Genomic DNA, 68,669 nt, shown 5'->3' on the forward strand with positions numbered 1-68,669 from the left:
AATGCTGTTCAGTTGCTTTGACACAATCTGTATTGTTAAAAGCGCTATATAAATAAAGGTGACTTGACTGACTTGACTTAAACGCAGCCTTAGTGTGTTTACATCATGTTGAGAAGACGCTATGTTCAAGGATACCACAAAAATACAATTCGAACCTTTTGTTGTGTGCATGTCATTTTACCAAGGACTGCTTCTCAAATCTTGGCTTTTATCTTCGTTGGCTTCTTCTATCTTCTTAATTTGGACTAACAAGCTCTCCGAAGCACAACCTGTAAGTACGATTGATACGTTACATGTAAATTTTCAATCGAGTGCTCAAAATATCAAGTTTTTGTGCTAATATGTGATGTACACCTAGTGCAGCTTTAGGTTTCCAGGTAAAGCACTATATTGCTGTCTTACTGAAGTAGTTCTGATAATTCGCTGTGAACCCACTATTTCCTAAGAATGTGTTGATTAATGTAGACTGATGTTGTTCTAATTACTTCGTTTAATAATAAAGAATGTAGTGTAGCACACAGACTTTATAATCACTGTGAAATTGCTGTTTATTTTGCTGCACCGGCAGTTATAGGGTTAATGCGGGAGAGACGAGCGAGTTAGTTAGGCTGCTGCGCCTGTGATACAGCTGTTCTGTGTTCTGATTAAAAGTTTAGACATAGCGTCTTTTGTCTGTCATTCTTCAAACATTACAGTAGACATATTTTGGTTTGCAAACTGTATTGTTTCATCAGTTAGTCACGTTAGCACGCGGCTAACGTATCCACCATTATTGTTTAAAGTGTTCAGTTTAGCAGCTAAACTTTAGCTGTAGGCACGATTCGCTTGCATAAGTGTTTTTGTATTTTATGTCATTATTATAAGAACGGATTGGAGCACTATATTATTGTTTTATGTAAAGGTGCTTTGTCAATGGTAGTGCTCGCCAACTTGCTCAAGGACTCCTCTCTGTGCCAATCACAACAGGCTTGGCTAGCTGACCAATCAGAGCAGAGTAGGCTTATGGAAGGGAGGGGTTTGCTCTTGGAACGAATCGTTTCGAAATCATTGGCAAATGACTCTAATATTAAATGTATATTCTGAGAAAATTACAATGTTTTCTGACCTTAGATGCATTTAAACCTGTTGTAGGGGACTCCAACACAATATTTGGACACTCTAAAATACCATATGACCTGCTCTTTAAGTTACAACAGCGGACATACTGTATATATTGCTCATATGTATTGATTTTCAAAATAATACAATGAACAAACAAGTCACAGAGGAGGACAGATAATTAAGGAAACTTACTTTCATCATCACTATCCGCAGACTCTTCCTGGAATTTGAGATAAAACCCATCAAGAAGCATAGCATTTATTAGTTTAATTAACTAATTAATAACTAACAAACTAATAAAAAAAAGGTAAATAATTGGATGCTTATTGAAATGATAATATAGCAAAAATAACTATATTCTTATGGCCAATTTAAAAACATGGCTTCAATAATTCTCTCACATCATCTGCACCATCCACACCATCCACATCTGGTAGGTCATCTTCCCCACCCATGTTGTTCATCATCTTTAAGGGGAAATTAAAAAAAACAACAACAAATGAGTACGATTTATTTTCCCTTTATACAATTCAAAGAATATTTTTATTAATAGTAATATATATTGTTACGACCCGGGGTAGCACCTGTTCCCTAAATGGGATCTGTTCGCCTCTAGGTGGCGTTCTGGGTTCTGGTGTGTGTGTGTTTTCTTTTGTCTGTTTGCAGGGTGGAGACAAGCGGCAGGTGCGGTGGATTACCTATGATGAGTTGACTGATAAAAGGATCTGTCCTCTGGTGTGGTGGCCTCATTGGAGCTTGACTTCTCTCCAGCACCAGACTTTGAGCTTTCTTTGATATTTGATCTTTTGTTGTTTTCCTTTCTCTTCCCTTTTGGGTTTAACTATAGTTTAAATTACGTTAATAAATGTTTATTTTGAGTTAACTTATTTTGTGCGTGGCCTCCCCATTTAATGTTGCGCTGCCTTGAGCCTGGTAGTTTGTAACAATATATATATAGACAAACCTCTGAAAAACGGTCAAAACTGGACAATTCTTCATCTGAGTCATCCTCCCAATCCTTCCAGTTATTGAAGTCAACGCTCAGCCAATTAAGCTGCACAAAGGGCATCGAGAAACATTAATTAACATATGTTATCTTATTACTAAATTAAGTTACATTTTAATAGTTTAAACAGACCTAGGGCTGGACGATATGGCCAAAATTGATATCACGATATATTTCTTAATTTCGGTCGATACGATATAATTCCGAATGAAAACTCATCCCCGCCAGCAGGAGGCGCTTTTAGAGTGATAAAACTAGCGGTTTCTCCAGTAATGGCTGTAATCAAAGCAGCTCCGCTCATGAACGCTTCTTTATCAGATCAAATGAAAATGCCATCGAAACTTTTCTGAGGACAGTCGGTTCCCTTCAGAGATACATTCATATAAAACACCCGCGCCGTGTTATGATTTTGAAACGTGCAGTGCTCATGTTTATTCAACGAAGTCCAACGGCACAAATAAATCAATGTATGGGAAACTGGTAATGTATATCGAAATATCGGAAATGTGTTTAAAAATCATATCACCGTTATTGAAAAAAATTATATCGCGATACATATTGATATTGAATTATTGTCCAGCCCTAAACAGACCAAACTCTGACCTTTGTTTTTTCTTTTGTTAACCTTGGCCAAGACTTGCCAGGTTCTGCTTTTTTTAGACAGCAAAACACAGACCTGTCTGTGCGTTTGTGTTTAGACTCCTGCAAAAGAATAACAGAGTTCTACGTAACATGCAATAATACATGAGCCATGCAGATTGAGCTCTTACAACCTGAATTAGAACAGAAACCATCAGGTGGTGTACTTACATTTGGGTCAATGGACTCAAATAATTCTACTTCATTATGGTGTTTGATGTTATCTGTTCCTCCAACACAACTAAAGCAAAAATAAATAATTCAAAATAAAAAGAAATTCAATTGAGAATGAACTACTATAGTACTATATTGCATTTTAAGAGGTAATCATTAACATTTGCAAAGCAGATGAAACATTTTGACTGAGTATCATTATAGCATCAAATACTTCAATAATAAACATAATAAACATTAAACATTAGTTCATGGCAGTACACTGAATAATTATATTTTGTAATGACAATGTGATAATGACTGAATTTTGCAGCAGAGTATAAACACACTGTTAACAATAACTGGACTAAAGATATACCTGAAATCAAGCTTTGTTTTGTCAAATTTAACTTGGACATCTTTGCTGTCTTCTATACAGAATTCAATGAAGACGGCCTCCCGTCTGTCATACCACTTGGCAGTTGCTGGCTGCCTGTAAAACGAATGGAATTAAAATGTTAGAAAACATCTGGAATTAAAATATATTTGAAAAAGCATGCAGAACTTCATAAAAGGTCATACTACACTTCAATATGACATTTAAATAAAGACATTTAATTCTAATTGTGTACATGACAAACTAAGCAAACAGCTAAGTGCATTTGTTAAAAGACAAACTCCAGAAGTCCACACTAAAAGTACAGCTCTAAATTAAGATGTGCGAGCAGGAGGCCCTGGCGGGGGTGGAGCAACAGTGACATTACCATGGCAACCAGTTTGTATCGATTGGCAGGTTCACGCATGGCCTCTTAGCAATCTACTTTGGGCTTCACCAGAGCCGTTGAAAAACCGAGTTGCGACATGCTTTGATCCCACCGCCATGCAGTTCGTGGCGCTCTCAACAGTTTCAAACAACTCCGCGCTGTCAATTTATTTGAATGGGTTTAGGCAGGATATACCACAGTTTCACTATATTTGCAATATCTGGTAAATACTGACACATAATGTGCATTGATTGTGCATTAATTCTTGCGCTGACTTCGCTTTACAGTAGCATTTTATTCTGGGTAGTAATAAAGAGACAATATTAATATTTTCTCATACACCTTGGCAGTCAAATGTGACCGAACACCTTAAGTGTAACTTTTTATCAATTAAATAAATGTACTATATTTTAGTTCAGTAATATTTAATTAATATTTTGAGGACATTTTTGGTGCCAATTAATATGTGCAATAATTATGATCCATGAATGACCATTTAAAATATAATATTTTCTAATATATTTATTATTTTATTACAATTAGTGTAGTATTTAAGGTTAAAGTATAGAAAAAAATTTAAATTCCAATGCAAAGAGGCAAATTACAGACATTTGGTGTCTGGAAAATTAATATTAATATGTAATGCCATGGTTTAAGCACTAGATGCCTGTATGGCTGTTTAAAGGGTTAGTTCACCCAAAAATGAAAATTACCCCATGATTTACTCACCCTCAAGCCATCCTAGGTGTATATGACATTCTTCTTTCAGACGAATACAATCGGAGTTATTTTAAATAATGTCCAGGCTAATCCATGCTTTATAATGGGAGTGGATGGTAGCCCAAAATTTGAAGTCCAAAAAATTCCACCTTAATCTCTATCTTACGCTAACTGTCGTACGCTAAAGTTTATAAAGTTGTAAATATTGATATTTTTCTCACACAAACACATCGCTTCACTTCAGAAGGCCTTTATTAACTCCCCGGAGCCGTGTGGACTTCTTTTATAATGGATTGGTGCAATTTTTTGGACTTCAAATTTTGGGCTACCATCCACTCCCATTATAAAGCATGGATTAGCCTGGACATTATTTAAAATAACTCCGATTGTATTCGTCTGAAAGAAGAATGTCATATACACCTAGGATGGCTTGAGGGTGAGTAAATCATGGGGTAATTTTCATTTTTGGGTGAACTATCCCTTTAATAAATACACACGTATACAGCTCTGGTCTAGTTGCTGAAAAGATTACTGGTGGTCAGTTACTTTTTTTTTTTAGGTTTTGCATTTGAATATATATTTAGACATTATCAAACACTCGATTTTGTTAAGTTTAGATTTTTTTTAAATGTTACATTTTAAAGGTTAATTACTCACATACTATTGTTATTTTATGATATTCTCATACACAACTAGAATCTGGTTATGGTCGTTATTAAAGTGTTGCTCACGTTGTCTAACTATCTATTATCCAATGATAAACATTAACTATAACACACATTCCTGAGAGGTTAACAGACTTGTTAAAATGTAAAAAAAAATGCAGTAATTTACTAAATTTACCAGTAAGTGTCCTTGAGAAGCACTGAAATGAATGGGCTTTAATGCATGAACTATTGGTTGTTTGGAACTATTGGCTGCTCTATGATACATATTGCTTCCAAAGTGTTCCAGTTCCAGCTCTGGTTTTCTACGGCTCTGGGCTTCACCAGTATAATAAACAAAATGGCAGAACCAAGCCCTAGCATTAAGGAAGTGATTGAATAATAATAATTCATATTCAATCTTATACGGTATTTTAAATGCATGACCACTGGCTAAGGATAGCAGGGATAGGCTTGCAATAGCCACAAGCCCATACATACTTGACTATTGATACCCGTCACACCTACGACATACACTACCTTCAAAAGTGTGGGATCGGTAAGATATTAATATTTTTTAAAAGAAGTCTCTTATGCTCACCAAGGCTACATTTATTTGATTAAAAAAAAAACAGTAGAACAGTAATCCTGTGAAATATTATTACTATTTAAAATAACTGCTTTCCATGTTATTATTTTTTAAAATGCAATTTATTCCTGTGACTGTTACTAGTCATGTTACCAAGTTAGATCAGCAAATTTCAGTTGGATTACGATGGTCTCTCTGCCTAGCCACGCTGATGCTCAGGTGGTTTATCTTGCAGGCTGGGTGGTCACCCAGCATGATGAACACTGTTCCAAACCTTTATAATAAAATCATCCAACATACCAGCCTGATTAGGCCTGGACACTAAACGAAGAGTCTTCAGCTGGCCAACTGGCCACCCAACTGAGCACCAGCTAGGAAGACTAGCGTAACCAGGTTTTAAGATCTTAAACCAGCAAACCAACTTAGGCTGGATTAAGCATGTTTTTTCCAGCAGGGAACACCCTGCAAGCCTTGATCTGTGTAAGGCTTAATCGAGGTCATAAATATTGCTAGTACATTCTACAGTAATGCAGATGAAAGCTTAAATGAAAAAAAAAATAATGTAGGAATAAACTGAGCAGCAGCTCTGATGTTAGCTGTGCAGTAACTACAGGCCCAAACTATCTAGCTGCTGACCAGCTAGCTAAGGTCTGCTGTGGGAACAATGTGCGCTATTTTCACCGCCAATTACGAATAGAGGGTTTTCTATGCGATTTAAAACCCGAGAATGACCAGTATTCTCTTAAATGACCATATCTAATAACAGCCGTATGTGAGAAAATCAGATGTTTCCCTGATAGAGGTTATGAACACACTTGCTAACTAACGTTAGCTAATAAGTTAGTGCATCCTTATCACTGCCGGTCAAACTCACATGTCGATATCTTCTTTCCGTTTTCACCAAAATCTGCGTTGCCACTTGCGTACTCTCGCCTGTGGTAGTGTTTAGAATTTATGCTGTCAGTTCAAAGCGAATGCATAAAGACGGAAGCTAGCTGTTTATGCGCCGCTCTGTCAACCTGCACAGGATCCGCGCAGTGACGCATCATCTCAACGTTTCTAGCGACTTCTGCTGCGCACCCTGAGCAAATGCGTCTCCATAGTAACGCTAACCTCGCTCCGCCTCGACTGTACAGGATGTCTGTCAGCTGATGCAGGACCACTGATCGATATAATGACTATAATGTTCTCTATTATTGATCAGTGTGCAGGACCATAGAAATAATGTGATATGTTGTGACATTTTTTTCTTGTATTATCTAGAGTCAGAATGAAACTTTATTGTCAAGATTCTCAACATATAGCTAAAGCGTAGTACTGAAAATAAATTAGGCGAAGTAAATAAATAATTGAAGACAAAAGGAAGAAATAATATTAATAAATGGTAGTAATGTTAATAAAGTGGCACTTGCAAATTTTTATTTAATTGAATCTATCTATCTATTTATTATGGGCATGATGATTTGCATACAATATTGCCAAAGTAGCAATACACAAAAAATGTCAGGAAACAAAATAAATAAGTAAACAAACAAACAAATCTATCTAAGTACTTTATTGGCATGATGATTTGCATACAATATTGCCAAAGCATCAATAGACAAGAAAGTGTCATCAAACTAAATAAACACAAATAATTAAATAATAATAATAATAAATGACATTAATGTTAATAATAGCAATAATTGCACTATTAGTCTCGTTAATATATACATAAAGGGTTAATAAGAAAAACCACAAAGGTCAGACAATAAAATTACAAGACGATTGATGATGTGGTCTTAAAGAGCGCCACACAGTGGTCACATCCCGCAATCTCTAATCCGGCTCAGCCAGCCAACAGACTAGAATGACGAACTTCCTGCCTACATTATCTTGTTTTCAGGGGATTTTTTCACTTTAACTACTAAAAGGTAACTACGTGATAACGAAATCTGACATAGAGACGCCGAGTTTGTGTCGCGAAGGAGCTAAAGGCTAAACAGTTTCGTCGTGACAGTCAGCGATGTTCTTTGTATGCATGTTGTCTTCCTGTGGCCAAGGACGGGGAACTGGAAAACCACAAAGAGACTGAGCCTGTGTGTTGATCGAGCGAAGTGTCATCCGAATTTAAATAGAATATCCCAAGCATTAATTCGCCGGGATTGTCATCGTTTTTAAGGCACGTTCAATGCAGCGGTCGTCTCTTGACTTCTTCGTCGAGTGGAAGCAGGCATTCTCCAGTTGCAGTAGGTTCCCTTTACATTCATCTCTTCCGGCAAAGTCACTACAGAAGGTGAATTCATTTATTACATGAACACAATAGGCTTTATCCCAATGTGTATTTACATTATTGTTTTTAATTTAGCAAATGCATAGGCTAAGGCAGCTGCCATCCTTTTCTTCATCTGTCAGGTTGCCGGAGAATCCGCAAAATAAACAATGTCTTGATCTAACTTGTATATTTATTTTCTCTAAAACAGGGAAATAGGCCTGTTACTGCAATTAAAGAGAATTTATGGGATCACAAGGTAATTTAGTTTTAATAATACAATCACTGCAAGCATCAAGTGACATTCATGAGCAGGTAGAGCAACACAGAACGATCCTTTGTTTATACAGTGAGTGAACACATTTCAGAGCAGCTGATGTGATTCTGCACGGCTGCCTGTTGGTGTTGAACGAGCAATACTCGGCACAGCCTATTCATGCAAGAAACTTCATTGTCTAAAATATTCCATCCTTATTCTGCACATCCACAAATCGATTTGATTGTAAAGGGGTAAATGATAATATGCTTAAACCTAATAATATAGTCCTTTTTATAAGAGATTAAGCTCAAGTAGCTTGTAAGATCTGGCTCAGAAGAATTTGCATGCTACCCTGCAGCTCTTGTCAGGTGTGAAGTATTGTGAATTTATGCAGGGTTGACTCATTACACGTATATTCATCATAGGTTTCTCCTGACAAGAAAAGGGTGAACTGATAACAAGTGCAAGCTAATATTTAACCTCAAAAATTGTAAAAAGGGTAAAAGGTTGACCATTACTGCAATTGGTTAGTTAATATGACATCAATCTGTCTGTCACAGCAGTGTCCCGTAGTGTGACATGGTATATTTAATCTAAAACTAGTTTAATCAGCATTTTACATGATTTTTTTATAATTGTTACTCTGATGTTAGACCTCATATTAATTGAGAAACTACATACAATTATTTAAAAATGAATAAATAGAAATAAAATATAGATATATATGACAAATATTTGATTTTTAAATTAAAAAGTAGCCTACATTTATTTTTTACTATAAATATATAATTATATATGATGATTATTAGAATTATATATTGAGCTCTGTATATATAATTCTTATAATTTTATTTTTTATAATTATTATGCTGTTAAGACTACATAAAACTGTTTAAAAATATATATTTTTTTTTTGTTATTTTTAAAAAAGCTAAATGGTTATTTAAAATGGTAAAACTCTGAGGAAATAAAAAAATTAATTATATATTATCTAAATCTATCCATCTATTAATTTTTTTTAAAGAAAAGTGTATATTTTAGGTGACCTAAAATATACACTTTTCTTTAAAAAAAAGAATAGATTGATTTAGATTATATATAATTTGTTTTATTTAAAATATTTTACTTACTTTTTAAACTCTGTGTATGTGTGTGTGTTTTAACTGAAAATACTGAAAAAAAAGTTTCATGTCAAGTAACTAATAAAATATTTATTAGGTTTGGTGTAGTGTCAAATGTAGCATATTTACCACAAGAAAATAAGCAAAATACTAAATAATTGCACCATTTTTAATGTCCATGGTGGGCTCATGTTGACTCTTGCAAACTGATCTCTTATCCTCACAGTTTCATCTGATGAGATGAGCGTGCGAGCGGGGCAGGGCAGTGACGAGGTGCTGGTGTCACAGGCGGTGTGGGATTACCTTGCAGCCGCTGGACGACCCTGGTTGGTTGACTTCGAGGACAAGCAGGGACTGAGTGCAGACATAATCCGGCGCGGGGAGCGTGGTGGCTGCTGTGCTGTGCGGCTCTCCCCGGTGGAGGGCAACAGCAGGGCAAGAACTGGGATGATGGAGGGGCCGGTTTCTCCTGTTACACGGAAAGCTTTCATAGACTTATGCCGCTGTGCCCGGAAGGAGATGACCAAACAAGAGGCGGCTCCTAAAAGGAAACGTTCCCTGTTACCATGCATGACGGCAATGGAACCCGACGGGGAAGGGACCTTGTTGCCTCCGCCTCCCCCTCATCCACGGCGCTCACAGAGGCAACAGCAGAAATACAGGAAAAATGCAGACATGGACACCTGTGTGGTTTTACCCATGCAACATGAGCCCGCAGCAAGGACCGGCGCCGAATTAGCCATCGGTCATGAAGAAGAGAGCACCGTTTGCTCTATCTGCATGGGTGAAATGGTGGAAAAGACAACTCTAGACAAGTGCGGCCACTCGTTCTGTCGGTCCTGTTTAGAACAGGCGTTTCAAGTTAAAAAAGCATGTCCTGTATGCAGGCTGGTGTATGGGCAGCTTATTGGTAACCAACCGGCCAATGGGACCATGATGGTAGAAAGAGACCCGGACCTGGAGTTGCCCGGCCATGAAGGTTATGGCTGCATATGCATTATTTACAGTTTCCCTCCCGGTTTGCAAGCGGTAAGTACTGCTTACAGGCAGATTACAACAGCAGTGTGTTTTGCATTCAGATAACCACAGACCAGATTTCATTAATTAGTGCATAAAAATTCCACACGGAATCTATAATCACAAACTATTATGTTTTAAAATTCTTTCAGCAAGAGCATCCAAACCCTGGGGTGAGGTATCCAGGCACAGACCGAGTGGCATACCTGCCAGACAGCCCTGAGGGAAACCGTGTCTTCCGCATGCTGCGGCGGGCCTTTGAGCAGCGCCTCATCTTCACCATAGGCACCTCCATGACCACCGGCATGCATAATGTTATTACCTGGAATGATATCCACCACAAGACCTCCATATGGGGCGGACCACGATGGTATGCAGTTTAATAGTTGCTTGCTAAATTGTATCTGGGGAATCAGTGATACCATAGGCATATCTCCCCTGGAATTGCTTTTTGACTTGAACATCAAACTTTAAAATTTAAAGCTGTTGGTTTGGGTGAGAGGCAAACCAAAAGATATATTAAAATAATTTGGAGTTTAAGTTTGAGTTTAAGTAATCCCATTCCCTATTTCAAATTACATTTAATAGATCAAAAATACAGTAAAAACAGCAATATTGTGAAAATGAAATTATAATTTGACATGTTTTCTATTTTAATATATTTTAAAATGTCAGTTATTCCTGTGATGCAAAGCTGAATTTTCAGCAGCCAGTCTGCAGTGTCACATGATGCTTCAGAAATTCTTCTAATATGCTGATTTGCTGCTCAAGAAAAGTTCAAAAGAACAGCATTTATTTTAAATAATCTTTATTAGCATTATAAATGTCACTTGGTCAATTTAATGCATCTTTGCAGAATAAAACAATTAATTTCTTTCTTTAACTGATCCTAAACATTTGAATCGTAGTGTATACTACTCATACATTACAATATACATTTATTTAATACATTTTAATATGAAAAGGCCAAAGAAACATTTAGCTGAACTTTTTAACTTGCGCTTTAATTTAATTCAACTTAATATTGCTTCTTTTTTTTTTCAGCTTTGGTTATCCAGATCCTACATACCTTGTGCGGGTGACAGAGGAACTGCGGGAGAAAGGAATAACAGCTGATTGATTTGTGTTGAGCACTTGAGAAGTTTCAAAAGGATGGCAAACGTGTGCTTGACCACAGTCTCTTCACAAACACACTGTCGAATCAAGCCACGGTCATCTGCTGCAGCATTGATTTGGTCAGGACGCTGTTTCACAATGTTTCATTTCAGTCTTTATGTTTAGCTTTGTTCTTTAGTTTACCTGAGTGAAGGCAGCGTGTTTCACATTTTCTTTGGTACAAACCTGGGGTGCACTTTACTGAGACAGATTGTGCAATATACTCAGCTGAATTTAAGATACCCACTGGACTGCTAAAATGTGAATGTTATGAAGGTGTACATGATTCCTCATCTACAGTACAAACCACCTCTTCCCTGTTTCAGGTTAGAATCACTAGGCTGCTGGCCTCCCTCTTCTAACTCCGTTTCTTCCATCCAAACTATCCTTAATAACAACTGATGGTAACATCTGGATGGAGACAAATGAGGGACAAATGGCATAGCACAGTTAAATGGGTACAGCTGGGACAATCCCACACAACCTTTTTCTTTCAAGTAATCAGCACTAAGAGGCACTTTGCAATGGAGGTAATCTTTTTATTATGAGAATTTAAAGTGGGTTCTGCCTGGTCTTCCAGAGTGCAGGATCTAGAGGGGTTATTTGTGGGCCTTTCTAATTATAAGGTCCTATTAAAAGAAATGCAAGTCGATTTCAGTTTGTCCTAGCTTTCATCACTTATAACGTCCGTTTTTTTGTCTTTCATTTCAATATGATGTGCATAAAAAGTAATATTTTTGCTTTATGTTTGTTGGGTTCAGTTTTCCCTAGTTTGTATTTTTAGGCTGTTTACAGATTTTTGAGTACATCCATTTTGGATGTCAAAACTTCTGTTACGTATATAAAAAATGATGTCAAATTGAAAGGGTGTGTAAACCACTTAAACCAAACTAAAACGTAATAGCTCAAAACTTTGCTGTAACCATTGTGTTTATGTCTCAGATTTGGAGCAAAGCCTAGCACTCAGTTTATTTTGAAGAATCAGCAACTTTTGTATGGAAAAATCTGCTGAAGTCAAAAATAATTCAGTAACACAGCGAATGAGTCTCACAAAAATACATCCAGGTCACATTTAACCCTAAAATCAAAAGAAATAAATGAGGAATTATATTTTGCATTTAGCTTATTATAGCACTATTAAGATTTTCTTTTCAATGAAACATTATTTTCGGATCATATTTGAATGATTCAAATAGGATAAATGTTCCTCCATATTTCAACAACTATTTCTTGTTATATCTATTATTCTCAATTATAATTTTCATTACTATAACACATATTACTATATTACAGTAAAACAGTAATTCACTTATTTTTTTATTGTTAACACAAATTAATATATCAATAGCATAATTTCAAAATCATTTGAAATGGCTAAAATAAAATATTTGAATTACATTTATAATAAATGACACCATGCAAAAAACACACACAAAATAACTTCCTTTCAGCCAAATGTATTTAGTTTTTTTCTTTTGATTTCGGTGTGAGATATGGCCCAGGTTTTGTGAGATTCATCCAGACATCTTAAATATATGCCAGGCTGCTGTCGTTCATGCAGATTTATCAAATTAGTTTTGTATTTCTCTCATTGACATGTTATTGTGCCTTCTGCTAAAGGTCACAGCCTGTTATATCTAACGGTACTCATTACTCGTTGGTATTGGTTCAACTGTGTTCTGATCAATATGAAGCATTAACCTTATTGCAGTCTTTAGGCTTTAAGCAAAATGCATCGTACTTTAGAAAGCGGTGATCAGGTCTCGAATTGTTTTGCGCAAACCAAAACATTTACTTCGTGTTAAGAAGTTTTTTGTGTTGTTAGAGGTTGCTTATGTTTTACAGTATCACTAAACAGAAGTTTTGTTTTGATACCATATTCTCTTACTCCAACCTTTATGTTATGAAGGACCAATTCAATCAGGATTTGTAGGACTTAAGTGTTACCGTCATGCAAAATTCTATGCACTTCAAAATCAGATTTATAAAATAGACCTCTTCAGATTACTGATTGTTCAAATTAAATAATTTGCCTTTATAGTTGTGTTGATTTGTATTACATAATTGAATTGTATGCTACAATTAAAATGTGCTTTACATTTTCATACTTGAATAAAAGGATTCTGTTGTTACACTATGTTGGTTTTTATCAAGTTTAACGTCTCAAGGTAGTCTGCTTATCTCTGTAAATGGCAACATGACAGTGTTCTGTAAATATGAACTAGCTATACGACCAGCCAAGAATTGAAGCTGTCATGCTTGTCTGAAGTGCAGTTTGCGCAAAATGAACTACACTGAAAATTTACAATTTGAGCATGTTTTACAACAAAATACAATTTTAGTATTACTACAAAATTTCATGTTTAATTCAATGTGTTAAATGTAATTTTTGTACTTTCTGAATGAAATTTACTAACAATTTCTTGAAAACTGATTCAAAGGAAATCTTACAGTTTTTTTTCCAGAGTACCATTAACATTAGTAGCATATCTTGTCACCAGGCATGTATTATCTCTGATAAATTAACTGTAATGCTAACATTACCCATGAAAGCTCTCGAAAACTGATTCAAAGGAAATCTTACAGTTTTTTTTTCCAGAGTACCACCATTAACATTAGTAGCATATCTTGTCACCAGGCATGTATTATCTCTGATAAATTAACTGTAATGCTAACATTACCCATGAAAGCTCTCGTATGTTAAAGACAAGAGCCAAGTTACAACAAACTCCCTAAGAAAATCTTGACGTTAGTCATAATTACTAACCTCTTAATTAAAGGGATTAGTTGTGCTTGCAAACAAGTCATAATCAGAAGAAGAATACACATTTTAATTGTATTACATTTAAATGTATTCAGTACAATTTATTTTGCAAGGGCTTGATATCTTTGTATATTCTGCTTTATATTTTTGCTTCTTCATTTAATTTGTCTGTAAAGCCCTAATGATAGGTTCCAATTGTGACAACATTCCCCACAATATGTTGCATATTATTACAAAGTCAAAGTATGCAATGAACGGTATATTTTTTTCCTGGGTAATAATGGTGGAATTGTTTCAATTTATTTAGTATGTTTAGTATGAACAGATTTTATAAATGTAAATGTATGAACAGAAATCTGGTGCAGAAACTGCACTGCACCTAAAAACAGTTCGGGGCGCTGCTCTGAGATGCTCAATAGAGGGCGCTACTTCACTTTTATAAACTCGCAAAGAATTGTTTTTGATAGACTGAAGTATAAACGCATTGTGTATTTTATCATTAATTCTCATAATGAAAATTATTAACTTAACATTATTATGATAATATATTAACCTCAGCCCATTCAATTATTCGACACAAACAGCAATTCTGCCTTCCTACCACCAAGTGTAGCCAGATTTCAAACAGAGGCCCATTTCCATCGTAGGCATCAGGAACCACCACATGCATCTCTGCTTCCATCATCTGGAATGACACTCAGAACAGTAAATAGTATACAGTAAACATATCATACTGTAATAATTAATATAAATCTCTGCAGCCAATGATTCATTGCACTGAACACCTGGATGGACATAACTTTGGTGAACACGTATTTAATGCTGTCTGGGTCATATTATCTTTCACCTTGCATTGTTTTGTTCATGGTTTCTGAGAAAGAGGGGTTGCCATGCAACCTGTCCATGTTGGAATCTCTCTAATTTGGCCAGCTTTTATGAAACGTCGAAATGAATTTATGCCAATATACAGTAGAGATTAATTGGACACAGCCGTTGACGTCACAAGACAACAAAAAAGACATGGTAAGTTTTTTCCATTCCATAATAAGCCTTTTTTTTTTTATCGTATCAGTCTTAAGACTAACGCATATTTTTATGCAGTGATGGCTGGTGCAATCAATGATAAAAGCACTGTGTTGTACATTGGACAAAATACATGTATTTGAAATACTGCCCATCCCTGGATAGGTGTATGGACATGACACACGGGTAACCAAGTAGTCTTGTTTCTGAGAAGGGAGGTGATCTACTGTAACAAGAAAATACTATTTTACATATATACATATGAATCGTTTTCCATAACCATATGTGATATGGACGAATAAGCCATTTGATTCCTGAGTGTTATAAGTCCCTCTTGCCTTATAATGTTAACCATCTTTTGCTTTTTTTTGTCAGCAACAGCTTTAAAGAAATGGTGTCATACTTTTCTGAACCTTTAATAATCTTGGGTTAGTTCATAAGCTCTAACAGTAATACTCAAACTGAACAAGAGCTTTGCTTTCCCATTAAAGGGGTCATATGATGCGATTTCAAGTTTTCCTTTCTCTTTGGAGTGTTACAAGCTGATTGTGCATAGATTAGATCCCTGAAGTTGCAAAGACTAAAGTCTCAAATCCAAAGAGATATTCTTTATCAAAGTTAAGACTCTGCCACGCCCCCTAAAACGGCTCGTTCTAACACGCCCCCACATATCTACCTCACTATGTGGAAATATTAGCATAATGCCGCCCAAATGTTCACGCAAAGAAAGAAGGCGTGGTTTCCACAAAATAATGATCTTTAAAAAAACATCATATGACCCCTTTAATGCCATTAGTGGGAGAGATCTGGAGTGGCTCAGGTGTGTGATGCCCATGTGCAGGCTGGACCGTGAGGCTTTGCAGTGGTATGAGCGCCATGCCGAATCTTTTTTGGACATCTACTGCTCTTCCATATCACGGCACGGCCCATTTGCTCAGCCAGGCTTTCCTCTCCACAAAAATTGTTGCTCCTCATGCCAGGAGCACTCTTTGTCTGCCTTATTCTCTCTACTCTCCCCTCCTTCTGTATCCCTCTATGTCAGGATTGACAGCACTGAATGTTTGTACTGCTTGTTTGCCTGACTAGCATGTGTATGGATAATGATTATATATTCAGTATGTTTAAAGGTTTTTCATCAGCGTCAAGATACCAAGATAAGTTAGACAGGTTGCATACATATCTAGCTCATATTTTCTTTTTGCGTGAGCTGATATTCTGAGATTTATTGCATGCATATTTATAGCCTGTATTTAAAAATATAAATAAATAAATATTAAAAAATCAAACAAACAAAGAAATAAACAGAACATGTACTGCTAATTTTCTGCCAGAACATCATCCATTCATTTTAGACATTTCTGTTAACTCTAAAGCACAATGAAGTGCAGTGCAAAATTCAAAATACAGGTTAAACACCTGTAAAAAATCTATATCGAAAATTACTTAATATTAATACAGTACATTGTGCCCTATTTTTTACAGATCTTTTTAGAGTGTATAATTTAACCAATTAGATTGATTCTTGATATTTTGAAATTGTGTGTGAAATGGTGCATAAAACAAGCTGGATTGTATGTGGCTTGTCACATTTATTTCCCTGGGCAATCTCACTCATGTCATTATCCATCTGCCTGCATGAGAGTGTGGGGGTTGCAAAGGGCAGGGATTAGGAAAAATTGAAATAAAGCCAGATTGCAAATATGGTGAAATATGCAAGTAGCTTATAGGCATCTCTATTGTATTTTGAATAATAATAATAATAATAATAATACACAACAGTGTTTCAAACTTTCAAAATCTTAACAATCTGGTAGATAAATTCTGTGCTTTTATGAGTTATGATTCTGGCATGACATTTGTGCACATTTTACTCGGGTTGTCCTCTCCATAGAGCTACGTTGTGCCCCTCCCCACTGTGCTCTTTAATGATTTAGGATCTGGGCTTGGATAGCCCTGGCATGCTGCTTCTCTCTCTCCGATTGTCTCTTTCTTTGTTTCTTTATCTGTCGCTCTCCTTTTTTAATCCCAGCACACCTCTCTGTAGCACAGGCATCAGCATGATACACTATCTTTTATCTAACAATGGGCCTAGGGCTGGGAACCAAGAACAGGTTCACTTTTAAATTAAAATATGGGTGAGATTTAGATTCGTTCGGTTCTCACGTGTGCTTTCTTCCACCGATGCAGAGGAACACCGTGCTAAAATACTCTGGCAGTGTTTGTGTTTCTTGCACTACTACTGAATCTACAGCGAGAAACAGACAGCGCGACAAGCAAAAACTTACTGCGTAGCCGCTGCAGTCCGACCAATTCCCAAACGAATGACTCTTATGAGTCGGTTTCAAAACCATACAGCGCTATCAGCGTGATTCCCGTGTGAGCCGATTCTTTTGAGTGAATCAAAAACATACTGCGTAGCCAGAACTTTATCCAGGGGTGATTTAATGACTGAAGATATTAATTTTTAGCAATTAATTTAAGCTCTGATTTAAGACCTTTTAAATGCTTAATTTGTGGAAGGGCAAATTAAGACTTTTTAAGACACACAGAAACCCTAAATAGCAGTTGGGTACTATAGTGTGTGTGTGTGTGTGACATGACGTGTAGCTAAGTATGGTGTCTCATACTCGGAATTTGTGCTCTACATTTAACCCATCCAAGTGCACACACACAGTAGTGAGTAGTGAACACACACACACACCCGGAGCAGTGGGCAGCCATTTTTGCTGCGGTGCCTGGGGAGCATTTAGGGTGTGCTCTACATTTAACCCATCCAAGTGCACACACACAGTAGTGAGTAGTGAACACACACACACACACCATGAACACACACCTGGAGCAGTGGGCAGCCATTTTTACTGCGGTGCCTGGGGAGGAGTTGGGGTTGTGTGGTGGTCTCACCTCGGTCATGGTATTGAAGGTGGAAGAGAACGCTGTACATTCACTCCCCCCAACCTACAATGCCTGTATTTTCCTCAAACCCGACTCTCCGACTCTCTGAGAGTGTTTCTGTGCATCTGTCTTCTAGCATGGACTCCGATGGCATTCGTTTGGGTTGATTCAGTTGTTTCTAGCTCCATTTGTGTGTTTACCCCATGACCCCACTGTTTAGGTGTCAAAATGTTTCTGAACTTTCTGATTCAGAGCAGTATATGGCTATTCTTCTGCCTGATTTAGCAGAGGAGGCCCTTAGATTCCTGAGAGATTCTCAGATGGACTTCACCATTATGGCACGAGAGCAGCTCTGGCAAAAACTGTGCTTTGGCTGAATTTCCAGAAGACAGATTGGAAGCCTCTTGTTTAAAATGTTAGTAATTAGCAAAAGCCTGTGTTTCCACTTGTGAGAGTTAAAAAGAGAGCATCATTCCTCTGTGAGCATGAGAAAATAAAATGGTGATCTGAAAAACCCCTCAAACCTATTCTTATAGAGCTATTAGAAGGCTATATAATGTCCACAAAGCGGATATCAGGGAAAATTGGACACATAGGAAGCATTTGCTTGTAGGATGATGGAGCTGTGATGTTACTGAGAAAATAAATATTACAGCATTTATGGATTTTTACCACTATATAAATTTAGTCAGGCATTCCATTGTTGGCAATACCAGTCAATTAAAAACATATAAAAAGCAGTATTTTGCACAGATAATGCCATAGAATCATGTCCACAAACAGAGGTTGGATAGTACTATTTGCACCACTGAGTTTATTGAGACACAGACAAACATAAGTGCTAATAAAGTGTATATTGCTAAAATTTTTCTTCTGTTGATGCAATAAGCAGCCATATTGAATTATGAAGTTGGAGTTGTCAGAACCCTGACTTGGGAGGGCATTCCAGTGAAAAGTTCCAACTGGGAATTTCCGAGTTCTGAGGAAAAATGGAACGCACCAAAATTAAAGTACTGTAGAAATCGCACATTTATGCCTAAACTGTTCTCCACCCTAATTAATAAAAAGCTTGTGTGGACATTAAATATCAAATTAAACAAAAGCATGTGCTGGTTTAGATGCTGTCATTTAACATCAAATTAAAAATCTGCCATAAAGTTACATTAAAATAAGTCCTATAATTCATTCTTTGTACATAGTCTTACAACTTGCCGTATCACCATCGGAATGGTGGTGTTGATGTTGGTTAAACACAAACTCCAAAGTGTTTCACATCAGTTTGTCCAAGCATATCATTTTCAGTGCAGTCATCAGGACAGCAAACATAATTGTCTATAGTTTATTTACTGCAGAGGTGTAGGCATCACATCACTGCAAATGTCATATGTGTAAATCACTGCAAATTTCATAAGAAGCATCTTTAATATTCCACCCACTCAAACACATGTTTCCATTCATATATTTTGTGTCAGAGCCACCGAGATAGTCTGAGTTATAACATCTTCAAGCATGGTATGACTGCTGGTGGCAGATCCCAGGTAGCCAGCGCAATCGGGCCAATTGCGGCTGAGTCTCAGCTCACTCGGCTGTGTTCTGGCAACCGCCAACCAAAATTATACACTTAGCCAGTACTGGCCCGAGTCTGGGTACTGAAACTGAGCCGACACCACCAGCATTGGGCCACTCGTCGGTGTGACTGTGGCCCAATGCTGGTGGTGTTGGCCCAGTTTCAGTACCCAGACTCGGGCCAGTACTGTCTAAGTGTTTCATTTCTCGTTGGTGTGATGGCCGAGTTATTTCATCTGGCCTGCCAGATCTGGGCCATTATCGGGCCAAACCGTTTTGGCTACCTGGGATGTGATGGTTCCAGCGTCTTTGAAACAACTGAGATTTGGATATATTGCGATTTGTTTTGTTTTGTTTTCTAAAATTGATTTGGGTTGAAATGATTATGATAAAAATTCAAATGATTGATTATTTCCCTTTGATATGAAACATTAAATAGCAGCTATGCATACAAAACAAGTTGAAAATGTTTCTGAATTAGTTTATTGTTTATGTTCAGTAATTCAAGACAATGACTAGACTGTCAATTACACATTGTTCCACTTAGCAGCATAATAAATGTTCAAAATCAAATTATAAAAAAATTATATACTGCTATACTGATATATAGCGATGTTATATACACTGTAATTACTGAAGCTGTCTATCACTTCAGCATAAACACTCTTCTGCGTTCTTGCAAAAACTCCTGTCATAATCAAAGATAAAAGGTGTGGTCACATTTACTGTTGTTCTGCAAATTTTCATGGGCGAATTTGGCGCGTTGACCAACAGAAAGCTGTTTTGTTTTAAAATGACTTTGTGAGCTGTATTTCATACATTTGCTACACTATTTACAATAGACAATGGACCCTTTTTTGCCTGTGACATATAGCGAAATTAGTGAAATGTTCAAATTTTCACAGGTAAAAACATTGATTTTATGTTGTCAGTATAGTGTAGAGTTGTATGAAGCACAGCTCACACACAGAAGTCACTTTCAAACCAAGCAGCTGTAGGTCAATGCAGCAAATCTGCATGACCAACTGAACCCAATGCAAAATCTACATCAGGAAATCTTTTGCCTTTTGTGCAAAATTCCTGATCGCATGGATTCCTATTAAAAAGACTGTATTACAGCTGTGATCATTCGCTGAACACCGGTAAATGTGACTACTCCTACTCTACACAATGAATCTCCTAAATATAATTTCTATACCTTGAGAGAGTGTAAGACAATGTTGCGTTGAACAAAACTAGTGTTTTGAGTGGATTTTTAAAATAACACCTCTGATTAACCATTGCAATCATGCATTCTACAGATTAGCTATAACGTTCAGCGCTGCAAAAACACTGTAAATAGAAACCTTTGACTCAATGGTACTAGATCTAAATAAAATGCTGTAATCGACACTTATCGCTATTAGTTAACTACAGCAGCTGTAATCGCAATTATTTTTGGATTACTTGAGAATGGTGCAGTAGTTCATATTTTGGATTCATATGAGCAAAACAGGAAAGAAAAATACTCAATTTCTCCTCACTTCATGCTTTCTGTTTATGGCATTGCTTAATAAGGCCTATTTTATCTCCTGCAGGCATTTTTATTTTTTTATTTTTGGTTGTCTGGTGATTGTCTGGATGGGGCTGCCTTATTTATGACTCCAATTACATGGCCACCATTAGCAGGGCCTTTAGCCTAATGAGTCATGCAGACGATTGGAAAGATGGCCCATGGAGCTGCATTGATGGAACTGTAAACAAGTTCAGTATATCACTAGAAGCAGTTACCATGATGTACTGTTGGTTTTAGGCAACACCAGTCACCTGAAAAAGTGCATTATCTCACATTTGCTCGTCACATAGTAAATACTCTTTGCTGTGTGTGTGTGTGTGTGTGTTCTGTCTGTTGTATCTATACCAGTGTGTTGCATTCTATAGTTTAAACCGAAATCGGTCAGGCTGAAAGACTTACAGCTACAGACAATGCAAATGCCATGACCTATGCAGCCTGGACATATAAATGTCATCGAGCCCTGTTTAGGTAAACTAGATGTTCTGGGTTGAACATATTGTTTAGCCACATGATCAGATTGAATCAAGTGTTTTTATAATGAATACAATGGAATAACCAATTCTAGCAGGTGGCATTTCTCCTCTGATTTTCTTTGTCTGATCTCCTTGTGATTGTTAGCCATTCAGTGTATGAAAAATGTATGAGAAGAGCTCTTCACATCAGTGTTAATATTCACACCATGCATGGATGCACAGTCTGAGTGACTGTCTGTATCTTGTTGGATAAAGACATTGGAACAAGGGGGAAACCATGCCTTTTAGACCATGCCTCCCTGTGTACGTCTTCATGTTCCCATGACAACAGGCTAACTGCTGTGAAAATGCATGAAGACAAGGATTATATCTGTTCGCAGGGAAAAACAAATCTACAAAGTAAGACTGCTCTTGGTTATTTGGTCCGTATCAATGCATCGTTGAGAAAGATGGAGTGTTCATAAAAATACAGTGGATGTTCGCACAAACACACAGTCAAAGACCTTGCTGCAGGTTGAGATGATGAATATTTTATGTACCTACATGGAAACCATACTTACTGTGGTGGTACTTTGGTATAAAGTGGAGTCCACAAGTCTGGGTGAAACTGCTTCTATTTTATGCCAAAATTTTCATTGCAAATGATATTATCAGCATAACCACTTGAGTGAAAATTGGAATTTTAAATTATAAAAATTATCATGAATTTCAGAATATATTTTTTCATTAGTCACCTAGAAATAGTGCCGAATATTAAATATTTTTTATTATATATTTTTATTTTGCATAATTTTTTTTGTTTCAAAATACTTCCAATAAGTCCAGTTGTAATCATCATTATGTAAAGTATAATGATGATTAAAATTGGATTTAAAAAAGTATTACCATTGTCTAAAAACAACTTGTTAAAAACACATACAATAGTACTTTTTGTAAGTCCAAAGCAAAATTTCGGTTTGCTTACCTCACTATCAAAAAGAACAAGTCCGAAGTGAAAAGCAGCAGTGAAGCATCATGAAAGCTACATCAACTCCCAGATACCAAGAACATGACTTGTTTTTGTATCCCGTCAGCAGCACGGAACATAACGTCACTCTGTGTTTCTTACATAACCTTCTTCAAGCTCACTTTGTGGTTCACTTCCTATATAGTATTTGTGAGTACATGGAGAAACATCCCCCAAGTGCTTGTTCAGGGAGTGTGATTCCTAATCGCAGCCCTGTCACTGGGTTTTAACATAATTTCACACTTAGTCCAATTCCTTGATCCTCAGCCTTTCCATAAGAGCTGTGCCTCTGAGAGCCAACCTCAGTCCAACAATAACAGGAGCTCTTAGTGGAAGACCTAAAATCATTTCAACTCAATCAAATATTTAATTTACACATATTTATTTGGCAAGTAGCCATGTTAGGCGGCATTCATACAGACTTTTGTATTCCACTGCACTGTTTTTCCATTGTTTTTTTATGTAAACATGTTAGATAGACATGGGACAGGTCACACAGAAAGCGATTCTGCCTTTAAAACAGCCAGATGCAGGGCAGTGGAATGGAAAAAAACTCCATGTTTTTTCAAATTTAAAAAAGATGTGTGCAATGAACAAAGACATCCATCTTGCGCAATTACGTAGAAAAACAATGGAAAAGGAACACAGTGGAATGCATTCCATGTGAACGGCCCCTTTGACCATTGCACTTGCGTCTTTTGCAGTGTCTCGCGCATGACATGGTGTTTTAAAAACACAGCACTCAAGTTAAGTTTAACTTTAAAAAAAATGCATTACGTTGATCTTCCTGGTGCAAACTTTTGGATCTCTATGCTTTTTTTTTTTTCATTCCACTGCCATACATCCCACATTTTTAAATGCAAAAACGCATTTTGTGTGAATGACCCCTTATAATAATAATGTGTGCCGGTCATCATTGCAAAATAAACCCAGACAGGGTGACCCCCAACTCAGAGCATACATAACTTACATTTAATCCCATCATGGCACTTGAACTGAAAAAGCGTATTTGTGCATTTGGGTGAGTTGTCTTGGTTTGACAGGGATGAATCATCCTGGCCGTGTTAGGTAGCCTAGTGGTTTACCCCCCTCCTTGTTGTTTGGCAGATTGACTTGCAGGACACGGGTTGGTCATTGCTCGAGTGTTTGGCTTGCCTATATTTCGTTCTTTTTCTTTCACTTGGAGGTAATGTCAGTAACCTGACTTGTGGCTTGAATACACGGCTTTTCTCTGGCTGCCCCACTCAGTGCATTCAACACTGTCACACTCTGCACATCAGACCGCGCTGCCACTGCCGCAGCCTTTGTGTGCACCGTTGCCTAGTGATGGCACAAGGAAAAGCACAATGCGAGTGTGTGCATATCTTTGCATGCTTGTGTCTTTTCTTTGGGTTACTCAATATCCTGTTTCAGTTTATGCAGAGCAGGCATGCGGATATTGTTATAATCGAAACCAATATTTAATTAGACAATGAAATGAGCGGCGGTATGAATCACCCAAATAAATACACACAGATGAAAAGAATCATGGCTAAATTTGAGAGTACTCATCCAGACAGGAAACACGGAAACACTTGACTTGCTTCACTGAAACATGGGACAGGACATACCGTTTAATGTGTTTGGCTATGTCCTAGAAACACAAGGAAGATTTTAGTGCTTCTGTTGCAAAACAACGGAAGAAACGAGACTGGCAGAGGTACAGGAACGTTGAACAATTGATCATGTCTGCATTTGCCCTGTAGAGAGCGAGTGGGTGGACAGGGTGCTCATGGGAGACTACGGGATCAGACTACTGTCAGCTGGTTGCAGGATGATTAAAGGAGCACACGCATGGAAAAGACATTTTGCTTGGGTAAACAAAATTGTTTATAATGTTTGTTAACATTCCATGAATAAATTTGTGCCATTAAGAGAGGTTTAGGGTAATTATGAAAATAATATTTGGATAGAAAATGAACAAACAGAGCATAAAACTTAGAATATTTACACAACACTAATTTGTTAACATCCTATTACTGATATCAAGCATAGTAGTGGTAGTTCATGTAAAATTTGAATTATAGTGGGGTCTAAATATCTGGAATTCAACATTTATTTTAAACCTGGAAATTAACAGAAAGTCTTAGGTTTTTAAAAACAGAATGTGTTTTACATAAACTTGAGATATTTTTAAGCTCATCTTTTCACTTGAATTGTTATGCTGACATAACATTCTTTCATAATGAAAAATGTTGCATTAAATTAGAAAAATCGTAATGTTAAAAATAATATCATTATATAATAAAAAAAATTGTCAACATCCAAATAGAAATATTGATTTTTGACTATCTCACCTCAGAGGTCTAGACCTCTGTATACAACAATTAAAATCATACAAAAATGTCATATTTTTGACATAATCTGTTGAAATGATATTCAACTCAGTGTATTAAAAACTATTTTCAATTATTAATTAATTTGAATGACCAAGAAATCATGTTACTGAATGATTTCCCCCATTACGAAAACATTCCTCAAATTTGTGTCATTCATTTTTTGAACCAAGACAAGAAGACAAATCATTCATAATATTAATTTTATATTATATCGTATTTCATAATTATTATTAACCATTTCATTTTCTCAGTTTTACCCAAGTTACTGTAAGAAACCAATCTTTTTTATTAGTTTTTTATTATTTATAGGAAATTTATCACTAAATATTATTATTATTATTATTATTATTATTAATATAACTTTTTATAATATCTTTTATTTTTCAGTACATTAAAGTATATTTCAGTCTATTAAATGTTGATGTTTATATGATTCTGCAATATTAGAGGGTAATAGTTGCTCTGTGGGGGGTTGAATAATTTTTGTTACTAGGGTAAATGCAGGGCACATGTTATCCTTGCAGCTCCGACTGCTTCATTAGTCTGCCCAGAGCACACAGACGCTTATGGACCTTCACAAATGGAGTGCCAGATCAAATATGTCACATTATTATTGCATGAAAAAATAGATATATTTACATACACCGCTGAAATGTTTTGGCCCAATATGAAAACATCAATCACCCTCAATACTGAGAGGGCACAAAATAGTGTCTAACTGGCTTGCTGACCCTGACGCACCGTAGTAAGACTAGTGATGGCTGCTGATGATCTGGCTGGGCCTGCACTGCGGCAGAGACTGTGTGTGAGACAGAGAGAGTGTGGAAGTAATCAGTTTTCTACCCAGCAGTTTTGTCTGGTTCTTAGACTGTGTCATGATGCCTGTGGCCCTAAACCATATCTGTTAATTTAGCCGAGTGAGCAATTCCTTTCCCTGTGCCTGTCCAGATGTTGGCCTAATTTGCTACGACTATTAACGTATGCAGTTACAGCTCCCTCTCCATGAGTATGAGTAATATGCTCCTGTTTTGTGCTAGTGGACACTAGAGGGGCTAAGGTGAGAATGGACCCTTAGGTCCTTGTACTTTCACTGCATGTGTCTAGCATGGCATTTAACAATAACCTAGATCCTTCTAGCATGCTTTCATAAGCGCTGTTGAGTGGATCAAAAACACCGCAGGTGTTCAAGAGGTCAGAGACCCCGTAAACTCCCTGATTTGAAGCAGGAGGGTAGTGCTTTTGATAAACACCCACACTGACATCGCAGAAGTGGGTCTTTTAGGCCTGTTTATAAATTGTAAAAAATTTATTTTTCGAAGTTGTAATTATTTGAGTACATTTTACAAGAAAATACAATCTACTTCAAAATTGTAATGTTTAATTCAACAGCCCTTCCATACATACAGTCTTTACTGGTAAATAACCATTTAGAGTGTGAACAGGACCTTTTCAAAAATGCTGCTAAATAAGTTCTGGCAATTTTCCGGTATGAGCAGATGTAACATTACCAGTAAATTACAGATACCAGTATGATGCTATATGTGAACAAAAAATAAGATTGTTCTGCTTTAAGAAGTCTGTTTTGGGTCAGTCATAAAGCTCTGTCGGAGAAGTCTACAGTAAGCTCCACCGCTTTTAAAATCTAAATTTAAAATCTATGAACTAGACGGACATCTGACTGTTGCATCTCGTCTCGCACTCGAGACCCTGCCAAAGTCAACTTAAGGCAAGTCGTTTCACTCGGTGGCCATCTTTGAAAAGCCTTGCAGGCAGCTATTTCAGTCATGCAAGTACAGCTTCTATCTCTTTGAATGAGGAAACATCAAATTCTTCAAATCTGTTCACCGAGCTTACAATTACATTTCATATTTGAAATCACCAATGAAATCTGACAACACCTGTCTCACACAATTTTGTTTCTTATGCTCAGATAGCATTGAAAAAAGCTTTTTTGATTTTAGTCTAGATCAGCCAATATGCATGTGCACTCCTAAGCACACATCTCAGGACACTGAAGATGTGTCAGAAATCAAATACTTCTCTAGTATGCGAAAAATAAGCCAAATAAGTAGTAACAGTAACAACATTGTGGGTGCAGTACGTCTGAATTTCATTCACACTACTATATAAAACAGACTTTTTGTAACAGTCGCAAAGTAAGTTCAAATTCAAATGTAGGACCTACTCAAACAGTATGTGATTTCAGACGCACAGTGACTGTTTCTATAGCAAGCACAGCAGAGCTTCGGCAGCTGGAGTGACGCAATGACTTCAGCAATTAGCGATTGGCTCTTTTATTTAGAAGCCCGGACTGTTCCACCAATTTGCACATTGCACTTTCTCCCATTCATAAGTAATAAATAAGTGCACCAAGTCTTTAGACCATGCCTTCTTTTCATCAGCGCTGAAGCTCTGCAGTTACTATTGTGTACTATAAGAGAAAAACGTTCTGTGTGATCATCACCTTACGCCTGTGCAATAGCATCTTACTGGTAAAAAGATGAAACACCATTGCTTGTGTGAACAGCACATTTGTGCAATTACCGGAAAGGTAAATCTGGCAATTTTACGGCAATTTAACAGGTTTCATGTGTGAAAGGGGCTAATAATGTGTTACTTGCCATTTCTTTGTGAAATTTACTAGCAACTTCTGAATGAAAATTATTTCTACACAATTTTTTAGTGTGCTGGAGTTTAAAATTTGAAGTCATGCTAGTCCTCAGTTACACACTATATTAAAACATCGTAATGCACAAAAAGTAATTTCACAGATGGTCAAGGGACTTAACGTCTGCAAATAGCTCCTATATAAACAAACAAACCTGACGCCCGCTCCTACTAGCACTTCTTTAATCTAATGTTCTACTTTGTTGGATAAGCCTTGAGAGACGTTGCTTTCATAATGGAAAGCTCATTTTACATGCGGCCAATGAGTAACTTCATTATGGTTGTCTTTGTAGAGCTGTTTCCCGGTGAGATTGGAAGCTGGGCTGTGTGGAAGTCTCTTGGCTGCTGAGTCGGGGTCTCCACCTCAGCCACATGGCCTCCTGGCAGCATTCCTCTTTTGGACACTGGTAGCAGCTTGTGCCCCACACCCCTCCCAGATGTTGTGTCTTGAGACAGATGTGCACCCCAGCTCAATATCCAAGGAATCTTGGTAAGTACGTGCTTAAGGTGGGAGATGTCTTATACTGGCTGATAAAAGGGAGGAACGTACCAACACGACAGCCCACCTGGCATCCAAACAGTCGATAAGGAACGCTAACCGAAGGAGAGCTTGTATATATTGAAGGATTTGTATCAACTGTAGAAATGCCACAATATTTGCAGAAAGTGAAATGAGTAATTAAATTTAATGAATCGATTCATTTACAGTAGGAAATGGTTTGAGCACCAAATATTAGAATGACTTCTGAAAGATCATGTGAAACTGAAGACTGGTGTAATGGCAAAGCTGAATTTTCAGCAGCCATCACTAGAATAAAATGACACTTTATATTCAAATTCTTTTTTAAAAAGTCACTAATTTGTAATAATTTCACAATATTACTGTATCTTTAACCGTATAGAGTTTAAAATAAAACTCACAAATACTCAAATGAAATACTCTCAAATATTCAATATGCAAAGTCATGTGTGCCACACAAAGGCAAGCTTTATTACAGGAAAGACAAAGGGAGAAGTCATTTACAAAATAACATTTTTGAAATAAAACCATGTAAAACACAAAAAAGAAAACAGTTACCTCAAATGATGAATCCAAATAAATAGGACTAAACAGTTTTACATCAAACACATCTTTGTCAATCTACAACATGAACAAATATTTAATCTTGTGACATTCTTTTAGATGTCTTACAAAGATTACAAAACGAGATATGTACAACTGAAGAACTAGAGGGCATGCTTGGTGTATTTGTACCCAACATTGTGCAATGGCAGCATAATGATTGAATGTCCATCTCCATCACCTAGAACTTAAGTAAATTGGCAGCTACAATGTCTGACCAGCCATGTGTCATGTATACACGCTGTTCACACTCCCTAGAACCCAACATTCATCTTCAGTTTCTTTATTTACGCAGTCACTAGACAATGCAAAAAGGAATTTGGTGTGTGTGATCACAGTGGCAGAACTTGTAAACAGCCACAGCGGCTGCTCGCATCTTCCCTTCCACCACTGACAATTGAGCAAAATGAGAAAAATATTGACTTCAAGTATACACAAATAAAGCAAAAACAATTATTGGAACAACGGTTCAAAAATGGACAAATCGCTTTCATTAAACAGGACCAGCCTGTTCAGTTTTATTCCAAAAGTCGGCTTCCATTTCCAGTTTGACCTCGCAGATTCACAAACACCAAAGCCCTTATCCGGTCAGCTGATCCATATATTTAAAAGGTCCTGTCTGAATTTCCTTCCAGTCCATCTGCTTCTCATGCATTAACCTCCCTGTATGCTCATGAACAGAACACTAATATTTCCATTCAGTTGAAAAGGAGGAAAAAAAAATAAAAATAAAAAAGTTGCACTCCAATGGTCATATTTTCATCTAATTTCTCTAACAAAGGCTGAACATAGTCACAATATATTGGCTTGTTTTTTTTTTACAGCTGTGCTGATGAATATCCACATAAATATATGTATGTCCACAAAGCAGTAGCATGAATTTTTATAATAGCCTTTTAATTATTTTGTTTTAATTATTGCCACCGTACACACTTTGCATTACAAGCACTTCAACCATAATTATTGCTTTGTGGTGGAAAGCAGACTTCAAGATTAGCACTTTGCACAAGAAAACATGTTTTTTTTTTTCCATTGATAATCAAGTTTAGAAACACATTGGACGATATTATCCACAAATATTTCGACTGCTAGTGCTGCAAATGAGCATGGAGGCAAAGAAACGGGAGATTCTGCTGCTCGATGACAGAATGCTACATAAGATGCATGACGAACTAAACCCAAGCTGGTCTGATCTTAAACATCTCAAACCAGGTGACTTAACCTTCTTGCATACATTTTGAATCTGTTGGTTTCAGAAAACCTCTCTGGAGGTCATTTTCAGGAATGAAAGCTTATTCATCATGCCAAAATTGATCCGATTGAGCCCTCGCAGATCTAGTGTATGGATCCCTTTGAAAAATCATGGTTGCCTACACTTGAAAGCAGCAGGAGACATTAAGATACAGATAATCACTGTAATATGTTCCCCAGTCACACCCATCCTATCTCTCAGAAAGCTTTAGCCTCTAAAAATAGAAGCGTGTATATATAAGAAGGTGTTGTAGTAGGGAAAATTGACTTTGGTAGCATCATAAATTGTATTTATACAAATATTTTTGGCCCATTTCCTTCTATTCCTCCATCGTAGCGTTCAGATATGGGCGGCTCTCACTTAATCACATTTCGCTTCCTACACTGCAGCAAATTCAACAAGCGTGACAATGCCAAATGGGCCGCCTTCTCCTCTACATGACCCGGCCTTGTGCACAGCTCCACAACAGCCCCAGCTTCACAATTTTAGTGCATTCTGTAGGTATTTATTTTGAAGCTTACACTAGAGATCTTGTATTTATAGATCGAATAGCTTACATTGAACATTAGAACCTTTTTTAAACATGTTTCCTATTTAGTTGAATCATTCCGAGGTTCAACTGACCCAATGACAGCAAATCTCTTGATAACAAGAAGTGAATAGATGACGGCTGATGATCAAATCTCGTTTAAAAGCAAGATACAGTACTGAAAATACATATGCACTGTTGAAGAGCTCAGGACAAGGAGGACAGCGAGGTGTCCACTTGTTCTGAAAGGTGTTTCTTTGGGGGGTGAGGAAGGATTCCACACGTCATTGATGTGGCAATCGGAACCCACCCCTCCTTCCCCAGACCAAAGCGCAGGGAATGGTGTAGCGTTTGTTATGGGGGGGGTGAAGTTCTCCACTCACATTACAGAGCAACTCTTGGCCTTCTCCTTCTTGAAGGTGGAGGAGAGGAGCTCGGACTTGCTGGGCAGGTGGAGCAGGCGTTTGGACAGCCGGCGGGTCGGGCTGGGTTTGGCGAGCGGCTGTAGCTTGTTGATGCAAGCCAGCGCAGCTGTGCGGAACACGCTGTGGATGCTCTTCTCAGAGGTGAAGGCCGAACACTCCAGATAAGCCTCAGCGCCCAACTGTTTGGCCATGGCAGAGCCCTGTGATAAGAGATGCACAAACTCCATTTGCTATAGTTTCTCAGTCTTAATAGAAGCAACAGTGTTTCAAAAGACAGTTGATGAATTCAAAAGCTTTGTTCATGTTATCAGTTGTCTACATGGGTAGTTAAATATTAAAATCAGCGTCCTAAGTAAAATAATTGTCTGATCCCTTCCTAAAATGGACTGCTATGTTTTCATGTACCCATTTATATTAAGATAAATGTTTATTTTAAAATGTAATTTATTCCTGTGATGGCAAAGCTGAATTTTCAGCATCCATTACTCCAGTCTTCAGTGTCACATGAGCCTTCAGAAATCATTCTAATATGCTGATTTGGTGCTGAAGAAACGTTTCTTATTATCAATATTAAAAACAGCCGTGCAGCTTAATATTTTTGTGGAAGCGTGAACATTTGGGCGGCGTTATGCAAATCTTCCCATAGTGAGGTAGACATGTGGGGGCATGTTAGAACGAGACGTTTTAGGTAGGTGTGGCTGACTCTTAACTTTTATAAAGAATATCTCTTTGGATTTGAGACTTTAGTCTTTGCAACTTTACAGATCTTCTTTATGCACCAAGAGCTTGTAACACTCCAAAGAGAAAGGAAAAATTGAAAATCGCATCATATGACCCCTTTAATATATTGTTAAAATAACAAAATGCCCAAGACAGAAGAGAGAACAAGAACCTGGTTTCAAAACACATTTAACTTTCATATGAAGCATTTCAGAGTGAAGCTGATGATTGAGTGGTTTTGTCTGTGCCCGTGTTGCCTTGTTTTAAGCAGAAAACAAAATGTCATTTCAGAGGTGAAGAATGTTTTTTAATGTTACACTGATGCAAAATTATGAAAGCAAGCTTTTTTTTCTTTTTTTTTTACAATAATAAGCATGGATACAATCTCAGAGTAAAACACAAACATTAACAAAAAAGTCTATTTTAGTTTCTCATCTTTAAGCACTTTCTGCACATTAGTACTCAGATAAATCAACTTTAAGACCAAAGACCATGTTGAAATGCTTTTAAAAAAATATCATGTATCATGACCCTCCATTCTGAATCACAAAATAAATAAATAAAACTGCCGAGTTCTTGTGTCCGAGTCTTTAAGCTAGTATTCAAGAAAAGCAGATCTGATGACTGTGAATGTGCTGTGTGTGTATATATATATATATATATATATATGTGCAGACAGAATCAGACAAAGGCCGGAGGTACAGCTCCCCTGGTCATCACTTCATTTCCAGTCAGCTCAGCATACATCCTGTTAAAGCCCACGTCCTCTCACTGCTTGCCATATTGGCATTTTAAAGGAGAAGAAAATGACAACTGAGCTCCAAATCCTCATTGATCAATGTGTCTCGCTCTCTCCCTCGATTTGTTTTTTTTCCAGTAGATTATGCAACTTGGAGCGATGGGGCTGGGGTAGGCACTTACTCTCCTCTTGCACAGAATCCTTAAGTAAGCCACCCACACCCCCTGTGCCCCCCACACATATGCAATACCTCCAGTCCCCGTTTCCACAGCAACAGCCTTGGAGTCAACCATCTGCAGAGCGCCGTCTTCCTAAGGCGTCCCTTAACTGCCTATCAATCATTTGATACGGAGCAGTGCCCACCCGCTTGGTACGGAGGAGATGATGGGGTGGTGTAAACAGCCTTATATACACCTCACTATCGCAGTCTCCTTTTCTGGATTAATTTAGCCGCAGTCTTCTCCTGAACCTCACGTTATGGTCTTCAGGTCTTTGCATGAGTCAGTGATACAACTGTTAGCCCATGCACTGTAGAAGCCTCATAGTTAGCAATATTGATTAACTTGCCATTGAAAAGTTTCTTTTTTTTTTATTGAGTAGTAAGCTCCATTTTCAGTGTAATCCAAGTGATTCGCAAACAAAGCAAGCTTATGAATTTAATCAGGTTTTTTTCTTTTTAGTACATCTATCAAGCATGACCACTCGAAGACCAATTGATTCCAAAAGAATGGACTTGATTCTTATTAGACCAAACACATACAACACAAACAGTATAATCTAACCGATTCCCGAACAAACGACTCATGTGCCGATTCGTTTTAGTGAATCAAATCATACAGCGTGACCGGTGTAGTTTCACTGATTACCAAACAAAGTGATTCTTAAGAGCAGATTATTTTTAGTGAATCTAACACATACAGTGCAACCAGCAAAGTCTAAACAATTCCCTAATAAATGACTCTTACGAGCTGGATCTTTTTAGAGAATCAAACACAGTTAAACACTTTTGTTGTTATGTAGTATCTTTAAAACAATTCTTGCAAAATGGGTGTTTATACTCCTTTTCAGATGTTTTCAAATTTATGCATCAATTAAATTCTCATCATTTGGTAATGACTTTACATTTCACAAGGACTAAATCGTTAATGGAAACAGAATTAAGTTCATTACAATTCCCACCCCTAAATATCAAGTAAAATCCTCAGACAATAAGTAAAACTTACAATTTTACATCATGTTTATTTGAAGTTAATTAAAACTTTGTCAACAGGACGGTTGAACAATTCTTTCAATTAATCACTCACAAAGACTCAAAGAATCATGAGTTGTCATTTTGAATCAGTCTGATGAATCCTTCACTGAATGTACTCTTTTCATGTTGACTGCAGTTAAAACTCATTCAGTGAAGGACTCATCAGACTCACTCAAAATGACAACTCATGACTTTGTGAGTCTCTTTGAGTGATTCGTTGAAGAATTGCTCATAAGAGTCAGGTTTACTATGTTTTAATTAACCTCAACATGAAATTAAATGTATGAAGCCAATTTGCCCTCATTTCATTATGGAGATCACTAGTTAAAAGGTCCACTGCAGACCAACTTCAATCTGAAGCATAGATCACTGCCTATTTTCTCTCTCCTACCAGGACGTCACGGACACACAAACCTGAGCGTGAGGCTGCATTCAATTGCTGCTGATCTTAATGCAGTGATCGATGTAGATGTACACCAAGGGACTGAGGAGCAATTTCAGTTAAACTCGACAAAATGATACATCCCAGCAGTCACAGACAAAGACCTCCACACAGTGAGCTTACCAAAACTCACTCAGATCACTGTTTGAAATCTGAAAAGAACACATTAACGCTGAATTCTGTACCACCAGCAGTCTTGGATCACAAAACTGCTCTATTGAACAACTCTGCACACAGTGAACAAACTTCTGCTCAGCTCTCAACCCTGGGCCACATGTTCCCCCGGTTGAACAAGAAGAGGACGGTATGCTGTCTGCGTATTAACAGACGTCGGGGTTGTGACGCATGCAAAGAAGGGTGCAAAAAAAAACAAAAAACAAAAAAGCAGAGTAGAGTTGCTACAATCAGAATAAATGCTTTCTGTTGTGACGCCATGCCTGGAGCAAAACTAGCTTAGCTGAAAAGTAGGCCAACGTGTGCATGTCATTGATATGAGACGGCCTTTTCCTTGGGCGCAGGAAGAGTCTTGTGAAGAGAACAGATGGAGGTGGAGTGGGCTGCTTTTGTGCGCCACACCGCATTCCATCTGCTGAACCCTTTCACTCTCTGAAAAACTAATTTAGCCGTTTTACCAATGACTGCGAACTATGAATGTAACTGGCAAGTTGCATCAGACATATTCTGAAACATAATAAACTGCACTCGCTCTAGAAATTTTGGTGTGCACCTGAGTGTGATTGACGTCACAGTTTGGTTTGTGGAAATGTTCCTTGAAAATGTGGTCTTTTTAAGTGGGTATGATTTATTTCAGTACTTAAAGGAGTTATGTTCACAATTGTAGTCTCTCGTGACTAAGCCATCTCTGACAGTCTCAAGGACAGCGATAACAGATCCTGTCAATTATTATTGCTTATATCTGCCATTTACTTGTGAAAGAAAATATCATTCACATACACAAGTGTGAATAAGATGGTATCATAATGAAAATAGTATACCATTGTTTCCTGCTTCTCTACCCTCAATCTACTGTGGCGGAGCAAAATAAATCATTTTACTCAAGTGAGTGAGCTTGCTGTCTGTATTAAAGGGGTCATATGATGCTTTTTTTAAAGATCATCATTTTGTGTATTTGGAGAAAGACTATGTGCCACAAAATACGGTTTTAAAATACTTTTTATTGTGTTTGTTATCTGTTGTTAGTAGTATAATTCAAGAACAAATAAATTATTATTTTAATTAATCACTCAAAAAGACTAACAAGTTATCATTTTGATGAATTCACTTGAATGAACTATTCCGCAAATCATCATCATTCGACTCAAAATAAAGCATAAATTATCTTGTGTACTTGAAATAGTTACTGACTACGTGTAGTTAAACATGTGCAACAAATTTACTTTAAAATGTTAAATTAAAAAAAATAAAGTATTTTAATGAAAAAAGATTAGCTTTATTTTTAATATATAGTTTAAGGTTTTAAAATGTATTTACTGAAGCATTAAAGCATTTTTTTTTTGTATTTTGGGTGGGTAGATTTACTGAAATCTGTATGAATTACTCTAAGATTGGATCATATTAGCAGTGTTGTTATTAAATAAACAAACTACTAAAATTGTATTCGTTAACTGAAAAAGCCAAAAAATAAACAAAGCAAATATTAGATGAAAGTTATAAATGTTAACTAACTGAAAACAAAGCTAAATATAAATATAAAAAAGACAAAAATCACAATTACTAAAACTTATACTAAAATTAAACTGAAATAAATAAAAGCCATTTATCAAAATATTAATAAATATTATGCCAGTGCATAAATATTGCAAAATAATTGACATTTCAAATATGGCACAGAATGAAAAAGCGGACAGAGTAAACTTCAACGCAGTGGAATCTGTGGGAATTAATCAGCACTCTCAGACTCATGTAAATGTGAGCATGGGGCTGAAAGAGGTCAACGTTCACAAAGGAGCTAGAAGCAAATGAAAGCCCCTCTCCTTCTTCCCAGTAGAGATGATGAGAACAAAACCTAGAGCGTTCTCCATATCCCCCACCCCCCCTTCCTTAAGATCCCAGAGATTCCATCACAGAACATGATGGGGGCCCAACAAAGAATCCCCCCTCTCTCTCACTGCGAGGGGCTGGCCATGACCCCTCAGGGAAAACCATCTCAGAGCTGTGATGGGGTTTCCTCATTGGTGCCTGTCATCAACTGCCAATGGCCAGTTGGCCACTGGAGAGCCCATTAATCTACTGGCTTTTTTAATGTGCTAATGGAGCACTATTTTTGCACACACGATCTTGTGAAGTCATCCCATACTGAAGCAGCAGAATTCATATTCGCAGAAATGTACATCTATCAGCTTAATGGCAAATGCCACCTAATCCATTGCTAATACCTCAATGCAAATTAAATATAGCCTCCATATTAGAAATACAGACGGCCATCTTCTAAGAGCCTGCAGTAGGTCCAATTGGCTGTCGTGATAAAGTGTGAGGATTGATTTTCACCTGTAAATCCTTTCTGGGTCACAAAGCAAGCAGTTTGAAACCCAATGATGGGGTCAGCTCAATCAATGAGGAAAAGACTAAGAAGAAGCCTCGTTCATATTGAGCAGCAACACAGAGATGACAAATAGCACACAGGGAAATTCTAGAACATAACCAACTAGGTACAGAGTGCTATCTTACAGCCCATAAACAACATGCATATCAAAACCGACATGCTGTAAAATTATTTCATCATTATGTCATAACATCTTTGTTTCCATCCATTTAACTGTCATTTCTTGAGTTCAAAGTCAAACTACATTTACTTTAGTAACTGAATTCAAAGTGATTGAAAGTACAATGAACTAATTACTGTAGGTTATGACTTTGGCACCACTTGGATTTTATGCACAAAACTAAAGCAGCAATTACACTTTTTACTATGCACTGAAGGTAATGGGGGCATCATTTAACAGTTCTGTATGAATAAACACATACACCATTGAAAAGTTTGGGGCTAGGGATTTATTTTTATTTTTTTACAAAATTACTTTTATTCAGCAAGGTTGCGTCAAATTGATCATAAGCAACAGTAAAGACATTTATAATGTTACAGAAGATTTCTAGATCAAATAAATGCTGTTCTTTTGAACTTTCTATTCAAAGAAACACTCAAAGATTCCACATAAGCACAAATGTTTTCAACCTTGATAATAAAGTGTTTCTTGAGCACAAAACCAGCATGTTAGAATGCTTTCTGAAGGACCATGTGACACTGAGACTGGAGTAATGACTGCTGAAAATTCAGCTTTGCCGTTACAGGAATAAATTACATTTTAAACTATTAAACCAGGAAACAGTTGTTTTAAATTGTCATAATAGGGCTCAACAATAAGGACTGCCCGATGGCCCGGGGCCAGCGTGAAAGACGCTCGGGACAGTTGACGAATTTGTCACTGGCCCGATCGGGCCACTGCTGCGTCATCACAAAAGTTTATAATTTGCATGCGTTTAAGCCATGTTAATTTAAAAATTCAAGCGATTTTAAAGCATTCAAGCAAGATGCAAAATACAACTCCAATCAGTACTCGCGCGCTGTGTTCTGTACAGCGCGCACACATTTAGAGATACGTCTTTGACAGCATGCAAGCCCCGAATTAAGTTTCTTTCCACGCCTTCATTCATTTGAACGGACAAATACATACAAAAGTATATATATATCATTTTAAATGTATTAAAGCACAGAACTCCTGATTTTTTTTATCAGAAACAGAATATAAATAATTGTGCATTTTTTTGCCAAATTATCAATTTATCATATCACTGAACCCATTTGTCACACTATGGATACAGCAAATTCAGTTTACATTTGAGAGTACTTTGATTTGGAATATCTGTTTGACTTGATGGAAATACAGTTCAAAATCTACAGCCTCAGCCATGATTAACAGCTAAAAACTGAATAAATCTCTGGTTTGCCCTCTCATCCTCATACAAGCCGGGACTCATCCATCCCCTTAAACTGTACTCTGCGTCTAAGCTGGCTTGTCTCCAAGCAGACTAAATCAGATCAAAAAGCACGAGCAAAGGACTGAGGCATATTAACAGCACATATTTCATTCAACAATCTGACCATGAAATCACAATCCTTGCTTTCTCTCTCCCTCACTCACCGTCTGTCTCTATCTCACGTATACAACAGACAAACACATCACAGAAACCCAGTCCTATCAGTCACACTTCACAGTCAGCGGACCACCAGACGTTTCTGGGTGCTAATTATGATGATTCAGTTGGCGTGCCTTTAGCACACATCCAGAGAGAGACATGAAATTATCATGTCAGTCATTTACTAGGGATTCAGAAATGAGCAGTGTGGAGCAGACAAACAGCACTTTGTAATCAGGTCAATATGCTACAATGGGAAGCCGAGGGGAGATGTGAACTGCCTCAGTGACCACATACTCCCTCGTTAGTCTGCTGACTATGTATGGCAGCTGATAGAAAGACAGACGTCTAGACTCATGCCTGATGCATATTGCACACAAAACTAGAAAGCACTCAATTTGGCAAGCTCCAATCTGATTGGCTGACTTTACACAACTTCCAATATTAAGGGCATACAGGGTTTATCATCAGTTTATCATAATTTGCTTCCATCTGTAGGGAAGTTTAAACCATGTAAACAAGGTACTGGATTAATGTTAATACAACAAGCACTTTTGAGGAGGAAAATTACAGGATTTTCCAAAGTTTCACAACATTCAAGTTAACTAGACAAGAGAGCAGAGTGGTATTTATTTACCCTTTTTATTTGTACTCAAAAATAATAAATTCATCTGTACTTTTGGCCCAATGGACACCGTTTTGATTTCGTGACACTGATATTAAAAATCAAATGCATATAAAGCATTGTAGAAATTTGTTTTTATGTGTTGTTCCATTGCAAACATCTGTTGCAATTATTCAGCATTTACATTTTCCCCGCACTGGTTCAGCATTAGCATAAATAATTATATTTGCATTCAAATTCAATATTCTAATCAGGTAGTTTAGTAATCAGCATAACTGGATTGGCCCAACATGGTTCAAAAATAGCCAGACTGTTGCCTTGAACAGAATATAAAACTACAATTTGTAACAATAAAGAGAGTAACAGAGCTGTGGTTTCCAATTTCTAGTGTTTTATCCAGACAATTCCAGTCAGACTATGAATACACTCAAAAGCAAAAATGCATGAAAAATGTATATATATATATATATATACCCACACAATTTATCAATAATATATTTTAATGTAATGTTTTATATAATAATATAACTGATATACACTATGTCTTCTAATGTCACATTGCATTTCATTATGTTGATCCTGCTTCATTACAATGCATGGACCATCTAAGTTGCATAACATACAATTAAAAATGTTACTGTCCATTTAGGTCCATTTTAGTATTTGTGACCCTGGACCACAAAACCAGTCATAAGCATACATTTTTCTTAATTGAGATTTATACATCATCTGAAAGCTGAATAAATAAGCTTTCCATTGATGTATGGTTTGTTAGTATAGGGCAATATTTGGCCGAGATACAACTACTTGAAAATCTGGAATCTGAGGGTACAAAAAAATTTAAATATTGAGAAAATCGCCTTTAAAGTTGTCCAAATTAAGTTCTTAGCAATGCATATTACTAAACAAAAATTAAGTTGATATATTTACAGTAGGAAATTTACTAAATATCTTCATGGAACATGATCTTTACTTAATATCCTAATGATTTTTTGGCATAAAAGAAAAATCAATAATTTTGACCCATACAATGTATTTTTGGCTATTGCTACAAATATACCCCAGCGACTTAAGACTGGTTTTGTGGTCCAGGGTCACATTTAGTTACTGAAAGAATTATCCGTTTAGTCTTACCTGATGTGTCCCATAAACTCAATTCAACACGCTGGTCGTCGAGCTCCAGACAGGCTGTGTAGTTCTCAAATACTGTGGGCACATACGTCTGTGGAGACGCAACAGATCAACACCGATCAGCGCACGTGATGCTGCATGTATGAGATGCTTAGGAATAAAAAACAATTTAAATGCTAACGTATCGTTCTTTATCTCTACGAAAAACGATTTAATGTATGCATTATTGTTATGCCAGTGAAATAAATGATATGGACTAACTTACTTGGTAAACAAAGCATGTTACAATGAAACAATCATCGAAATCTCAACATGTATGAGAAAAACAACAGTTTGTTATTCGACAAAACCATTAGGCTATAATTTTAGAATTAACTTAATGAATGGGCTTCTTTCGGAAAATGTACTGACCTCTGGATAACAATCCTTTGCCAAAACCTGTAACATCGCAGTTTTCCCGCATTGAACATCCCCAACCAGCACCAGTTTACATCTGACCACCAATGGCTGTGCGTTTCTTCTCTCTTTCATGGTTTTGCGTTATCCTATAACCGAACAAAATGAACCAGACCAACACGACGATGAGCGAGTGCACTGCCCTTTCTGAGTACAGCGCACTGCGAATTGCCCGCAGTCGAAGTGATTGAATGGTGGACTGTGGGTTTATATATGCCGCACAACAGCCAATCAGCTTGCACGATGCTCATGACGTCTCACATTCTTCTTCTTTCCTCCGTCCGGAAACGTATTTCCCCAACGACTCAGCCTTTTGGGAAACTTTTATCTCATCCTTACCGTATAAAAAATTCCACACAATTGCTAATTTTATACATGAGTTGTCCAACATGTCCACACTAGGGTTGTTCTGTGATTACAAAAGACTATATACTGTGTGTGTGTGTGTGTGTATATATATATATATATATATATATATATATAGATGGATAATCTATATTATGAATCAAATAGTCTGTGAGAATAGCATTTGATGTAGTAGTACACTGAATGTCTGTCACATACAAACGAAATCATGCCACTTGCCAGCTTTTCCTGCATATTCTAGCATCTTCATTGTCTCCAGAGTAATTAATTCGATTGTTTTCTCTCCAATAGCCACAGACATGAAGTCAATAGGACTGTTCACAGGTTCTTGTCCCTCCGCCTACTGACTTTACTTTCACCTTTAATGATCTGTGAATTGCCTGCTTTCTTTAGGGGAAGACTTAAGACCAGTGTTTTGCTTTCATTTCCCGAGGTCTGTTTAATTCATATATGTTAACAAATGCCCCCCAGATAATACATCCCCCAAAATGTCAATAGCTAATTCTTAAACTATTACATTTTTCTGCCCTAATCCTGAAAAAATTGTCATAGTCTTGATTAAACGTATCCATTGTGACATGAATGTTAGGTTTATTTTCAGCTTTAAAGTCATTTTACAGTAAAGTCTCGCATGACTCATAAAAATTCCCTTGAATAAAACCATGAAAAGGTTTGTTTACAGTATTAACTGACTGGATTATTGGACAAATTACTCTTTGATCACTGTCTCTGTTTGTTTTGGACACAAAAGTTTATTGGCCTGATGGGGCAGTTTAAAATCTCAGCCCTCAGGGAGTCTCAGAAGGCTAAAGTGGTCTGATAGACACCAGGCACACAGAGACACTGACACTTTCAAGGTTATATTTGTATGTTAAACACCTCAAAGACAGCTGGCTGAGTGGAATAGACCTTACGTAAACACTTCCCTCTTCTCCCCTACTTGCAAATTAATTTATTCTCCAGATTGAAATTAGATGGCCTAATTTCACACCATTAAATGGTTTCAGAGCAGTACATCCAATTGAGCAGTACATTAAGATTTAGCAAGTATTTTGTGCCCCAAACATGCTTTTGACCCTATGCTTGTCCCATGTCACACTTCCAATACCATTTTGGATAAAACTGTGTGCTGGAATTGCAATATTTTGTCTTTAATTTGACTGGAAACCCTTGTTATCTTGTCATATGTGCCATTCAACCTACTGAACCAGGTAGTGGTATCATGGATGAGGCTCGTAGTATCCTCAGCAGGGGGGAAATCGCATGAAGTATGTATGAGAGAAGAATTCCCCTGCTGTAACAGCAGGGCACAAAGCACAGGAAAGCAGGTGGAGCTGAATAATCAACAGCCCCGTGTGTCACAACACAATCTGCTGTAGAGGTGTCAGAAGGTGGCAGTTGGGTTCCTACTGCTGTTTAACCTTAGAGGTTCGTGGTCACTTGGCATCTTTTGCAGATAATTATGTAAGACAAAATAGTGTTGAATGTCAAAGTACTGTAATAATTGATTCTTTTGATAAAAGTCTCAGTTAAATACCTCTACTCTGCATATAGATACACGTATGTGTTATAAGATCTAAATGTGTACATTGGAGGTGTCAAAAATGTTGTAATAATTAGTAACAATGACATAATTATAAATATATTTAAAATTAAAATACAAAATTTAACATTTTAAATTAGATTATTTAATTATTATTTAAAATAATGATTTAAAATAAACTATTATCATTTTTGTATTTGAATATAGACATGCATATGTCGCATATATGCATACACTGAAAAAAAGTATGTATGTGTAGTATTTATATGTGTAGTCATGAGGTCTATCACATGCAAACTAAATTAGACTCTTTGCCAGTTTTTCCAGAATTCCTGCATATTCTGACATGTTCTATTGTGTCCAAAGTAATCAATTAAACTGTTTTCTTTCAGCATCAATAGCCACAGACATGAGGACAATAGGAGTTCATACATTCTTCTCCCTCCACCTAACGACTCTAACCTTTAATGATCTGTGAATCCCCTAATTTCCTTCTGAGAAGACCTCAAATATTTTGATTGCCCTCATTTTGGTGTATTGGGTCTATAACTATATAAACAACTGTCCTTTATTGTCTTATCCACAGTCTGAGTCTTGCAGTGAAAAATCTGTACTGCATATCTACCTGTTAAAGCAACAAACAAAGACATTTGTTTCAGCTGTGCCATAAAAACAGGGCATGTTATACACCACAGGGAAGTTTAAACGCATGTAATGTTGTATATATGTGCCGTTTCATGCATGTAACTTATGTAGATGGACTTTTAGCATTTGTTGACAGCGCCAGAGATAAAGATAAACCCTCATGTGTGACAGATGGCTGTGTCATTTGCAGATAAAAATGAAAGCATTTTCGGTGTCAGCCTCTCAGGAGAGAAATGGAGCATGCAGAAATGAAGAGAAGCAGCATATGGAAATGGCAAATCTTATTTGTTCTGGAGCATGTGTGGATCTGATGAATAGTGCAACGAGGTCAAGAGGATCAGTGGAACTGCTCTGTCGAATTTTACGTTCTGGTCAGCCGATCCGGACCACCTCCAAAAAAAAAAAAAACCTCTGTCTTTTTTTCTCCAGCTCTCTCATTAGCCAAATCTCTCTTTGAGCTTTGCTACCAGCCCCGTTATGCTCTGATGACAGGGAATGTGATACTGAGAGCATATCAGGCCACACCAGTAATCAGCTCTTGCTTCTAGAACACCAACTGAGAGAGAAAGAGAAAGACTCCAACAACACCCCCTGACCCACACCCGCCCACTTGCAGCAGACAGAGACCCAGCAGGCAGCTAATTAGCATGTGTTAATTAGTTCCTGTGCCAGGGTGACCCACTCAGTAGTGTTGGAAAAGTGTGGAGGTATGGTGTGTCTGCTTCACGGTACTTGTAAACACAATTACAAACAAGCGTGACATACTTTAGAACTGCAAATCTAGCACATTCAACAGTAGGCAAGGGTTTCAAAATGTAATTCGCTGCAGCTAGTTTGCTGCACCGTTATGAAACAAAAATATATGGTAATATACTGGAAAATATAATTCTATATATGAAATAATTTCCATATAAATAGGAAGCTAGTGCTTATATTTTTCAATATACTGCAATATATGCATGGTCCATACATGGCTATATATTGATATATATATAGAAAACAGATAGCAATGAAGAAAAAAAATGCACTATATTTTTATAGCTGAATTGAACTACTCAATTTATCTTTCATTAATTAATGAATTTATGAACGTTAAACTTTTTTAACTTTAATGTGTTCATAGTTGACACATTTCATATTATAAAGTAGATATGTGAAATTATATATATAAAAAAAAGTGTTCACTGAAAAATGAATATTAAAATGTAAGGATCTTTGGACAAATGAAAGTCTTGCTAAATTCTTGTTAAATTCATTGCAACATGGTGGAAAATGAGATTTGACATTTATAACATAATGGATTGAGTGCTATATAGCATAAATATGCAAGTTGTCCCTTAGTGCCCTATATTTTGTGTGTTTTTGAGTCTAATATATGACAAAATGTGACCTCACTGCTTCATAAAAATGCATGCACTGTAAAAATGTTTTAGCAGGTGATCTAAAATGTGCTTAATGTTGTAACATTAACTTTTATTAAAGTCAAAAATATAATTTAATGTCACTGAATCAAATTGACTAAATTATATTACACTAGAAAGTCTCATAGGTAACAATTACTTAATTTCACGTTTTATAAATATGAAAGCTGCATGTAGAAATAATAAAAATATCGTTTTATAAAGTTTTAGAAAAGATCAGAAGCAGAGTTTGACTAATTTTGCTTTTGCAGTGCTTCTGCACTGACCTCTAGTGGAAATTTTGGAATTTATTTTTGTGATTCCTCAATAATTCTACATGTGGGTGGTTAAAGTTGACATGTCATCATCACTATTTTGATTCTTTTATAATTATTGAGCATGCAGCTTTTATAATTTCATATCAACTTATAGACTATATTTGAAAATTAATTTGTTACACCTCAAGACCATTTAAAATGAATTTGTGATTGTAAAAAAACAAAAAATTATTGTATAGGCCTAATATTAAAATGAATTCATAAAACTTTAGCGAAAAATCTATAAATTGATTTAAAAACACGTTATGCATCAATAACACATGCAAAAGTGACAGAAACCATGCAGAGACCATTCTTTTTCTTTTTTATTTTCTTTTAAATTATTTTTCCTTCCCCAGAGCACAAAATAGTTCTGCTCAGCATCAGGTAGAACACTTTTCTTAATTTTTTCCCCCTTTCTTTTTTCGAACTTAGTGCTGGGTCAGTGTTGTCACATTAGTACAATATGATAAGTTAACTACTGGAAGAGGGTTTACACACTTACATAGTGCATTTGTTGCATTGTAAACCAAAAGAAAACCTCAAACACAAAACCAAAATAGTGCAATCATATTGATTTCCCTTTATTTAGTGATAGACCTTTATCAGTCCAAGCCATTGTCTTCCTCCTTCCTCCAGTGTTGCATATAGTACAGTATATTGTGATATAGAACAACAATATAAATATCTAATAAAATAAACAATTAGCCTTGAAAATATACTTTGGAGACCCAAAGACATAGTACTTGACTATGTACAAATCACCTGGAAAGATATCAAGCATATTTTAAATTGGGAAGAGCTCATTGTGCTTTAAAGCCTGTGTCTCTTGCTTGTTGCTTTTAATTTGCAGTGATTTAAAAAATGACAGAAGATTCAACATGGTCCCCAATAACATTTTTGTTCAATATATGCAAATAATATTATATATGTACACCTTAAACGAACATAAAGTCATTTGTTTGTGTATATATATGTAGATGAGGGCAATTAATTTTAATGTGGAATCTGTATATACTCAAGCAGATTTTTGTGATGGTTTATATGTTTCTACGTCCAATGCATCTCCCTATTCAGTTTACAGTGCTGTGTATTTCTACAAATGCATGATTGTTTGTCATGCATAGTCATGCTTGAATGTACAATGGGACTGCATGTGCATGTATGCAAAGAGTAAAATTAGTGATCATTGTCTTGCAAATAAGACAGAAGCCATTCTGTAATATTTGTACATGATTTTGTTATTGCATGGAAGAAAAGCAGCAAGCAAAACTCAACAATCACAGCAGCAGATATGTCAGCAAGATCATCACTTATCATGCAAACAAGTTTTGATGGTAAAAATAAAAAACTAAAATCAGGAATCGCTAATTTTATTAGTGTTTTGAGATTCTCAAAATGCAGGAAAAAAAGGATGTTATAAAATAGTGGTTCTGAAGTCATACATCCTCATACCGTTACACATCTTACTGTTGTTGTTGAATTAATGGTATGATTATGTACAGTTATACTGTGTGAAAAAGATGTTTGCAAGGGTCTCACTTTTGTACTTCCAAACAAATCCACTAGATGTCACTGTAATTCAAACCATTAGTATAGAGTAGAGGTTCTCAACATGTTTTACTTTAACTGACCCAACACAGCAACAAAATAATTTATTGCACAAAAGAATTTAAAAATATTCTTTAATTCAAACATTAAAATATAATTAAATAATAAACTAAAATAATTAAAATCGTCAAAAGTAATGGTTCACAAAAAACATTGGGGCACAAACCATGTTTCACTTCAGTACAAATAATAATTACAAAATATATTTTGGGTAATATCTGTTCATGATTTTGAGGATGAGAGCATGTCATCCAATGTATCCATGTTAGTATTTACCTAATTTACCTAGTTATAGGTAAAATGCCATATAGTTTGATTATACATTTGATTTTCATTTTAAAACTTAACAAGTCTTGTCATCCTAACTATGCATGATTATAATATTAGTTGCATTATATTCTGTGCATTTAGCATAGTTTTATCACCTGCTGTCTGTGTCCAATCAGAGCAGACCTGCGAGGTCTCAGTTGAGAACCACTGTTGGACAAAATAAATAATATTTTAAGCTGTTTAGTGCAATACTGACATCTAGGCAAAAGATGTACAAACATTCATGTGGTCTGCTTTTCACTGATCTGAAAGGGTGATGTTAGTGTAATGTGGTTGGAAATACTGATGAGTTACTAGTCGATTTGCCCTAGTTAACATAAACCTGATGTTTCCTGTGGATACAATGAAAAGACACAAGAAAATTGGAACAGAACATAATGGAAAATAAAAACGTTTGCAGTTACAAAATTTCCAAGTGTGATTTCAGTATATGAATTAGTCGTTTGTGGGTTGTGCTACATAAAGCTTTTTGGGTTATTAGTTATGAGTAAATTATATTTGACGATTAATTGAAATGACATGTATTGTTCAAAAGGTATGGTCATAATAAACCTTGAAAACAAACCAAAAGCGATGCAGGAGGTGGAGACTGAGTGAGCGGACTGGCAGTCATATGAGAGGATGTTAGTGGCATGTGGTTGCCCTTCTTTGTGAGGATATGGTACGGATGCTCTGATGCCAGTGCCAGCCTCACCCCAGAGATAAGAGTCAGGCTGGCAGAACCTGGCAGAACCAGACGGTACCACCAAGGGGTGAGGGGGATACCCCTGTTGATCTTAGCATGGGTCTCAGCAGGGACGTTCAGACCAGTTGAATGTGTGTATACCAGTGTGTGTGTGTTGGCTGAAGGCCTGCAGCTGAGTGGTCCTGAGATGTAAAGGACACATGTGTTAGTGCAGGGGAGGGTGTGTGTTATCACTGTCAGTGAGGCTGGGATTGGTCCACTTCTCGGCTGACCCTCATCTCATTCTCCATCCCTCCGTTCCTCCTCTTTCTCATCAGTGGGCAGCTGCTCCGAGCCCCATCTCATTCTGGGGCAGTGAGTGGCTGGCCTTTGAGGAATATTCTGGGGGTCTTTCTGGAATGTTCTGTGTCACTCTATAACAACCAGAGAGCAGTGGAGGAAGTGACCATTATGGTTAAACACCCTGGGCACAAGTTTTCTGTCAGTCAATATTTAATTGTTAACGGTGCACTCAATATTTTTTTGTTGTTGTTGTGCGATATGGCTGATGTTACATTGACATCTGGTGGACTGGATGCAGAGTCACGCAAAAGCAGCATTTTTCATTTACAGCATTGTCATTAAATAAGACTAAAGCTATTAAAATGTTTTTTTTTTTTGTTAATTAAAATAAAGCTGAAATTAATTAAAGTAGAAAGCTAAAGTAAAAACCTAAAAAATGAAAATTAGGCATGTTGTCTTGAAATGAGTTGATATACTAAAATGACTAAAACTAAAATAAAAACACAAAGGATTTCAGTATGTATTGAATACATACTGATATAAAAATAAATTAACGCTAAATAGAAATGCAAAATAACCTGAAACTAATAAAAATGACAAAAGCATATAACAAAATGACTAAACAGAAGACTTAAACATAAAAAATAAATACTAATTCAAAATATTGATACTATAATATTATGTAAATACTACTAAAATAACACTGGTTACAAATGCCATTGTAGAAATAAAATAAAATAAAAAAGGGAAATCCTTATTAAAAAAAACAATTTTTTTAATTAAAAATACATTTACATTGAAAATGTAATAAAGTCTGATGTTAGACATTATTTTAAACTTTTTTCTGAAGTATTTTGCTTTAAAATAAGCAAGTGCGCATTTGAAATTGTTGTTATTATTATTATTATTTATTATTAATATATGCAAAATAAGCCCTGACAGGGAAATACACATTCACAATAATATTCTTAACTGACACAGATGAACATCAATCCAACACTCACCCTTATTTGTGGTAGTGCTCATTCAATTAGCTCCTGCGTCTCTGAGAACTGGAGGAAGAGGATGCCAGAGCGTTTAAGATAACTTAAGCTTCATCACAACAAGGGAAGGCCATGCAGTTAACATTTAAACACTCACCTGTTGGCTAGAGTTGGCTGAGGGTGGTGTAACTACATTTTGCTCCACTAGAGGGTTCAGGGGGGCAGAGCCAGGCAGGTGAGTGGCACGCCAGTATATATCTAAATATTCAGCCAGGTGTTCGCAGGCATCCTCTAACTGATTCTCATCCAGTATAACATCAAACATTTCCTAATGCAAGACAAACGCAGTGAACATAAAAAGTATTAGTGCAGGATATCGCATATGTTCACTTGTTGCTTTGGTTAATGTATGTTAACAGGAGCTGAATGTGTGCAGTAATGGGACTCACTGGTGGGCACTGTACTAGTTTATCTCCTGCCATCATTTGCACGTTGAGATGTTTGCTCTGAGATTTTCCTCTGGACTTAATGAGTCTTTGAAGAACCTGGGGTAGAATGAGTGACACTGAGAAAATGAGGGACAAAAGTGGGAGCAATGCTTCAGGGAAATACAAACCTACCTATATTACTTAATCATTTCAATAAGTAAAACAACACTTTTAGCTCAGTGAACTTATGGAAACACACTTTTCAATTATCAGTGTTCAACAGTAAATATGCATGCAACACAGAAAAACCAGCAAATGTCATTTCCACCACTCGAATTATGTATTTTGTTTGATAACTTTCTGTGATTTAAAACACTCATTGTTTATGCAAAAGCACTTTAATAATAGTTTTAGACTAATATTTAAATAATATCTGGGGCAATATTTCTGGTTGTGGTGGAAATGATGGACAAAATAGGTCTAAAATGCTATGAATAATGTTCAAATAATAATGTTTATTTTACTATTTTTTGGTGATCATAGTTTTACAAAATTAATTGAATTATTAAACGTCATAATTTGTATTTTTTATTATTTTATTATTTTATATTAGATGATAAGTCTTAGTCTGAGACAGGGGTAAAAAAATAAAATACATAAAAGTACATTAAAAATACATAAAAAAATGCATTTGAAAGGGGTTCCCAGGCCAAATAGTTGAGTTAGTTTTAATATAAATCTGTAATTGGAGAAGCACCCATTTGTAGCTTTTTAAGAATAAGTGATTAATTGACTGGTTAAATATTGTTGTACCTTTGGAGAGGACACTTTGACATAGACAATGATGGGGGCGAGGGAGGTCTTGAGAAGCTGTGCGGGGTGGTTGATAGTATCTGCATCCAAGACCACCAACTGCAGGCTTTTAGCCAGTTCAAATATTCTCTCAATCTCACTCTGCACCTCCGCTGAGAGAGAGAGAGAGAGAGAGACAGGCATGATAACAGGAGCCACATTAATAATGGAACAACAAATGATCCCATATTAGGTCCTTCATACAAAAAAATACTTGGTCACTCTTTATATTAATGTACTATTTAGCTTTACCCCTGTATGTTGTCACTCACCCAGACTGGAGCGTGTGTTCGACCTCTCCATGATAGCTTTCTTGTTCAGTACAGACCTCTTGGCCAGAGACAGATCTGCAGTCACCCGTGTGATAGAAATCCTGCCATGAAACCACATACTAAATACAAAAATACACCTTTAGAAGCCTTATTATATCCTAATATAGCACACAAGAAGTTTGGACCGTTTTTATGATACTTTAAAGAAAAAAGAGGATAGGTAAATTATTTATTTCCATTTTTACAAATGTATATTTTTGGGTGAACTCTTCCTGTAAGAGTAGCGCTTTCACTTTTAAACTCTAAACCAGTGAAACAAATTGCACTCACCCAAACAGTTTCTGCACTCACCTCCCATCAAACCTGTGTTTCAGGAAGTCAAACAAGGCTTTCTGCATCATATCAGTCACCTGCATCAGAAGATTGTGAGAAAACAATTTATACTACGTTCAACCAGAAAAGTTCCATATGTAATTAACCTGTCAATCTGAGGTAATTTAGGTCTTGAGCTATTAATAGTGTTAACATCCACCCAGTGATTTTGTTGTCTAAGGATCGTAGGGGAAAATAAGGAGCCCTACGCTGGGGATTTGGAAGAAGAGTCGTGTATAAGGATAATATGGTTTGGATGAGGTGATGTGGTTTTATTTAGACACAGGGGTGAAAAATGAATGACTCCAGAAATAGAGGGTAGAGAGTCAGCAGTGGAAGCAGGTCCCTAGCGTCTCTGTTAAGGAGCTGACTGACAAATGTGTCACATTCGTGAATCCTCTCACATACCAAAACTGAAAAAGAAGTATCTTACACTGCCTGAGCAGTCATATACAGGATCCAAAATGAGCTTTTTGCCATGCCTGCCAATAGTATGTGAATTATGAGAATTTACAGACTATAATTACTTTTCATAGGCCATGAAACTGTATTTTGCATGATTTTATTAAATATAATTATGCTATATATAATTATATAAATATTGTTTAGTAAATAAATACAAATACTGACCACAAATATTTTTCATAAGCCATGAAACTGTATTTTGCATTTTTATTAAATTATAAAAAAAGTAAATGTATTTATAGAAATATTATTTATTACATCTAAATCTAAATAAAAATGCATATATTTTTACAGGTCATTGTGTCACTTGTGTATCACATCATATATTATATAAGCCAATCTCTATATAAGCATAAATTTGTTGCAAAATGTGATTTTGTTCCAGTGTTGTTATTGTTAATTAAAACTAAACCTAAACAATTTTCGGTAATTGAAATAAACTATAAATAAAATAAAATAAAATACTAATATTACATGAATAACTTAAACTTAAAAACGTAACTGAAAATTAGAAATGTTGCCTTGGCAACTACGTATAAAAAATACTAAAATTAACTGAAATATATATAAATGAAAGTTACATAGAAATATGTAAAAAAATATACAAAAAAAAAAGAATAAAAATGACAAAAGCACATAACAAAAATTTAAATGAACGCTGACAATTTTAATAAATGCTATAATATATAAATAATAATAAAATAACACATTTGTTCTTCATAGTTTCATTTTAGTAGCTTAATATATATGTCGTCACATTGAGTTCTGCAGAAAAAAGCCTTCAGGCATATTTCTGATGGTAAATCTTCCACAGAGGTGCAAGTTAAAAGACACAAAAGTCACGTGAGTGAGTGATGTTTTCTTTAGTTAATGGTTTGCATGTCCTTGATTTGATTCGGTGAACGGTTCCTAATACAGTTACTGGTTAAGTTTTATTTACTCTTCAAATTCAACTTTTACTTGCTTGGTGGTTGTTAATTTTGGACCCCGTATAAATAGAACAACTTACCTGTCTCTTAACTGCCATGATGATCAAATTTAATATAATTTAAATTTACCTCATAGCCTTTCAGCGAGGGGCCAACCAGAACAACAGGCCTCATGGATGGAACTACATCATAGGGTGGAACGTGCTCTGTCTACAACACACACACACACACACACACACACACACACACACAGTGTTATGTCTCACAAGCTCTGAATCTTAACTAACATTTCTCAACATCTAATGAGTAGCCTCAAGGGATGCAGTTTCAATAAGACAGCATTAAAATCTCTCACAAAGAATCGTCTGAGAGGCCAGACACAAAGTGTGAATATTTAATACCACTTTTTGAGGGACTGTGTTGCACTATGGAAGCAAGGAAGCAATTTTAACCACCTACCTGCTTCTGCTTCTGTTTGGCTTGTTTAAAACAAAATAAATGTGTTTTAGAAAATCTAAACAGGTTGTTTGTGTTCATTATGGTAAAACAGTTTTATACTGAAATATTATGTAAATCATGATGAGCATGACATATAAAAGCAGCATATACTGAACCCTGAAGGAAAATGCAGATGAATGGTAGTGGCTCAACAGTACTAGCATTACAGTAAGACAGTAATGTGTGAGAGTATTTAAATACCTCTCACCTGCAGAAGGAGGAGTAGACCTCCAGCCACCAGATGAAGCATTTCCTCCCATTTTCCTGTTACCAACACAAACACTTTAGAAATTACAGGACGAGACACACCAATAGCTGAACTAAGATCCCATGCTGAACTTATATGCTGAGTTTTCTTATAAATAGCAAGTGCAATGGTAAATCACAGCAGTTGAAGAATGAAAAATGTTCATTTCTCACTTATGGTATAGTTCACCAAAAACGATAACTAATAATCTTCACTTATCTTTATTTGTATCAGTCTGCTTGTCTTTGTGCATTCCAAACCAACTGTATTGCTGTGTATTAGTGGAGGGGATTTTACATTGATTCTTTCTGTAGGTTACATAGTTAAACCGGTCTTTAAAAGCCATTCAAGTGATTTGTTGAAACACAATAATTCAATTATTTTAATATGCATACTTCCCTACTATAAAGTAGGCAAAAAAACAGTATGTGAAAAGAGTAAAATACGAGTCCTCTATCCATAATATTTCTTTCTCCAGTGAAAAAGTCACCTTGTCTGAATCAGGAGAGAAATATGCACAGATCAAGCACCATTTACAAGCAAAAACAGTCCAGAATAGTTCTAAACAAATAAGCTGGTGGATTTGATGTGAGAGGACAACAGCTGATGGACTTTTTTTACCGGAGGAAGCATTATTATGGATTATGGACTGGTATTATATATGAAGCAAGAGTTTGAAGTTAAAAACGTCTTAATGATGGATTTGTTTCTTACAAACATGCAACTTTTCACTTCACACGATGTTGGACTGGAGTCATGTGGATTACTTGTGGATTTTTGTGATGTTTTTATCAGCTGTTTGGACTCATTCTGACGGCACCCATTCACCTCAGAGGATTCATTGGTGAGCAAGTAATGCTAAATTTCTCCAAATCTATTGCGATGAATAAACAAACTCATCTACATCTTAAATGGCCTGAGGATGAGTACATTTTCAGCAAATTTTCATTTTTGGGCGAACTATTCCTTTAAATGCTAATTTACAGTACTGAATGACAACTATAGATATGATGAGATGCAACTGCACTTCAGACCTCTGAGCTGCTTTCTGTTCCTGCTTGATCCGCATGGCCTCCAGTTTAACAGGGCTGGGGATGAAGGCAATATCTGCCCCCTCCTTCACCAGCCTCCCGATCCACCAGTCATTATTATACTTCTGTAGGATGGGAGACAATGTGCTAAAAAAAAACAGTGAAACATAAGCTAACTGTTAACTTCAATTCATCAGTTACTTCCCACCTCTTTTATATGTAGAAAATCTTTGGTTTCAAAGTTGATGGCAGCACCCTGAACCGGACAGTCTTCATCGAGAGCCCCGCAGTAGCTGACATTGGTTCTCACTGCAAATGCCACAGGTTTGGTCTACAAGAAAACAAATAAAAGAGTTAACATTATTTTAAGAGGAGAGGTAATTGACAATGCATCTGTTTGAGAAGATGAACCTTGGCTCTCTCGAGCTGGAGCAGGGCCTGGCGCTCGGCCTCACGCCGAGACGCCTCCTTGTCCTCCTCCAGGGACAGGTCGGAATCCGATGGTCTACTCGTGTAGGAATCAGCAGAACTCTGCAAAAAAGGCAAGAGTCCAATGTGAGACTTGCTGTTTCACATTTTATTATTATAATTACTTTCATTCATTGTTATCTTTAATGCCCTTTGTACTTCTTTTTCAATTACAGTGGGTTTCATTCACTAAGCAACAAATTTCTGTTTGAAATCTGCACAGAATCATTTTCGTGAACAAATCATGATTCACCAAATCATACACAGATATATTTTATTTATTGTGTTAAAACTGGTTTTGAGGATGGCACACTTGGCATTGCTCGAGGTTGCTTAGCTGGGAGCCATGGTTTGAAGGAAAAAAACATCTTAATGATGAATTTGTTTATTAGAAGCACAGTTTTTCACTTCACAGTACATTAATTGATGGACTGGAGTCATGTGGATTACTTGTGGATTATTGTGATGTTTTAATCAGCTGTTTGGACTTTCATTCTGACGGCACCCATTCACTGCAGAGCATCCATTGGAGAGCAAGTGATGTGATGCTAAATAGCTCCAAATATGTTCTGGTGAAGAAACAAACTAATCTACATCTTGGATGGATTGAGGGTGAATACAATTTTCAGCAAATTTTAATTTTTGGGTGAACTATTCGGGGTGAAAAACAAGTTCTCCTGTGCATATAAATACGAATTCACACAATTATAATAGTGAATGAGACCTAATGTTTTTTCGTTTCTCCGTTGTTTTGCACTATTCTCATTTTGCAATGTTTTAACTGCACACAGCAATTGCTGCAAATGCTTTGGCAATATGAATATAAAAATATTTTTCATGCCAATAAAGCATTAAAAATTAAAACTAAATCAAAGGCAGAGAAATCACCAAATGCACTAATAACAAAAGACCAAGTGACTGTAAACAAGCATTGCAAAAACCTTTCCTATACCATCTCCTGCATCCCTCTGATCTCCCCTCCAGACCAGACTTTCTCTCTGTCTTTTTTCCCTCCAAAATCCAGAACACAGTGAGGATATGATTTAAATATCAAAGGCAGCCGCAGGGCGCAGGTGTCTGTGACACCTACCTTCAAAAGAGATAAAGCATAATTGAGCAGACGCCGGCTAAGATAAGATTCTTATGTGCGATTAAAATATATCTCCCGTCTAAATGAACATGTTAATTAAAAGCCAGCCCTGCTATGGGAGGCATCTCCATGACAGAGCTGTCCTGAACCAACTCTTGGATGATTTACGCCAGTTTCATCTCTTTCATGTGTTCAGCTTAGAAATAAATGAAAAGAAATATACAGTAGTGCTTTGAAGCACAACAACACACTACATCAAAAAAATTTTTTGACCACTTTTATCAATAGGAGGTAATAGTGATGCAGGGGTCGCCCACATAAACATCACTGCCTGCAAGACTGTGACACACATTTTGTGTTCCATACACACACAGCGTACATTAACCCAGAGTCGTTTTCAGATGACCCGACAGACTAAGCAATTTTTTGCTCAGTACCTGGATCGATAGAGTAATGTAATCCTTTAAAATACACAATGCATCGCAACCTCATCCACTAAGAGTGTTTCCACAACACCTCACCCCATATTCCACTTGCAACACACCATCAGACATTCCCAGAAAAGGCTGCATACAATGTTTACAATACGTAGCTTAATTAAAGCTTTAATAGCTTTATTTAATAGATTTTTAGATTGTCTTAGTATTCGGTTTATCTTCCTTTTGCTTTTCGACAGCAGCATTCGAGATGCATGGACTTGATGTTTTCCAGAATTATTTAAGAATACATACATCTTGAGCTTCAAATGGAAGCAAGATTTTGAACATCTGAATTCGAATTTTTCTCACAATTCTGAGAAAAAAGTAATGTGAGATATAAACTCAGAATTGCAAGATATAGTTGAGAGACTCAGAATTCTTGAGTCAGACTTACATTCTTGCCATATATAACTCATGGCAGAGATTTTTTCTCTAAATTCTGAGTTTATATATAAGTCTGTGTTTATATCTCACAATTCTGAGTTTATATACAAGTCTGAGTTCATAAAAAAGTATGAATTGTGAGAGAAAAAGACAAAATTTTTATTTTTATTTTTTTAACCTGTGGCAGAAACAAGCTTCCATAACTCGGAGTTCACATGATCAAAGTCACAAATTTTCTTATTTGATTAGTGACTTGCAAATATTGCAGAATATTGCAGAACATCATAATGTACACCAAAAATGGTCACCTAAAAATGGTAACATCTAATAAAACATCACTGAACCAAGCTATATATATTAATTTATGCCAACAAAACTCATTTTTATCAGTTAAATCAGGTAGCATTAGCTCTTTAAGTTAACAATGGCAGGTTACCACTTTTTACAGTGTAGCCTACAAATTTTCAAAATCCTTCAACTGTGTTTATTGCTAGGTTCAATGTACATTTTGAATCTCATATTTGTAAAGGTAATGTATTTAGCATGTTCTTTCAACTGTTGTGTATCACTGGAGTTGAGTAGCCTATGCTAAAAGCAAGGCCGTCAAATCACAACTTGTTGTTCAATAGCAGCACTCAGTCAACAGGGGGCGAAATCAATGAACCACCCCTTGTCCACAAGGCTTATAACAGTCATTCACTCTCCAATACTTCAAACAGTTTCATGCCCAATTTTCATTTATATTGTCAGAATCTGATTCCCAATCTCCTATATGGGGCAGCATGGATATGATGCTCGCCAAGACAGAACTTGATTGTGATGAGGACAGGGATCAAAGAAGTCCATAGCATCAGAATCAACTTCATACAGAGATAAAATACAAAATAAACACGTGCAACGGTGCAATTTTTTGCCACCTATAATTTCAATAATCAGTATCAGAAGATAGGTTGAACTATCTTTGCTGCAATTAAATAACTGTTTGTTTGTTTGTTTAAATCACATATATTTGCCTCCTGGAATTGATTTTCAGAAGTATTTTTACGTTTATAAGGGTTTTTAATATAATATAATATAATATAATATAATATGTTTTTACAATTATAAGAGCTTTTTAAAATATAAATACACACAGCATGCCATCTATTTATGTCAGCAGAATAGTGTCCAAAACATTAAACCTATAAAGACCTAGAATATAATATTACTGAAACAAAATTATGAAATAATAACAGCAAAAACAGATGAATTTGAATTTACATAAATATATAGGCCTACATTTTCTTAGTTCATGCATTACACTCTTGAATATAACCCTACACATTTATATAAATATCTGTGGCATTTTTGCCTAAAACTGGTTAAACTCTGACCATGGTTTGCTGGTTATAAAAAAAATACAAACCACTGGAATGGACATTTCTGCCTTGCCCATTGTAACAAAGAAAACCATGCTTTTCCCCCCTAACAAAAACGACATATCAACAACTTGCAATACTATTTGAAACCATACAGAAAGATATGAGAACGTGAAATATGAACAATTTTAGGTAGCCTAATACACGTTCTCAATTAAACAATCAATACAGCTGAATGCATTTGATGAGTCTGCTGGTCGAAAAGCTAAGACATGCATATCGACTGAGAATAATTTATTCATAAAAAAAGGCTTACATGGGGATATTAATAGACTATGATCCAGGCAGAATGCATGCAAAATTAATTCACTCCACCAAAGCAGCACTGATTGATTATAGAATCACATGGAGTGAAAATGTAGCCTAATAGAGAGGGAGAAAATCAGTGAGCGAGCGAGCAAGAAAGAGAGAGAGAAAGAGTGACAGAGATAAAGTGCATGTGAGGGAGAGAAGGCAAACTATCCCTACCTTGCAGCTGAGCAGCGCTGCGCTAGAATCGGACGCGGACATGCCTATAGAGACAGCTCGTATCGCCCCCCATCACTCTGTGGTCGAGCGAGACGCGAGCTGGTAAAGAGGCAGGCAGAGAGAGGGAAGCCTCAGCTCCGAGCGCACTGGCACTGCACTCAACGCATGTACAAAATTGATGCCCTGACTGAAGCAGCTGAGTTGTGGTGTTCAGTGAGAGCAAACGCCCTCCCTCTGCCGCTGCTGCCTTTCTTCCGCCTGCTCTCACATTCAGTCAGGCTCCATTTTCTCCCGCTCCACACACTGGAGATGCTGTTCTGCAGCCAGTGCAGCGGGGGAGGAGATGTTACCTCTCACACGAGACACTGACACACTCAGATCTCATTCTCGTGCAGCAGGAAAAACAGAGGTGCTTTGCAAGTGAAACTCGTTACATTATGACACCCAGATCCGTTACGTTATTATGGAAAGCAAGACTGGATATATGTAAAACTAAATGAAAAATATTCTATGTAAAATTCAATTGCATTTATTTTATATGCTCTGACATGGCCTATTTCTCTCTTATTTCTTGTACACCTCTGTAAAAACTCCTACATTATCTTCATGTTCATTATGCTCATGTTCATAACAAAGCATTGTAGCTTTCTGCCCCATACTGTATTTGGTAAACTATTAAGTAACAGATAGTTTTTGTTAGTATTTTTGGCTCTTGCCTTGTATGATAAAATACTTGTGATGTTTGGATAAAAGCATCTGCTAAATGACTAAATATTAATTGTTAAAGGCAGTTCTGTTAATTTTTTTTAATCTGCTCATATATTTGGTATTCATTTGGATAGAATAATTAATATAAAAAAGCTATATTTTACTAACTATTCTGTATGCCAAGGGTACTTACATTATTTCATTCTTTTTATTATTAATAATTTGTTTTTAAAATATGCAGCAACCAACAATTACAGCTTGAATTTATGTCTTAGAACATGCCTCACATTTATAGCTGTCAACTCATTCATCCTGGTCAGTAAAAAAAAAAAAACTTCTAATTTTTCCAGAACAAATGTTGTCAAAGTGAATGTAAATATGCATATCTTATTTACATACAAATGCATTCACGCATGCTTCCAGTATGTAACCTGTCTTCACATGTAAGTATCATATATGAAGTACAATTTTTTGATTGGTCTGATTTGTTGTCAATATTTTGATGTTTGAGTGCTTTAAGCACAAATTATTGCTGCTAAATAAGCAGTTTGAATATCTGTCAAAAAAGTCTGTCACTGTGCACCAATCACTGATTGTTTTGAATCCACTGACACTTTGCTTCACCATTGTTAAATGACTTAATAAATTGCAAAACCTTTTGTGAATTAATCTGATTACTGCACTAATGTATCGTATGGTAGTATTTCCCTGGATGCTCTAATAATTTCATTTCCTGATTGTTTCAATGAACAGAAGACTCTGACACCAGCAGAAGACTCCAAAAGCTAATGCAAATGTTAAATCGGGACCAGACACTGAAAGCTCACTTGTGCATGAATTAACAATGCAAACAAACACATCTGCCCGATGAGAAACAGCTGGGAAACCAATTGCACTAATGCATTTGGTGCCCTATAATGGGGAAAAGTGAATTAAAATTGAATTAAGTGTTTTCTAAATCCTGTGTAAATGAATGATAATACACTAAAAAGGAACAATCAGTGTTTTGACCCCAGCATCATTAAATTATTGTAAAAACAGCAGAGACCACTGAAATACGTTGTCCAAATACTTTTTACAACAGCTCTGGTTTGATTTTTTGTTTAATTTCCCTGAGAAAAACAAACAAACAAACATGATTATTGTACTTAAACCAGGGTAACCACAAATGACCCATGGTTTACACTAACAGTGTATCTGCAGATTTTTTTTAAGCCAGTAAGTGGCAACAAGTGACTTTCCTTTTGAGTGAATCTTTGAATCACTCAGTCAACAGATTCGTTCAAACACGTTGATTCATTTAGCAACTAGTGACTTTCTTTATGAATGAATCATTGAAACGATTCGTCACGGAACGCCACTATTGTGTGTTGTTTGGATATTCGCAACATGCTATTCTGCTTTGACTTTGTTTGGAACTATTTTCGTTGGCAGAGCAAAAATACACAAAGTAACCATCAATATTACTCAAAATGTAAGTTACTAAGTGTTTGCTTCTTGTTTATTGTACTATTCGTTTCTCATGGCATGTTTCAGTTGGTTGTATTGGTTACTAGTATTGCTTTTGTTATAGCACTAAAAGGATGTCAGGACACCTGGTCTGTTAAGCTGACATTTTGTATCTTTCACAGCACTGGAAGATTTTCACACAAACTCCCTGGGAGACTTGATCTTGATAACCTCACCCCACTCTGCTAATCTCTGCAGGCCTGATCCCACTGAGAGTAAATCTGTTCCGCCCAATGAGGTCGGGGATGGATGCCTTCACAGCAGCATACTGTCCGGACAATAGCATGATGCACGAACACAAGGTGAGTCAGCTTGCACACAGTCATAATGGGGCAGTACCACTGAAAATGAATCATGAATACGGACCCTTTTCCTCTTCAGGTTGTATTAAATAAGCATGCTAACATAGGCCCGAGGCCGCCCCAGGTTGTTTGGACCTCTTTCTGGACTCAATTATAGCTACTGGAAGCATGTGCTCTTTCTTAATTCAACTTTGTCCGCTGTGGCTTTTAGAGCTACGCATCTTGAGGCTATGTTACTGCTGTGCTTTCTTTTATTTTATACACATGCTTGCAAGTGGGTGAGCTTGAAAACAAACACAAGGCCACTCACATACTTCAGCTCTTATAATGGGAATGTAACATTGGAATCCTAAAGTTTGAGAGCATACTGAAAATCTAGGATTTAAAAATAATATAATCACTATATAGAGCAATAAATAATAAATATTTAGGATAATTACAGTTAGGAATTTTTTTAATGATTTTGAAAAATATAAATGCAGGAGCATTATGATGTAACGACGAATGATAGTTGTTATTATTGTTATTATGTTATTATGAACAGTTATTATTGTTAATTAAAACTAAACTTAGAAACAACATTTTCATTACTTGAAATAAAATGTTTAATATAAACATATTTTATTTCAGCTGTTGCCAGGGAAACATTTCTAATTTCCATTTAGTTTAACCTGAACTACTAAAACAACTAAAACTAAACTAAAAATGATAACTTAACAAAAACTACATATAAAAAAAACAAATGCAAAAAAAAAAAAAAAAACACAACAAAATTAGTAAAACTTAAATAAAATTAAATTAAAATTAAAAATTAAAATTAAATTAAAATGTAAAAATAAAATCAAATGTAAAATATAAACAAAAACTATAATAGTATATCATTAGCAAGCCTAATGAAATAACACTGGTTCATTATTGTCATATACTTAAGTTCCATCTAAGTAAAAACAGCTTATATATATCAGAAGTAAATCAGGTATTGCCTGAACAAGAGAACAGCTTGGAGGGAGAAAAAAGTGAGAGGAAAAAAGCGATAGAGCTTGAGGTGAAGAAAATCATGAGGGTGAGTGGAGGGACAGAAAGTGAGGATGTCAATCCATCTCTGCCTAAGCAATGAAGAAAGAAGGTACATGTTTTTTTGTGTGTGCTGTTGATCTAAATATAGCTTTTCTTCCACTCTACTTGCTTTTCTTCTGCTGGGTGCATACAGAAAGCTGCTGGGATGTAGACTGTTGACCCATGAGGAACAGAATGGTGGGCTGGGTAAGGTAGAATCTGCCCTCACAGGGGCTAAACTCTGCTACTGTGTGCTTATGTCTTCACAAAATTCAAGTATTAAATATTATATATCTTAACTATACTTAGTTAATTTACTCATCCTCAGGTTGTTCCAAACCTGCATTAGTCTTTTTTTAATGTTGAGCACAAAAGAAGATATTTTGAAGAATGTTGGTGACTATACAACTGACGGTAGCCATTGACTTCCATAGAATTTAAGAAGTTCTATGGAAGTCAATGGGTACCATCAGCTGTTTGGTTACCAGCATTCTTCAAAATATCTTCTTTACAGGGTTGGAACAACTTAGGTGAACTATCCCTTTAAGTTCACTACATGTTTAGTTCACTATATCAGCTGAAATGACTTCATGTGTGGCTGATCATCCTTTATGTTTTGTTGCAGTATGGAAAACCAGTTCCAGCGAGGACTTAAAGGTGCAAGAACATTATGGAAAATGCTAACTTTAGCCTGATAGCATTGAAAGCGTATGTCCCACCCTCCCTGCAAATCGCCGTCCAAAGCCATGCCTCCTGAACGCATGAACGCTCGCAAATACATATACAACAAATACATATGTTGACAGGCAGGTAGGAAAGCCGAACATTCTGATTGGACAAACATTTCTTGGTCCTACGCCTTCCACAGAATATATAAATACATATAAATACATTTTGACCACTTAACTTAATGTTTGCTATAGGGATGTGAAGAGACTTTCAACTAGCATAACAAAAAATGTCTCTGAAGACAATCACCTATTGCACCTTTAAATTCGGTAAACTCTCGTTTCTATTCCAGATTAGAATAGGACTGGATAAATCAATACCAGCAGCAAATAGACTGATACCTCATCTAGGGCTGGACGATATGGCCAAAATTGATATCACGATATATTTCTTAATTTCGGTCGATACGATATAACGTTATTGAAAAAAATTATATCGCGATACATATTGATATTGAATTATTGTCCAGCCCTAACCTCATCCTGTGATCCTATCCCGTTGAGAACGTCCTGTTCTCCTGTTATCTTGCAAAGTTTCATCTTTCTTTCTTTTTTAAATAAGAGCTCACTGCTTATCGAACACCGTCTATCTTAATTACACAGTATATCCTGAATTCCCACACGTCTTGTTATTGTACCAAGGACACAATTCCTATCAAAGATGAGTTCCCGCTGATATATGCGCATGGTGATAAAAATAGAAACAGCATCTTGCATTTCAACCTCAAGCATTGAAAGTGGAATATGGACACAATAATGACACAAGTCACCCAAATAAGATGACAGCAACATATGAGAGTTATAGATGTACTTTGGCCACACAACACGATGTATAGCAGCACTATGACATTGACCCCTACTGATCAAATGGCATGACTGAGCAACTATATATCTGGATGGCAGGAAAGGTAATAAAAGGCAATTTGATCTACAATACCCATGCTTACATTTACATTTATTCATTTAGAAGATGCTATAGTTTATATAGTCCATCCTTACCAAATTTCAAGGGAGTGCCAGAAGAGTACAGTAAGTGCTGAAGAGTGGAGAAAGGTTTGTAATTAAATGAGGTTAAATTAGTTCATTTATAAGTGCAAAAACAGTAAATCATGGTGTACTTCATTCTGACTTTTATTCCTGCTTCCTGCTAAATAGAAAACAAGCATCAGTTTCTATAAAACTGATTAAAGGAAATGTCTTCACCTCTAAAAACTTTGCTGGTTTATCAAATTTAATCAAGGCTTTGCACATTGATGCTCCACTGAACACACAGACACACACACTAAGCACTCCTCTCCTCACGGGACAGGCTTTTAGTGCTCTAGTCTCATGCAGTATTTAATTGACCCCACACAGGAAGCCCAGCGGTTCCAAATGCACTCCTTCCCCCAACACAAAAGAAACACCATGAGTGCCTGCAAGTATGCCAACAGCTCCATAGACACTACAACAAAACAAAAATCTATGTGTATTCCACATAAATCTGCAGGATAAGAGCATAACGAACATATATATTTTTTGGGATGGAGAGACAGAGTCAAAATAACATTCTGGCCTCAATAAGTGACTTAAAAATTCATTCACACTTTGAAGAACATGTCAAGCTGCAAGGTGTTATTTATCCACTTACGTTATACATGAGATTTAGTTTTTCAGACCACACTGCTAAACTAAACTGAATATTCATACCAACGTCTGTGAAACATCCACTAAACACACACTTTAAGCATTTTTGGTTGTGCTAAAGGTTAGAGAAGTGCCTGTACTCACTCAGTTGGAGGTGTGGAGAGAGTGCACACTCTCACAGCTAGCTGGTCATGGTGCAGAAGTGAAGTGTACTGTAATGTCAAACTCCAGTTCCCTCTCTTATTCCCCCTCCCCCTGCACATTAGGCAGTATCTATCTCATATTCTCTCTGTCTTATTCCTTTCTCAGCTCCCTCCCCTTCTCTCTCTCTCTCTCTCTTAGTCCTTTATGCCTCTTTGTTCTCTCATTTTTCTTGCATCACACTGACTCAGAGTTCATTCATGTTATGAAGGTTATATATGCCACTGTTTATTTTTGGATTCTCCAAGATATTGAAGTTTATAATTAAAAGTCAGATATGAACCAGTCAAATATGTCCAAGACCACATTAATTTTGTAGCTCTATAGCAAGTGTCTTCGACCTTTTTAAGGCCAAGGACCCCTTGGGGAATAGAGATAGACCATAAAAATAAATTTACATTATAATGATTAAATTGCAAAGCCATTAAAATAATCATTTATCATTTTCATGTTTCACATTCATATTCATGTACATTACATTTGCATATTAATACTAAATTCTTATTAAAAGAAATCACAAAAATAAGTATAATTGACCAACCCCTTGTTAAAGACCCCTGCTCTGTACTCATACTGTATGTCAAAAACTGACATTTGTGTCTATTTCTCCTTCTACGTAAGTTGTTGAAACATCTAGATAAACTTTATTTAAAACTCCATTATGTCTCTTTAGCTTTGAAAGAGCAGTTTTCTTAATACTTTTTTATCTTTTTTTTTTTACTTTAGAAGTAATTTTTTTGCAATACATATCTTGAGTGAAGTTTATTTTTCTAACCCAGTTTTTTTCTTCTTTGAAACATCGCTCTCACAATTTTGTTAGATTTATACATAAAACACAGTTGTTGTTGTTGTTTTTAAAGATGTACTGCTAATTTTGCATTAATTTTATGGACATTTCCATTAACCCTAAACCAACCCAACACAGTACAGTGCAAAATTCAAAATAGGTAAAACGCGTAAAAAATCTATATGGAAATTTCCTTCATATTAATACAGTACATTGTGTTTTTTTTTTTTTTGAGTGCAGAAAAAATCAACAGGATAAGAAAAATCTGTTATCCTAAAAGTATTATTATCATTAACAATTCTTCTTAAAGCAAATTTGTCTAGTTTTAAAATTGCTGATATATATTTTTTTAGCTGAAAACAGGTATGATTCAGTGACAGTGCTGTGGTTTGGGAGAGAATGCTGGGCTGTCAGGTGTCTCTTTTTTCTGTGTTTATGTCAAATATGTGAACACGTCCCAAGTGTGGTCTATTGCAGTGAGACGGGGCTGTCTTAAATGCTCTCTGTGCTGCTGAGCCTACAAATGCATGGCAGAACAATTCTGATCAGACAGTGGCTCCAAAGCAGTACTCAGAAAGCAGAGGAATCACAAATACACAGCTCAGGAATACACTGTAACAAACACACACACACACACACACACAGAGAGAGAGACATTCCTAGCCAACACAGTTTTGGAAAAGATTTAGACAAGCACTGCAGTTATGTTCTTTATACAGTGGGTTGCAAAAAGTCACATTATTGTCCTGGACAATAAATACAAAAATGAATGAATGAATAAATAAATATAAAAATAACATACAGAAAATGTATTATTATTTAAATCTAGTTAATAGGTCAAAATGGTTTACGTATGTATTAAAAATATTACAAAAATATGACTTTGTACATCAGTAATGATTATTAAAAATACAAATATTTTAAACAAATTTTAAAGAAGGAGGAATAATGAAGCATATATCAATATAACTTATACCTATATAAAACATATACCTATAAAAAAATATATCAACTTAATCCAATGACAATAGTGACCTATAAGAAGCAGTGGATAGCAGATGGTGGTTCTCATATAACTTTTAATTTCCACTGTCCAGTAGATCTAAGATCCATAATAGATGAGGACATGTTGCTCTGAACAGTCAGGCATGGAGAGCAAAGGAAGGGGCACATCAGTTTGAGTTCCATATGAGTGGTGCATGTGAATAAAACATGAACAGAGGCTTGAAATCCACAATGTTATCAGAGCAGAGACGGAAAGAGAGAGAGAAGGCTAAATTTCTGGCAGGATGTTGGCAGCCCTATAAGCTCATTCAGTCCTTGTGTCTGTCAGTCTGTCCCATGGACTTGCTCACTGGGTTGAACCCTCTGGCATGCATTATGTATGAAACCTCTTAAGAGCTTAGTTTGGAGTTTAAAACTTTTTAAAAAGTTTTCTTTAGTGATTGTAAAAGCAATAAGACCATTAAAGTTTCAGGTAGTAAAACCTTTATATCTGTAAATCCATTTAAAATGATGAGAATGAATGAATGAATGAATGACAAAATTGGTTTGAGCAATAGAAAATTAACAATGTTATAAAATCAAGTGAAACATCTGTTCATGCTACTCTCTCAAATAAATACAGAATATGAACAAGAAAAAAAATGTGATGACTTAAAATATGCAATAAATATAGGCCTATGCAGTATTTACATACAAATGCTGTACCATATATAGAGTAATATAAACATACATAAAATTGATATATATATATATTTATATATATATTTATATATATATTTATTTATTTATATATATATTTATTTATTTTTATTTATTTATTTATTTTTATTTATTTATTTATTTATATATATTTATTTATTTTTATTTATTTATTTATTTTTATTTATTTATTTATTTTATTTTAGACACCATGTTTGAGCATCGCAGGCTCGTCTCTCACTTGGTTTACTGCATCGCGAGCATTCATTCTTTCCGAATAAACGCCCATAGGTAGCCTAACCTGCATTTTTAATGTTACTGGTTTGAATCGGACTCGTGTGAATTCATCATCGACAGCAAACACAATGCACCGGTGAAAGGAAGGATTAAATTACCCTATTCCTCATAAATAATGGAACAGCACTTCCACGTTGTCTTTTAGAACTCAGAGAGATAAAGATGGTTCGAACTAGTATGAGCTGATCCAGTTCAGCTTACAATGCAGCGTAAATAGGCACGCATTAGATCCACACCATCTATCTCTATCTAGAACATACTTTCATCATTTGTGTATTTTATACGTTGAGAAGCAAAAGAATAGTTGACAAATAACATAGACATTCAAGGTAAAAGTGTATTAATGAAAATTTGCTGAAATTTTCTCACCTTCAGGCCATCCAACATGTAGATGAGTTTGTTTCTTCATTGGAACAGTCCATAACTCATAATAACGCTTCCTCCAGTGTAAAGTTCTTCCCTTCCAGTTCTTCCCCTGTTGTTCTCTCACATCAAAATCCACTGACATATTAAGAACTATTTTGGACTGTTTTTGCTTGTAAACAATGCTTGATCTGAGCATAATTCTCTTAATTCAGATGAGACTTTTTTTTTTTTTTTTTACTAGAGAAAGCATTATGGATCGAGGATTTTATCCGAAAGCAACAGTTTGAAGTCAAAAATGCCTTAATGATGGATATGTTTCTTACAAACATGCAGCTTTTTGCTTCACAAGATGTTAATTGATGGACTGGAGTCATCTGGATTACCTGTGGATTATTGTGATGCTTTTATCAGCTGTTTGAACTCTCATTCTGACGGCACCCATTCACTGCAGAGGATCTGTTGGTGAGCAAGTCATGTAATGGTAAATTTCTCCAAATATGTTCCGATGAAGACATCTACTCATCTACATTTTGTATGGCCTGAGGGTGAGTAAATTTTTAGCAAATTTAAATTTTTGGGTGAGCTATCCTATAAAGTGTAAAGTTAAGTTTATACTTTTAGTCAGCATTTATTTTAACTTTTTCCTTCCTTTTTATAACCTTTTTTTTTTGTGGGTGTCAAATCAGTAATTTTTAAAACACCAAATATTGTATGTAGTCTCTCAAATAATATGAGATCTTAAAAACTGCATGCAGAATAATCATACAAGAATTAGAAAAATGTTCAGTGGTGTAGCATGTCACTCTGCAGTTGTCTCTGCATGTTATCCTCCTGAGAACCAGAAAAAAAAGTTTTGGGAATTTTGTTGTTTTTTATGTCATTACATTGGTTAGAGCATAAGAAACAAATGGAGAAAAATATTTTTGAAAAAATATATTTTATTCATATTTTATTCTATGTCCTTTGTAGAGGACGCCAGGACTAAGTTATGCAAAAAAATAAATAGACATTAAAAGGCATGTATAGGCAAAAACAATGTTTTATTTTTCATTCACCAATCAGTTTTAAGGTTTCAGGCTATTGTAGCTTTCTACAAAGATGATTCTCGACTATGTTATGAACAGTGTTGGGGAAAGTTACTTTTAAAAGTAATGCATTACAATATTGTGTTACTCCCTAAAAAAGTAACTAATTACGTTACTTAGTTACTTTTTATGGAAAGTAATGCGT

General features: G+C 36.1%; 4 protein-coding genes across 7 annotated transcripts in view; 1 reads left to right on the forward strand and 3 right to left on the reverse strand.

Annotated features, from left to right (window-relative positions):
- LOC107695820 (prostaglandin E synthase 3-like) overlaps positions 1-6,704 on the reverse strand; it is a 12,995-nt gene extending 6,291 nt beyond the window's left edge. The window contains exons 1-7 of the mRNA XM_016495884.1: positions 6,491-6,704; positions 3,279-3,392; positions 2,918-2,987; positions 2,711-2,809; positions 2,066-2,155; positions 1,503-1,568; positions 1,294-1,321 (exon numbers count right to left, since the gene is read on the reverse strand). Of these exons, the coding sequence (XP_016351370.1) occupies positions 1,294-1,321; positions 1,503-1,568; positions 2,066-2,155; positions 2,711-2,809; positions 2,918-2,987; positions 3,279-3,392; positions 6,491-6,492 (469 nt within the window). The 5' untranslated portion in view covers positions 6,493-6,704. The remainder of the gene's footprint in view (positions 1-1,293; positions 1,322-1,502; positions 1,569-2,065; positions 2,156-2,710; positions 2,810-2,917; positions 2,988-3,278; positions 3,393-6,490) is intronic.
- A 716-nt stretch (positions 6,705-7,420) lies between these two features.
- Positions 7,421-12,714, forward strand: dtx3 (deltex E3 ubiquitin ligase 3). 4 transcript variants are annotated; one of them, XM_016495887.1, is made up of 5 exons: positions 7,421-7,891; positions 8,079-8,126; positions 9,474-10,276; positions 10,417-10,634; positions 11,309-12,714. In XM_016495887.1, the coding sequence occupies exons 2-5, from the start codon at positions 8,114-8,116 to the stop codon at positions 11,382-11,384; spliced, it is 1,110 nt and encodes a 369-aa protein (XP_016351373.1). In that variant the 5' UTR covers positions 7,421-7,891; positions 8,079-8,113; the 3' UTR covers positions 11,385-12,714. The 4 variants fall into 4 exon arrangements, with proteins under 4 accessions (XP_016351373.1, XP_016351372.1, XP_016351374.1 ...); XM_016495886.1 differs by having other exon boundaries at positions 7,421-7,844; XM_016495888.1 differs by lacking the exon at positions 8,079-8,126.
- Positions 12,715-30,434: 17,720 nt separating this feature from the next.
- On the reverse strand, positions 30,435-40,759 carry LOC107695736 (rho-related GTP-binding protein Rho6-like). Its single transcript, XM_016495760.1, has 4 exons — positions 40,548-40,759; positions 40,140-40,227; positions 33,450-33,505; positions 30,435-31,302 (listed from the first exon to the last, which is right to left on the reverse strand). Exons 1-4 carry the CDS (start codon positions 40,665-40,667, stop codon positions 31,027-31,029), a joined length of 540 nt encoding a protein of 179 aa, XP_016351246.1. The 5' UTR covers positions 40,668-40,759; the 3' UTR covers positions 30,435-31,026.
- Positions 40,760-46,668: 5,909 nt separating this feature from the next.
- Positions 46,669-58,385, reverse strand: cacnb3b (calcium channel, voltage-dependent, beta 3b). The gene is made up of 14 exons (XM_016495889.1): positions 58,156-58,385; positions 54,260-54,379; positions 54,057-54,179; positions 53,852-53,973; positions 52,779-52,834; positions 52,532-52,551; positions 52,202-52,282; positions 50,658-50,716; positions 50,307-50,407; positions 49,996-50,147; positions 49,204-49,299; positions 48,912-49,082; positions 48,776-48,823; positions 46,669-47,902 (listed from the first exon to the last, which is right to left on the reverse strand). The coding sequence occupies exons 1-13, from the start codon at positions 58,195-58,197 to the stop codon at positions 48,794-48,796; spliced, it is 1,173 nt and encodes a 390-aa protein (XP_016351375.1). The 5' UTR covers positions 58,198-58,385; the 3' UTR covers positions 46,669-47,902; positions 48,776-48,793.
- Positions 58,386-68,669: the final 10,284 nt, after the last annotated feature.

Source organism: Sinocyclocheilus anshuiensis, unplaced genomic scaffold, assembly GCF_001515605.1.
Source record: "Sinocyclocheilus anshuiensis isolate Anshui unplaced genomic scaffold, SAMN03320099.WGS_v1.1 scaffold234, whole genome shotgun sequence".
NCBI lineage: Eukaryota > Metazoa > Chordata > Actinopteri > Cypriniformes > Cyprinidae > Sinocyclocheilus > Sinocyclocheilus anshuiensis.

What these genes read in the sequence shown, in the direction of transcription:
- dtx3 (XM_016495885.1), top strand. Translation starts at nt 7,787, where the DNA reads ATGCAGCGGTCGTCTCTTGACTTCTTCGTCGAGTGGAAGCAGGCATTC. An exon ending in GCAGGCATTCTCCAGTTGCA is followed by an intron (nt 7,845 to 9,473) that starts GTAGGTTCCCTT and finishes TTATCCTCACAG; the next exon opens with TTTCATCTGATGAGATGAGC. An exon ending in ATATGGGGCGGACCACGATG is followed by an intron (nt 10,635 to 11,308) that starts GTATGCAGTTTA and finishes TTTTTTTTTCAG; the next exon opens with CTTTGGTTATCCAGATCCTA.
- LOC107695736 (XM_016495760.1), bottom strand. Translation starts at nt 40,667, where the DNA reads ATGAAAGAGAGAAGAAACGCACAGCCATTGGTGGTCAGATGTAAACTG. An exon ending in CAAAGGATTGTTATCCAGAG is followed by an intron (nt 40,228 to 40,547) that starts GTCAGTACATTT and finishes GCGTCTCCACAG; the next exon opens with ACGTATGTGCCCACAGTATT. An exon ending in TAGACTTTGCTGGTTGCACT is followed by an intron (nt 31,303 to 33,449) that starts GTATGTGTTAGA and finishes GAGAAACTATAG; the next exon opens with CAAATGGAGTTTGTGCATCT.
- cacnb3b (XM_016495889.1), bottom strand. Translation starts at nt 58,197, where the DNA reads ATGTCCGCGTCCGATTCTAGCGCAGCGCTGCTCAGCTGCAAG. An exon ending in CCAAACAGAAGCAGAAGCAG is followed by an intron (nt 52,283 to 52,531) that starts GTAGGTGGTTAA and finishes TGTGTGTTGTAG; the next exon opens with ACAGAGCACGTTCCACCCTA. An exon ending in CAGCCAACTCTAGCCAACAG is followed by an intron (nt 48,824 to 48,911) that starts GTGAGTGTTTAA and finishes CTCTTCCTCCAG; the next exon opens with TTCTCAGAGACGCAGGAGCT.